Consider the following 60,948-nt stretch of genomic DNA (forward strand, 5'->3'; position numbering starts at 1 on the left):
AGCCGCCTCGCAGCTTAGTGTTCATTAAGCACTTCCACAGTTATTAACTGCGAGGTTTCTAAGCCAAGTTACCATTTTTGCATTCGTATATCATGAGGCTAACACGATGATACTTTTATGCCCAGGGAAGTCGAGACAATTTCCAATCCGAAAATTGCCTAGACCGGCACCGGGAATCGAACCCAGCCACCCTCAGCATGGTCTTGCTTTGTAGCCGCGCGTCTTACCGCACGGCTAAGGAGGGCCCTCACAATAGGATACATTGTTTCTTAATGGTTACACAGATTATATCAACACTGAGGATACAATACATCAACATATTTCTCTAATGTAACAATACTTGCAATTGTTGACTGAAACGTTGAAACGTTTTCGTACATAAGATTCATACATTGATAACTTTTGAAACGTTTCTTTGCATTGCATATAAATTATATAACAATATTTGCATCATAGCGAAAAATACAAGGGGGACGACACAAGCCAATTCACAAAAAAATACCCATACTTTTCATCGGTTTTTAGATCAAGTGAAAATCTATCAGTAATTTGGTAGTGTACTGTCCAAATGATGGGTTTTCGGAGTAGGATTAGAGATGCTGTTTAGTTGAGAGCCGATAATAAACTGACGGCGTATAGTAGTGTATATTCTCAAGAAACCTTTAACATAAGATAGCATGATTCGATGAACTCTAGTTGTCTCTTTCTCTGAGCTGTCATATGACAGGATACCTCAGTTCTTCCCTTTCAAAAGAGATCATTCCAAGGATCATTCGCTAAATTCATAACACTTAACAACTTAGATTAAAATTTTGCTTTTGTACTTAACACTAAACATAATTTTAATAATTTCGAGTCAAAATACTATTTTGAAATTTAGATTCATTATTCTGAGAATGCTTCATGCACTTTTAATCAATCATATACAAATTCGAGGTCGACCTTTGCCGTTCGTTTTCTTTTCGAACGCCTAGGCCCTGACGTAGAATCGAGCGCAGCATCAGGGCGGCTTCTCTTCCGACTGTTCTTCGATGTTGTTTGAATTGAATCTGGCAATCCTTCGTATTCCCCGTCCTCACTGCTAGCCGGCAGCTCACTGTTTCGTTTTTGGAAGGAAAGCGTCAGAATCGGTATCGCAGCTGCTTCATTAGTAACCACTTCTAGCTGATGACGATGCGCCATTAGGCGAACGCTTCCAATTTCCACCTGAAAGGTATTTTTGGAAATTTGTTTTAAAAAGGTCGCTTTACACCATCGTGCAAAGTGATGTGGGTTATTGTTTCTGTACCATACCACATCACCTGTCATCAGGTTATATAGAGGGTCATGCATCTGCTTGTTAGTTTCAATGTAATCATTCTTGTTATTATGATTAGGCTTTGACAGTAAATGATTTTAATAGTATTTTTTTGGATTAAGTAAATCCATAATTGTCTTAGGGTTAAATGAGAACACTTTCTCCGATGGGAATTTACCATCAAGCGTCAAACAGCTATTCCTATAATTGAACAAAAACAAATTAACTTGGTCCTCCAAATTCAACTCCAGCATTGCAGGTTCCAATAAGAACTTCTTCAAGACTTCTTTCACTGTTCGTACCAGCCGCTCTGCTTGCCCGTTGCTTGATGGATTATACGGCGGACTTTTTAGCACATTTATGCCCTGCTTCTTCAAAAATTCAACAAAGGTATGCGAGTTGAATGGAGGACCACCATCAGAGACTAAAACATCAGGTAACCCGAAACGGGCAAAAAATGCTATCAATTTCCTTAAGACTTTACCGCAGTCAGTAAACCTGTCTTCATCCAATCTATTTCTACCCATTTCGAGTGACTGTCCACAATAAGTAAAAATGTGTGATGATTGAAATGAAAGAAATCGATGTGTACCCTACTGAACGGCCTGTCAGTAGGAATCCATTGAAATTTTTCTGCAGGTTCAATGGGAATTGCCATACTATTACACTCTTCACATCGCGATACATATTTTTCTATATCTTTATTTATTCCAAACCAGTAGATTGTGCGCCTAGCCATTTGCTTCATTTTGACCATGCCAGCATGATTGGCATGCAATAGTTTCAACACATTTGCCTGAAGAATCTGTGGTATATCCACTCGCTCTTGATATAAAAGGCACTCTGCCACTATTTCCAAATCGTGTTGGTTCGAAAAAACGTCCACATACGATTTTCCAGGCTTCTCTGGCCACCCATTTTTCATGTAATCCACGATATTTTGAAGAAATACATCCGACTTTGTTACCCTTGCAACCACTTTAAAATTAATTGGAAACTCTTTGCTAAAATTTATGCTTCTTACATGTTCTATATCAAATTCACTAGGTATCGGTTGTTCCAGAAGGAATCTCGAACAAAAATCCGCATTCCCCATTTTAGCTGACGGTCTATACTGAATAGTGAAATCATAGATCGACAATTCCAGAATATATCTTTGTAGCCTTGTCACGTATATAGAATGTTTACCATTTTTTCCAAATATGCCAACCAATGGCTTATGGTCCGTATAAACCGTAAATGCCTGTCCATATAAGTATTTGTGAAATTTTTTTACGGTGCATACCAGGGCTAACGCTTCCAGATGCAGTATAGGGTATGATTTCTGAGCATTATTTAATGAGAACGATGTGAAGCTAATTGGCCTTTCCATATTGTCAACCACATGGGCGATTACGCCACCTAAACCATATCCCGATGCGTCAGACACAACAATTATTGGCTTTTTGGGGTCGTAAAACTCCAAAATATTTGCCCTTAACAATGATCTTTTACTTTCATGAAATGCCTTATTGCAATTATCGTCCCATTGAAACTTCACACCTGTTTTTAATAAATTGTACGAATAAGAAAGCTTTGCTGATAAATGAGGAATAAACTTGTTATAATAGTTTATGAGTCCAAGAAATGATTTTAATTCGGCTGTATTTTTGGGCACCTTTGCGTTTTGTATAGTTTCAACTTTCTTTTCGCATGGCAGCAGACCTTTTTCGCTTAAAACATGCTCCAAATAATCTAGTCTTGTAACAAAAAATCTACATTTTTCCCAGTTAACCTTAATATTCGCATTTTGCAATCTTTCCAACACCAGATATAACTTTTTTCTACACTCCTCAATATTTATCCCTGCAATCAACACATCATCCAAATAACAATAAACATATTCAATATCTCCTAAAACTTGATCCATAACATTTTGAAAAATAGATGCGCTCGATGCTGCTCCTTGCGGTAACCTATTATAGGTATACAATCCCTTTATTGTGTTTATGGTCATAAAATGTTTAGACCTCTCGGATAATGCTAATTGGGTATATGCCCCCTCCAAATCTAATGCGCAAAAAACTCTACATCCAGCCAAACCTGCGAACAAATCCTGTGCCGTAGGCAGCGGATACGTATTGGGAACTATAACTTTATTTATTGACACCTTACAGTCAATCACCAATCTTATTTCATTATTTTTCTTCATTACGATGACTACGGGTGATGCCCACTCACTTGTCTTTACGGGCGTAATCACCTTCTCTTTCTCTAGTTTTTCCAAATAACTTAGGACTTTTTCCCTCAGTCTGTACGGAACATCATATGCTTTCTTGAATATAGGAATATCCGAGGGAATATCAGATTTTAGCACCAATTCGGCCTCAAAACCATTGATTGGAGACGAAAAGTCCTTTATAAAAACATGTTTGTATCTGCGCCTAATATCTTTTACTTCTTCCATAATATTGTTCTCAATCAAGTTGTTCACTGTCATAGTACTCGAAAAAAAATGTCTCCATTTAGAGAAAAATACATCAAGCCACGTTCTGCCCAGTAGGGGGGTAAATTTATTATTAGTGTTCAAAACCAATAACTTCATTCTAGCTTCCGTTCCATTGAACACCACCGACAGAACTGCCTCTCCCACAATCTTAAGTTTTTCCCCGTTAACCACAATCAGTTGTTTGGTATAATTTTGTAGAGGTGTATTAAATAAGGAAAAATAATGGTCTTTACCAATAACCGATACTGAAGAACCGCAATCTATTTCCATTTGCAAGTTTTTGCCCTCAACCATTAGTTCTATGAGGCAGGGATCACTAATCTTATTTATAGAAGAAATCATCATGCAAGTTAATTCACCTGAGTCTCCATCATCTGTGTCACTATCTGAGTCGTCTGTTCGCATACGGTTTAGCAGATTTGAGATGTCTGTGCTGGTTTCCTGGTCGTAGGTGTCCACCATGTGGACAGTGTCGCGTCTCATGTTCTTTAATTTAAAACATTTTCTTTTGATATGTCCTTTTGTTCCGCAGAAGTGGCATATCACATCTGCGTGATTCGGCTTTGATCGCCATTGCCCTGGTCTAAATTTTTCTGTTTCCCTCCAATCTTGCCTTCCAGATCTACTATTTACTCTCTTATCATATGGTTTATTACCAAGCCTGTCCTTAACCGAAGCTCTAGGCGAACTTGTTGACGCTCCACTATTGTATTCCCTCGCAAGATTATGAGCAGCTAAAAGTCTCCCCATGCTGGATCCAACCCTTGCAGGTGGATGATTCAAAGAAGCAACTTGGCCAAATGGACCATCATTGCTATTATTCAAGTTTTTACTATTCTTTCCTGCTATCTCCCACGTTGCAATTATTTTTTCTGCAGACGCAAGAGTTAATTTTTCTTCATTTAACAATCTTTCCCTAAGCGACTTTTCGCGAACTCCTGCTAAAATGCGATCCCTTATCGCCAAATCTTTAAAATCACCGAAGGAGCAGAACTCGTGTTCTCTTACCCTTGACTCTTCCCTCTCCGCAGGGACGATCACAAACAAAATGAATATGCGCGACCCATATTTAGTGCATCATACAAACATATTTATTGCTCATTAAACAGAGCCTAGCTGTCCCTACTCTGGTTAGACTTAATCTAGTGTTTAGAACTTAACAAATGCAACTGGTTTGCTCACCGAATTTAAGTGCGCCGCTACTGGGATATGCCTCTCCCCCTTAGCAGCGGGACGCTAGTGACGTGCTGGCCGATGTACTCCCGGACGAACATGCTGATTCGCGACGCTGGTACCCAACTCTATAGCGACGACGACTGCCGCTCCTCGATGTGAGATCGATGGTCCTGCGTTCACTTCGACCACTAACAATGGTTGGTTTGCTGCTCGCCGGTGTTCGTGGCAACGTTCACCGTATCCTCTGACGCTTCGAGATCGAATTTTCGGTTTTGTGGCTCCCCGTCCGTAGCACCCGGTGCATCGCCAGGCAATCGATGACACGGCCTAAGCGCTCTCGCCTAATAGCGTACTGCACCGGATATCGCCCACTCTGAACCCGCGACGGTGAAATCGCACTCTGAGGATGCTAAATAAAGCCCTGTCGAGAAACATTGATTAGAAATCGTTCCGCCAATCATGTTGCGCAGCGCTAACCCTGTGGCGGGGCCTTTTTCCGAAATGCACCCTCTCGTTGAGTAAGATCTCGTTGGTTCTCGAGCTCTTTCGGAATCTGATCGGACAAAGCGTTGGCGATTAATAACACATCTAAATTCCACTGTTCTCAACTTACTCTTGATCGTATAGATCAGAATCGGGTTGTGGTGTGCGGCGGGCTATGGTGGTGATTTTGGTTGTAGCGAGTTTTTTACGCGATGCCTGCAGTACGGAATTTGGTCATCAATTAGGAACATTGGTGCACTGACGTTTACTTACGCTCTACGGAGGCAATGAGGCGAATATCTGCCAATCGTCACCAGGCCGCACCTGATCGCTTTGGGGTTATAATACCGTGCGCGATGTTCCAACGATGCACTTAGCAGAATTAAAGCGGTTCTGCTGATAAGACGAGTTATCCGGGTGTTACGATGGCTGAGCCTGCCCTTGTCGTGTTCTGCAAATTTAGATCTGCACTTCACACTGCTGTCCGGGAAAATACAAAGCTGCACGGGTAGCGCAAGTGCTTCTGCTTGCGAAGGAGGTACTTTTCAGACAATTTTCTCCTGACCGGATCTTTGTTGACGTTGCGGCTCAGCACGTCACAGATACGATCGCAATGATATTTTGCGTTTACGGTTTAGGGGTGTTTATGTTTTTCTTATCGATATTTTGCTTTCCTTATTTTCTACATTCGAACTGGTCTTCTCATCGACCATTTATTTTACAACTGTAACACTCGGCCTGCAGTTTTTCTGACAGAATAAAATCCTCAACCGTTTCTTCGGGTTGTTGTATACGGTTGTTGAACTTCAACCGCTTAATTATGTCAGATTCTGTTTTATTCAACCGTGTACGAAGTTTAGTTACCATGTCCTCATAGGACACTGTAGATAAAGCAGTCGTAGGAAATAGCAGTTTTAATTCATGGTATATCACTGGGCCACTGAGGGTTATAAAATATGCCCTCTTTGCCGTAGAAGAAACTTCATTTAAGGAAAAATAAAACTCTAAGCGCTCTACCCATTCGCCGAATGGCATACCCTTCCGATAAGGCTCAATGGTAGTAGTTACATTCACGTTAGACATATTACACTGTTAGATGACTTTACCCATTAATGGGTACTGTGTTATTGTTGATATTATTCCCACCGTGAAAAATTCACCCATTTTCTTGAAAAAGTGCCACTACCCATTTTAATGAGTAGTGGCGCTTTTTGAAGAAAATGGGTGAATTTTTCACGGTGGGAATAATATCAACAATAACACAGTACCCATTAATGGGTAAAGTCATCTAACCGTGTATGGATTGTGGATAAGGCTAATAACGAGGCAAATGCGTACTGCGGAGCTATGAACAAAATCAAAATCAGCTCACTGAGTAGAGATACAATTAAAACGGACTCACCGACTTCAGTTCTTTTCTACAACAGATACTAGCGCACTGCACGTAGCCAGTGGATTGGATTATGGTTCGTCAGTCCTTTCGGCGGCCACTTGAAGTAATCCGAAACACCGATCGTTTCCACTTTGTCCAGTTATAGCCGATATTCGGAACAGTTTTAAATCTTCTGGAAATCCACGTCCTTTCCCAGGTGTCACTTTTTCCACTCGGCAGCAGAAACAGCAAAGCTCACTTTGATTTAATTCTTTGAGTAGCCGCACCACCCGCAACTTTCCAATGGAATTCTTAAATTTTTGCAAATATGGTGTAGATTTAACTCGCCGCTCCAAGTGTTTGACTTCTCGAATGCTAATCTCCACCCCACAGTATCGTATCCTAAGGCAGTTGCTCCGCTATGGATGGTTTGGGTTTCCCAAATGCCTATCTAATGCTGGGCTCAACAATCACTTTTTCTGGGCACAATTAAGTTGTTCCTCGTCGCCAAACTGTACTGTCCAAATGATGGGTTTTCGGAGTAGGATTAGAGATGCTGTTTAGTTGAGAGCCGATAATAAACTGACGGCGTATAGTAGTGTATATTCTCAAGAAACCTTTAACATGAGATAGCATGATTCGATGAACTCTAGTTGTCTCTTTCTCTGAACTGTCATTCGACAGGATACCTCAGTAGCTTGCCGAAAGTCAGTAATTTGAGTTGTCTCCACTGAAAATCAGCATCCTGCTCCAGATTACTGATCGTTCAGCATTTCCCATCGACTTGACAGCTCCATTGTTCAGAGACAAGTAGTAATTTTTAGTTTAGAACAGGAGCGTTTTTATTTAGCATCATGAAATCCAACATTCGATTCCGCTCAATACAACATGATTCCTGTAAGTACACTGCCAAAAATATCTATATAAGATATATGTGTCGCCGTTATAAATGTTTGCAATAGCTCCATCCTAATATAATCGATATAGAGCCACACATAAATTAAATAATTGTTAATTGGGTCCTAAAATGAAGAACCGATATTCGATTTTATTTCAGGGAACGATGAAGTTAATCATCCTGAACGCGTCAGTTTTTCTTTTGACCCAAAAATTGAAAGGAACATTGTTTAATTTGAAATTTGAAAATAGATGAAAAATGCTTCCTCGACATTTTCGGTCTTGTTTGACGTAAGGATTCAAACGCACTAGCAAAACACCGCAGGGCACTTGACTCAACCTTTGACAGTTAATATATGGGCCTGACGTTTTGGGCTGATGGTTGATTCGTTCTGCAATGTTGCACAGGCCAATATTTGCCTCAAAATGTATTAAACATAAAAATATTATTTTTACTGATTTAGACTTTTACCAGATTTTTTATAACATCGGTTCAAGTATTCTTGACCGATGCAATACCGTTTGCAACCATAAACGAGGTACACTGACAAAAATCCAATCATATCCATTATGTGTGGCACACATAAATTTTGACTATAGCATTTCCCACATAACGGCTATGTAAATTCGCATAGCATATATGTGGAAACACACATAACCCGTATTAACTAATAACCTTTATGTGGATTTTCCTATAGTGGGTGGTTATTAACGCACACATAAAATTTATTTGTAAATTTCTTTAGATTTTTGCCAATAAAAATGTGTGGATTTTTATTAGTGTAGGGCTTTAGGACCCAATTCGATATATGGATATATATTTTATTAGTAGCTCGCTTGGAGAATGGTTATGTGTGCGCTGATATACATCATAAGTTAAATCTATGGATTTTTGCCAATAAATATGTGTGGATTTTTAGTAGTATATTTGATCTATTAAATCAATGATATCGTATGTTTATATTTACATAAAACTTAACCAGCATAATCCTACGAAATAATATCCCTTTTTTCAGCCAATTCAATCAAAAAGGACGTACAGTATTTCGGGCACTTTCAATCATAGAAAACTAAAAAAACAGATATCTATGCTTATTATATTGTTTTTCGAATGTTAATTTCATTCTTTTGTTAATAAATATACTAAAATTGAAAATAGCAGTTGGGTACGGATCGTAGTATGCTATTCAAGATAACGGACGCATATTTTTTCAACTCCTGCCAAAATTTCAAATTTTCTCTGTTTCTCACTGAAAAAAAAATCAAGAACCGAACCAATAATTATGCCAATACTCACACCAGAAAACGAAGAATCTTTGAGAATCCTGGAATCTGATCGGAGAAGCGAACAGGACAGTAAATAAGGTCGTTCAAGGATCAGTTTCGATCGAGACGTGGCTTCGGACGAGACACCTCTGTGAATTGGTGTACCAATTCATTAATCTAATTACTCGGTCAAGAAAGCATGAGTGACGAGTGGATTGAATTCATCAAAAATGATAACCAAGATGATGCGTCCAACATCTGTATCCTTCAGAATACTCCTTTTGTATCGGTTCATCGGTGAGTGTACTCTGGTACTCTGTTGGTAAGTTATAAGGTGTCACTTCTAGAAGGCATGTCTTGCCACGCGAGGTAAGTGGATTTATTTTCTAGTTAATCATGAGTGATCTAGTAATTGATGTACACGTAAAAAAATAACCTTATATGTTATGGCAAAAAACCATTCGAAAATACTTATACTCTTCATTGTGCCACCTAATGAATGATCCCATATCAAGAAGCTTATAACATTCATAAGTTAATGAAAAGTATAAGTTTCCGAATGTATGTGACTAATGCGACGTATAAGTTTTTTCTCATACATGTCATTAAGCGCCTGCTTTGGCAAAAAAGTATTAGAAATATTAATAATAAACAACATTGAATTTTTTTACGTGTATGCCATAAGGGATTTTGTCGCGAGCAATCAGGCAAGCGATGTCTGTTGCTACTATGTTAGGGACTATCATATGCCCGCTATTGAAGAATCGTCAATCAGTGCCGGTCAAATTGATTTGTAACTAGCATGGCGTACAATTTAACCCTCTCCCGCCCATGGTGTCTGTGGTGCACCATCAAATTTTGCACCTTCTAACCTTCATCGAATACCTGTCATAAGACGAGTTTGAACAATCCCATTGAATTCCACCACTTAATTGTATCCTGACAGATACGTATTTCGACCTCAACAGTAAGGCCGTCTTCAGTGTCTTGTACTTGACTCGACAAGTCGAGTCAAGTACAAGACACTGAAGACGGCCTTACTGTTGAGGTCGAAATACGTATCTGTCAGGATACAATTAAGTGGTGGAATTCAATGGGATTGTTCAAACTCGTCTTATGACAGGTGAAAACATTCCACTAAAAAGCTCAAAATAATTTTCTTATCTTCATCGAATAGTTCCAACAACAAAAAGGAATATTGGACACATGTTTATGGTTCCATTCCATTAGACTGGAAATATAATCAATTTTGAGAACAAATAGTGAAACTATTGAAAACAATCAATTAACTATTGATTTACAATCAAAAACTTTTTTTTCGTTTTCCACTAATTTTGGCTATGCCAAATAACTTTTGTTCTAGGATTTTTCTCAAAGATGATTCCTTCCTATTGAAATCTTTGAAAAAAGTCGTGGGCGGGAAAGGGTTAAACATCTATTTCACGGTCTACACAAGGCTACTGGGCCTATAATTCAGCATGACCTATCATTAAGTTACACACAAGAAAAATAATTCAATTGTTTTATTTTCTGTTAGAGAACAATGTAAAGCAAGTTGGCGAAAGGCATTTAAGGTTCGATTTCCCAAAATTAGGCATCTTCTTCGAAAAAATATTTGTAGACGTAGTAACAAATGACTTCCTCCATAACTGGTACCAAATAGCTTTTCGTAAAAAGTTCCTTCTTTTGAAAGGTCCAGCGTTAGATGTCTTTCGTCGATTTCCGGCGGTTCATTCATACCGGTTATTAAATAGCTTTTGCACATATACGTATACGTATACGCTTATAAGCGCTCGGCGGGTAAAAAAATAGCCACTGTTGGTAATTCATTCCATGCTTCCAAAAGAAAAAAAAGAGTTTGCGAAGTATTGTAAAATATTGCAGGCCAGTTTTTCATTCCGGAGATTATTTTAAACAAAATGTGAATATGCCATTATATTTCAACAAAATGCCAAAAAATTTTTCAAATAAATATTACACCATTTTTCCTGGAATTTGTCATAGTTAGTGCGTATGACACCCCAATTGATTGCAAATTTGCAGGAACGTGCTGATGATGCCTCTACCGTTAGGCCTGGAGTTGAAAAGCTATAAACAATTTTAGTTTCTTTTACTTTTTCTTTATAAGTTTTTTTCTTCAATATGTAAAAGCAATTAGATATGGTTCGACTCGACAAGTCGAGTCAAGTACAAGACACTGAAGACGGCCTTACTGTTGAGGTCGAAATACGTATCTGTCAGGATACAATTAAGTGGTGGAATTCAATGGGATTGTTCAAACTCGTCTTATGACAGGTGAAAACATTCCACTAAAAAGCTCAAAATAATTTTCTTATCTTCATCGAATAGTTCCAACAACAAAAAGGAATATTGGACACATGTTTATGGTTCCATTCCATTAGACTGGAAATATAATCAATTTTGAGAACAAATAGTGAAACTATTGAAAACAATCAATTAACTATTGATTTACAATCAAAAACTTTTTTTTCGTTTTCCACTAATTTTGGCTATGCCAAATAACTTTTGTTCTAGGATTTTTCTCAAAGATGATTCCTTCCTATTGAAATCTTTGAAAAAAGTCGTGGGCGGGAAAGGGTTAAACATCTATTTCACGGTCTACACAAGGCTACTGGGCCTATAATTCAGCATGACCTATCATTAAGTTACACACAAGAAAAATAATTCAATTGTTTTATTTTCTGTTAGAGAACAATGTAAAGCAAGTTGGCGAAAGGCATTTAAGGTTCGATTTCCCAAAATTAGGCATCTTCTTCGAAAAAATATTTGTAGACGTAGTAACAAATGACTTCCTCCATAACTGGTACCAAATAGCTTTTCGTAAAAAGTTCCTTCTTTTGAAAGGTCCAGCGTTAGATGTCTTTCGTCGATTTCCGGCGGTTCATTCATACCGGTTATTAAATAGCTTTTGCACATATACGTATACGTATACGCTTATAAGCGCTCGGCGGGTAAAAAAATAGCCACTGTTGGTAATTCATTCCATGCTTCCAAAAGAAAAAAAAGAGTTTGCGAAGTATTGTAAAATATTGCAGGCCAGTTTTTCATTTCGGAGATTATTTTAAACAAAATGTGAATATGCCATTATATTTAACAAAATGCGAATTTTTTTTTCAAGTAAATATTACACCATTTTTCCTGGAATTTGTCATAGTTAGTGCGTATGACACCCCAATTGATTGCAAATTTGCAGGAGCGTGCTGATGATGCCTCTACCGTTAGGCCTGGAGTTGTAAAGCTATAAACAATTTTAGTTTCTTTTACTTTTTCTTTATAAGTTTTTTTCTTCAATATGTAAAAGCAATTAGATATGGTTCCGAAAAATCTTATGTTTTCTTTACTTAATTGCGTGTGGATGCCAATTTAAATAGGTTGAAATTAATAATACAAATAATTAAAAGTATACCTTATTCTACATTATACGAATTATTCGCAAATAACAAATTATTAACTGTTTATAAATAGACATGAGGACGTTTCTAATGAAGGGCTTTCGTTTTTGAGTATATTGTTGTTCAAAGATGGTATCTGGGGAAAACTAGAAATTTTCACTAGAGTTTTCCGGGAAAGCAGATTTGAAAAAAATTAGGTTCTTTCGTCCGAGCTTGTTGCTCAACTAAATCGGTCACAGTGTTAAAATAAACTCACAACTAACTTATGCACGACCCAAATCAAATAGTTTAAACCTATCAGACAGACTCATTGTGCCAGAAAATATGGAGATGCTGTAAGTACAAATATGGTATAACTTTATCGTCTTATGAGTTTTTGTTTGTTTTAAATTCCTTTTGTTTCTTTTTCTCGTTCCAGAGAGCGAGAAATGGCGCTTAAACCTAGGCCTACATGTGCACTGATGTGCATAAGTATTCGTCATGTTTTAATAGTAATCTATTTGAATTTATGCGAATACTTCTGCCCGTCTGTGTATAAGCCTGGACACTAGACTAAAAACTGTGTCCCATCCCAAGACGTCGAGAACTTAAGGAGTGTACATTAATCTTTTTAGCAAAGCCACTCCCAACGATTCGTCAATCATATCTTCCCCTGAATGTGAAACGGTTGGTACGGCTGTCCCCGTTTCTTCCTTTCGTAGATTCAAAACTCTTCGTTGATCATGTTATTTATTTCTAAATAATCTGATTGCCGGGAAGTTATGGATTGTCTCCCAAATTCAAGCCTGCACGATGGGCCTGGCCGTTTTAATACTTGTGTCATATTTATGATATGCTGCAAATATTAATGCAGACAAGAAAATGCTCGGGAACACAACCGACATTTCCAGGATACTTTTCAATACTGGCTGTGCATGTGCTAAGACAAGACAAGACAAGACAAAATTGAAAATAGCAGTTGGGTAATAATTTTTGCACCTAGATCGAAAAAGCTGATGATATCAGCATTTACATGTATTTTGCTGAATTAAATCAGTTTGTTACTGTCTATTCCTGCAAAGGCCAAATCTACTGACCTTTCAGCAAACTTTCTGAATTTGCTGATTATTCAGTAAATAGTTGTCAAAATAAATGACAGCTGAACTCGCTGAAATTTTCAGTAATTTGTTTTTGCTGAAATGATTGCTGGGCATTCAGCTCGGCAAAATTCAGAAAATTCAGCAAAATTATGCTGATTTTCGGCGAAAAAAATTTGGTGTGTACATATGAACTCAGAATGAGTACTTTTTTACTCATTAATGAGTTTCTGAGTTTATCCGTGTATAGTTGTCATCCAGAAAGGCCTATAATGATTGATAAGGAAAAATCATCAAAATAATGATTTTTCGTCATTCATTACTTTTCTCTTTTCCCACTTCTCCTTCGCGTCTTGGGTCATGACTTGAGAACTCGAGTTTTAGGAGTTTTATTTAAATGCTGACTGAAATTTGATGTGAATATCGCTAATATAAAAATAGCTTATAATTAGTTATTATTGTAAGTAATTTGTAATTTTATTTATTCAATTTTACGCGATCCTGTATGGTATAGGTATTGAAAAAAATAGATTTTTGTTCAAACGTTAGTAAACAGCGTTGTCTGTTCCAAAATGAGCAAGACACCGTTTAGATCTAAATTCAATTGGATAGCCACCGAAGGCGAAGTGACCCGCCAGGTGTCGTACAACATCCAGACAAATGAAACATCTGAAAGGTAAATATCTAATGGTAGCCGTGCATTATTGCTAAAATTACTAAATCAATCGTGTTACATACCTTGCCAGTATTCCTCAGGAGAATCTTCTTAATCCTGAAGCTTGTGTAGTGCTGGAGCCCGACGAAAAAACCGAATACTGCGAACAAACCCTTAGTGTGAATCCGATATATCAGGTTACGCGACTGGCCGTCCTGGCCGAATGCCGTAGGGTGGAATCCTTCGTGGGCAAACCTCCCGAGTACCACCAAACCCATCACGGTCAGTTAATATTCGATGAAGGATCCGAACTGTACCGGTTCGATATTCAATTTGAAGTTTGCGGAACCGCTGAATTCATCATCAGATATATCACAACTGCTAAGGAACCACTTTGCCTGTACGGAATGCATTTAGTGCTGGAGAAAAATTCCAATCCCCTGGGGATGTTCGCCAGCGACAGCACCCTGAATCGAGCAAGGATTGAAACGCGAATAAAGGATTGTACCCTGTCCGAGAAAGCGGCTCGATGTAAGGAATTTGTGCTGGATTCTGTGGCGCAGAACAATCTCATCTCACAGAAAATGTCCCGATACATGATGAATAACAACATTTCAACAATGGCCGTCGATGGATCGGCGACGTCTCGTGACAGACGCGACTCTACTGGTCGACCACCCGCTAAAGATGATGATCCGGGGGGCACAACGAGCGCACAATATTCCAAATATCCACCGTTCATGGAAACCGTCGTGAGGCAGTATATGGACCAAAAGTTTTCCGCGCTTGAGGACAAAATCAATGCTAAATTAGAATCGCTGGAATTGCGCCAGAACAAAAAACTAGATGAAATTTTATCATTGTTGAAGGGCAGTAGTACGGAATAAAGTGAAGCGAAGTTCCTCTTAGTATAGATTAACATACAAATATTTTTTTATTCAATCAACTTATACAGAGTTGTCCTACACTACGAATTCCACGCACGTAGACATATCCATTAAATTACTAACAATATAATCAGAATCGAATCGGTATCAGCTTGTACGGTACAATTCGAATGCATGTTTTCTTTTATCGATTCCAAAGGATAGGTAATTGTAACTATTCAACACACTTACCTAATACTCTTGAACTATTCACTGCATGAAGGTAAGACTGCCTCTGGACGATTCATCTGCGGTTTATTACGAGTTTGGGACCAGACTACAGCAGAATTACAAAGTTCACTCCTGCAGAAAAGTTGGCTCATTATCAGCGTCTTGTCTAAAAAAAACAGTTATCAGTTTTTTAATTTTTAGATTTTTGTAAACTATAAAATGATGATGATCCAAGAAAAATAGTTCTCACTTTGCATCAGGGTCGAAACAGTGTAGCTTCTTACGCCATACTTTGACTAGTCCGTCCCAAGCACGGCGGCTATACTTGACGTGCTTTGGTGGCGTCTTCGGGTGTTCCTTCGTGCGTTTGTCCCTATAAAGCAAATTTTTCTTTCATTACTATTAATTTGCATCCAGAACGCCGCTCAGAACTCACCTCGACACCTGCTTGATGTAGTTTTCATAACCGAGCGTATTCTTGCCATAATCGATTTGCTTCTGTCGGCGCTCCAGAATCGATAAGTCCTTTTCGTACTCGATCGGTTTCCGGCTGCTCTGGCTGCCGCTATCTGCCGAACTGGAAGAACTCTCCCTCCGGAAGCGCGCCCGACCGTGATCGTTCTCGCTGATCTTGGTCTTTTTGTACTGCTGGTCGAATCCAGGCTCCGCATCGACAAACTTGGCATGACTGTCGTCTCTGTTGGTATCATCGTCCTCTCCACCACCAGAGAGGCGCCGCTTGAACGGAGACTTTATTTTGTCATCGCGCACCAGCTTTTCGTACTTTTCCACGTTGGCTGTATCTAATATTAGTTGTATTTAAGTATGTGTATGAACCCCTGTCCTATTGTGCAAGTCTAACCTCAAAGGCCACTCAGTCCCAAAACTTACCGAGAATATCAATTTCTATCTGCCGATTGGACCCCGTGGATCGCAGACTGGTATTACTGTTACTATCTTCCATGGACATTTTGGTGTCGCACTTCACCAGATCCGACGTTGACGTCGTTGTGCTGACCGCACTCGAATCTTCCTCCTTTACCAGTGGCTATAAAGAACACCGAAACAATAGAATATGCAACTTCCTATGCACCGAATTATCAAAATTACCGAACTCTTCGGACTGTTCTTCTCCTGCTCCTCTTTTTCGACTATTTCGGCCCAGCTGAATCTGGGGCACTCCACCTGCTGCTTCTGGTTCTGACTCGGTGAGGTCGGCTCTTCCTTTTTGACGACGAAACGACGCTCATCCGTTGAAAGCACCGTCGACAACAATGGATAAGTTGCTGATGATGTCGTTTTGTTGTTGTTTGTGTTTGCGACTGGCTTGCACGGTGACAAGTTTGACAGCTCGCTGTCCACCGACATTCGGGAATCTTCGCACGCCAACTTTGGCGCGCCGAATGGAATTCAAAATTAATTAATCTGCTCCATGAATCCTAAATCTAATTTCAAGTGTAGGTACTTACAGCCATTTTTGTCCTTTTTGCTAAATATATTCGAAAATATATCACTTAGACGAATTGATATAAAAAATAGTCAGTCTTTATAATAAGCACTTTATTAAAAACGAATTTTCGGAATTAATGTCACAGGAATCAAACTACTTTGCGTCCTGATCGTCAGCTTTTTTCTGCGTTTTTTTTTTTTCGGCCGAACTCGCGTTGTGATCGTCCGAAACTAGTTCGCTTCACAACCGCAGAGCACCATCCGCCGCTGGAGGACGAAGACGAAACACGTACACGAATTGCTTGAAGAATCAGAATCAGTGCAAGATGCAAAAGAGTGGAGTTGCTTGGCTTTCGTGCTCGCAAGTTGCGAATGAAAACAGGAAAAATTGCGCGCGGAAAATGAAGTTTGTAAACATTTTTTTTTTGTTCTCTCCTTCGATTTGGGCCATTTGGGCATAATTCATCCGCACAGAGTCGACAGAGGCACAATGTGACAACAACGTAGAAAAGTGGTCATAAACTTATGTCGAATTCGTTTTTAAAAAGTTCCAACCTACACACTTGAAATAAATCGCCAAATTCGGTAAAATTTTATTCCGTGTATGGTAGAAAATCGAAAATTTGCTTTCAATAAAATGAAATTATCTGCAGTTATCAGACGTCGCAACTCATTTCTGATTAGTGCGCATCTGGGAGCTGCGGATAGAGTCAAAACGATTGTCAAAAAATCTCCAAAGCAGGGCTGTCCAGTTCAACAGTGTTTCTTTCGGCGATTTAAAGGTGATTTGCACGGATAATATGCATTTTAAAAGTATTTATTTGCTAAGAGTTGCTTAAGAGTTCACCTGTTGGGATCACATGATGCACACCCGGAGAGCAAAATCTACGCGTGGCATCACCGTCCGTGTTGTAGGATTGGAGCAACTTTTGTGTTTCCTGCAACGGGCTATTTAAGCGTTCCTAATGACAAGGCGTAATGACCAGACCTCGAGCCAGACAGTGTATTATTTTTCATTCGATATTATTTATTTTTCGAATAAAATATGTTGTCTATATTAGCAATAATATTTTGTTCTTTACTCGAATTGTGATCCTCTCTTTTTAACCTTTCTCGTATACTATTTTTTAAATTAAAAAAAAAATAGCGGGGTGCATTGATCAGTGCAGGATGTATCTTCCAACTATCACTCACCTCTTTCTTGTCACCTTTAAGTCATAAGGTTCTACCTCGCCAAATGTGGAACGTATCCCAACCGTTTGATATAGAATGAGACGAAAAATTTGTTCGAGAAAATTGCCAGTTTTTATGGTGACCTAACTTAACAACCCTTTACCCATATTAATTGCCGAATAACCTTATCCCATTCCCAGTCATACGCTCGAGCCAGCCGGATCGTTTTGCCTGTGCTCTGCAAAGTGATTTTCCCAAGTGTTTTTTTCCGCTGTTATACGGTTTTACACCGGGTTTTTTTTCACGCGCGTATACCGCCCGACCGGGAAGCACCGTGTCCTGGCCGAGTCCTCGACACGGCTGTATAGATCCTGCTCCAAATCCAGGACAAGATTTGGCATCGTGGTTAGATTTCGGCATCAATACAAACCAACAACAACAACCTTGCTGTGGGCCACGCTTTGTTCGACGGTCCCATTGAGTCAGCAGAGAGCAAAGGCGAACCGCATTGACGCTACAACGGTGAAGCCGAGTAGAAGCCGTACCTACACGTAAAAAAATTTAATGTTATTATTATTAAGATTTCTAATACTTTTCTGCCAAAGCAGGCGCTTAATGATATGTATAAGAAAAAACTTATACATCGCATTAGTCACATACATTCCAAAACTTATACTTTTCATTAACTTATGAATGTTATTAGCTTTTTGATATGGGATCATTCATTAGGTGGCATAATGAAGAGTATAAGTATTTTCGAATGGTTTTTTGCCATAACATATAAGGTTATTTTTTTACGTGTACAGTGCAGTTGATAGCCGCCTGCCGTAGCAAAGGAATAGGTAAAACGAGCACATTTTTTGGTAACTATTCTGCTGCTGTCTGTCGTAGGGGCTACCCGACAATAGTTGTACAGTCACTTTATTTTGTTGTTTTCGCTTCTGCATTATTTCCACTTTTCGTTTGGATAAAATTCTTCTTTTTTTTCTCGTATTATTATTAGTATTAGAATTTACGATATTAAATTCGATAGTAATTCAAACCATCAATAAATCTTTTTTTTTTCGCTATTTATTATAATTTTTTGTTGTTTTTTTTCGACATATTACCTTTTTCGCTGTTACTCTTTTGCTTTTATATCCTTTTGTTTTCTTTTTCTTTTTTGTTATTATTAATTTCAAATCATTTTCTTCTTTCACATTACATTTATTAGAAGATTCATTCTTCTGAGTGAAATATTGTTTTCACCCATAACACGACCGTATGGAAGAAAATGACACAGGCGAGGGAGATACCCAATTTGTGATCTCCGACAATGAGTCCATAGATTCTCCATCCTATGAGAATTTGATCGAACATCTTTTCACATCATCGGAGACCAATCTAGATCAACAAACAGCATCTCCGCTATCCTCAGTGGTGCAGCGAAACGGTATCCAACCTAATATTGTCCCAAAACTCTCAACTGGCACCCCTACAACTGTTTTCCCTGAACTCATGGATACCAGTTCCACTATGACACGGAATGAAAGCACCCCTTCTCTCTCTACTTCTGCTACCCCCCGCCTGAAAGCATACCCATGCGGATCGAAAGGTCCCTTTCTGGTTTTCTTCCGGCCCAAAGGCAAACCGCTGAACAAATTGCAAATCGCAAAAGACCTGGCAAAGTCGTTTCGGGGCATAGAAGAGGTGAATGCACCGAGCCGTAATAAGTTGCGGATCACAGTTAGTGATCGGGAACAGGCAAATAAGATTGCTGCCTGCGAGCTCTTTCGATTGGAATATCACGTATACATTCCGAGTCGAGAAGTCGAAGTAGCCGGAGTGGTTACCGAGCCGTATCTGTCCTGTGCTGACATCAAGTCTCTTGGCGCTGGTGGGTTCAAGAATAGGGCCGTCCCAGCTGTCCAAGTGATTGATGTAAGACAAATGAACCGCGTGTCATCTGATGGCACTAAAAAAACATCAGATTCGTATCGAGTAACCTTCTCCGGATCGGCTTTGCCGGACTATCTCGTGATCGGGAAACTTCGATTACCTGTGTGACTCTATGTACCGAGTGTAATGCACTGCACCAAATGCCAGCAGATTGGACACACAGAAACTTACTGCTGCAACAAACCGCGCTGCAGTAAGTGCGGTGAACAACATCAAGAGGGTCCCTGCAGCACGGAGCAGAAATGTACCTGCTGCGGTGAAGCTCCGCATGATCTGTCCACCTGCCCTCGGTTCATAGAGCGGGGAAAACATCAGCTGCGATCCATTCAATAGCGATCACGGCGATCTTATGCAGAAATGCTGAAAAAAATCGCCGCGCCAGCTGTACCATCAACCCAACCTATTGTTAACAACAATCTCTACTCTTCCCTACCCCTCGATGATCAAGGTTCTGACTCTGGGGACGGTGAGGATTACACTGTGATTGAAACAGGTACAAAGAGGAAGAGAATGAGAACTAAACCTCAAACACATAAAACTACTCTAAAAGTTCCAGTCAATCAACAGGGAATCCTATCTTCCCCTGGAAAATCAGTAAGTGGTGGAAAACCCCCGAAAATTTCATCATTGGGGTTCAAGTTTGTGGCTGGCGAATTTCCATCACTTCCAGGAACATCTAAAACCCCAGCTGTTCCAGTTTTTCGCCCAGAAAGTTTACAGCAGCAAAAAAGTCAGCGAGTACCTCAGCACAAGCAAGTTGAGGTCTCAGATAAAATGACTATCTCTGGGATTGTGGACTTCATCTTCAATACTTTAGAAATCTCTCCCGCAGTGAGAAACATCATCAATATGATAATCTCACTGGTGAAACCTTTATTGAAGCAACTAATGTCAAAATGGCCTGTTCTTGATTCGATCTTATCCCTTGATGGCTAATTTAACCAACGAGGTCGGGGATAAGATTGTAGTCCTACAGTGGAACTGTAGAAGCATCATCAAAAATTTACCTGCGTTTGAATATTTAGTTCACACTTCGTGTTGTGATGCATTTGCTCTCAGTGAAACATGGCTTACTTCAGATAAAAACCTTACTTTCCACGATTTCAATATTATTCGCCGAGATCGGGGCGATGGATATGGAGGGGTGCTCTTGGGGATCAACAAGCTCCACTCCTTTTATAGAATTGATCTTCCCCCGATGATAGGCACTGAAGTAGTCGCTTGCCATGTCACCATACGAGGTAAAAGCTTAAGCATAGCCTCTGTGTACATACCGCCGAATGCTTCTGTTCGACACAGAGACCTTACGGCTATTTGCTCAGCAATGCCTGAGCCACGGTTGATCCTAGGAGATTTTAATTCACACGGTACAGCCTGGGGGGAACTTACCGATGACAACCGTTCATCTTTGATTTATGACATGTGTGACTACTTCAATTTGACATATTTGAATAATGGGGAAGCAACGCGTGTAGCATCTTCAGGACTCGAAAGTAGAATTGACCTCTCAATCTGTTCGATTTCACTAACATTGGATTGTATGTGGAAAGTGATTCAGGATCCCCATGGTAGTGATCACTTGCCTATCGAAATCTCAATTACCAATGGATCGCGTCAGACTCATCAGATTTGCAATGCATACGACCTCACAAAGCACATTGACTGGGGAAAATATGCAGAAGCGATCATCGATGGTGAACAATTAGTCGAGGTACTTCCTCCGTTGGAAGAATACCGATATATCGCCGGTTTGATTCATAACAGCGCGCTACATGCGCAGCGTAGACCTATACCGGGATCGCAAGCGCGTCGACGTCCTCCATCTCCTCTCTGGTGGGATGCCGAGTGTACTAGAGTATATCGTGAAAAATCCGACGCGTTCAAGGATTATCGGAAGCGGGGTTCGCGGGATAATTATAATAGGTATATCTCTCTTGAACGAAATTTCAAGAGCCTCGTAAATGCCAAGAAACGAGGGTACTGGCGTCATTTCGTTGATGGCCTATCGCGAGAAACGTCGATGACAACTCTCTGGACCGTCGGTAGAAGAATGCGAAACGCGTCGGCGATTAACGAAGATAGAGAAAGCTCATCCAGGTGGATAATTGCATTCGCCAAAAAGGTGTGCCCGGATTCCGTTCCTATACAAGGATTCGTGCGTGACGTAACACGCGGTCGAAGCGAAATGGATAGTCCGTTTTTGATGGTCGAGTTCTCGCTTGCTCTCCTTTCTTGTAACAATTCTGCCCCTGGAATGGATGGTATTAAGTTCAACCTACTCAGAAACCTCCCAGACGTCGCGAAGAGGCGATTGTTGAACTTATACAATCGATTCCTGGAAAGCAACATCGTTCCAGATGAATGGAGACAGGTAAGAGTGATCGCCATAAAGAAACCAGAGAAACCTGTGTCGGATCACAATTCGTACCGGCCAATCGCGATGTTGTCGTGTATACGGAAGCTGTTTGAGAAGATGATTCTTAATCGGCTCGACAAATGGGTTGAATCGAACGGCTTTCTATCAGATACTCAATTTGGATTCCGCAGAGGCAAGGGAACGAACGACTGTCTTGCGCTGCTTACTACAGAGATCCAACTGACCTATTCTCAAAAAGCGCAAATGGGTTCAGTTTTCTTGGACATTAAGGGGGCTTTTGACTCAGTTTGCGTTGACGTCCTTTCAGACAAACTCCACGAGTGTGGACTTTCACCAATATTGAACAACTATTTGTATAACTTGTTGTCTGAGAAACATATGAGCTTTTCTCATGGAAACTCGACAACTTCAAGAATTAGTTACATGGGTCTCCCCCAGGGCTCATGCCTAAGCCCCCTTCTTTACAACTTTTACGTCAGAGATATCGATGAATGTCTCATGGAAAATTGCACGCTTAGACAGCTTGCGGATGACGCCGTCGTCTCCTTTACAGGAACAGCGGCGGACGATCTGCAAGGACCATTGCAAGATACTTTAGACAATTTGTCTACTTGGGCTATTCGGCTAGGTATCGAATTCTCTCCGGAGAAAACTGAGCTGATTGTCTTTTCTAGGAAGCATAAGCCGGCAAAATTAGAGCTTCACCTTGAGGGTAAGAAACTCGCTCAAGGCCTCTCACATAAATATTTCGTCGTCTGGTCCGACTCGAAAGGCACCCTGGGTAAGCACATTACACACCTGTACCAGCAACGCCAACAACGAATCAACTTCATGCGAACTGTAACCGGAACATGGTGGGGAGCCCACCCGGAAGATCTGATAAAGCTTTATCGTACAACGATTCTGTCGGTTATCGAATATGTACAGTAGTTTTGGTTTCCAATCCGTCGCGCAAACGCACCTGTTCAAACTCCAACGAATCCAGTATCGTTGTCTCCGTATCGCGTTGGGTTGTATGAACTCGACTCATACAATGAGTCTAGAGGTACTTGCGGGAGTACTTCCTTTATCAGATCGTTTCGTGGAATTGTCGTTTAGGTTCCTCATCCGGTGTGAGGTTTTAAACCCATTGGTTATTGAGAATTTTGAGAAGCTAATCGAACGAAACTTCCAATCAAAATTTATGACAGTGTACTACTCTTACATGAGCCTGGAGATTGGTCTTTCTTTGAATGTTCCCAATCGTGGTTGCTTCCTGGACTCCTCCAGTTCTACTGTAGTTTTTGACCTGACCATGAAACAAGAGATCCATGGAATATCAGATCCACACCGATCGGAGTGCATACCACCAATTTTTGCAAGCAAGTACGGCCATGTTAGTTGTGATAAAAGGTTTTTCACCGACGGGTCAAAATCAAATGAATCCACTGGTTTCGGTGTCTTTAACAATCTTCATAGCGCCGCTCATAAACTTCAAAACCCTTGTTCCGTATATATCGCAGAATTAGCGGCTATACACTATGCATTAGAGCGAATCGCCTCTCTTCCCTCTGATAAATATTTCATTTTTACGGATAGTCTCAGTTCTTTAGAGGCTATCCGTTCAATGAACCGGTGCAGCACTCACCGTATTTCCTGAGTGAAATACGAACCATATTGAGTGCTCTCTCGAATCGCTTTTACACTATCACCTTAGTGTGGGTCCCTTCACATTGCTCGATTCCGGGTAACGAGAAAGCGGACTCACTTGCCAAGGTGGGCGCTATGGAAGGCGATATTTATGAGCGCAAAATCGCCTTTAACGAATTTTTCACAATTGCTCGTCATCACGCTTTGGTCAGTTGGCAACGAAAATGGGATGAAGGAGACTTGGGTAGATGGTTACATTCTATTCTCCCACATGTATCGAAGAAACCTTGGTTCAAGGGATTGGCAATTAGTCGAGACTTTATCAAGGTAATGTGTCGCCTAATGTCCAATCACTACTCTTTAAACGCACACTCCTATCGAATAGGCCTCGCCGCAAGGGGTGTCTCACCGCTAACGATGGCAGCGAATTTAAATCGAAATAAAGTCGATTTTTATTATATGGGCTGATTGATGAATATTGCAACACACCTTCAACAGCACTGAACTGTAATTTTTGTCTTAGCAAGCGCGGATTTTAGGCGTTACCAATGGCATTAATTGTTTGTTTATTTTGCCATCAACAAATAAGTTGGAAAATGATTGCTGAAGATATTTTTAATTTATATTAAGTACCGATAAACTGTTTTCTTATTTCAGGCTTTGGTTGTTGAAGATAGTTACAGGACGACGCAGAAGACGACACTATCTTGAGCTGAATAGATTTATGAGGAAAACCTACTGAGGCTACAGTGCTGAACGTTTATTGTGTTCAACAATATTCTAAGGAACCAAGCTTTTGCCGGTCGCCTCAAACGTAATATTAGAACTCAGAATTTTGAGACCTATAGCTACAGTATTTACAGTACTAGACGTATAATAAGTACTATTTAATTGGTATGCTCTAACGTTGTTCCTGTGCGGAAACTCTCGGAATCTTCCACTTTCAAATTCGCTACTACTCGATGATGTATTTTTCATTTTCGTATTACTCAAAGAGGTATGATCGTTCTTCATCGGATCAGTTCCGTCAGGAGGTAATATGATGGAAGTCCAGATCTTTAACTACGGTGCTGGTGAGAATTCATTTTATTAAGGTTTCAAATCAAACTTATTTGTTTCTGATCACTATAAAAGGAGATAATAAATTTAAACAACAAAATATTTTTCATTCGTTATACGTATGCTATTCATTATTCCTTACTTCAAGAAAAAGAAAATGTAAATGTTCATGATACATTTCGTGTTGTGATTGAATTTATCCCATTACCTCAAGGCGGAAACTAGTCTGATTACGCTACAGAATGGTTCGCCGTGGCTTCTGCTCTGAAGTGCATGCGGAAGAAACTGTATGGGCGCAGCTCAGATGATTGATTGCAACGTATGAGGGAATGGGCCAAATAGTTCAAAAGTATACGGCGTCCGCTGGCTCTTCAACAAATCTAGAATCACACTTTTCAGCACTCTGGATGATAGGTGGCAATATGTTAGTCTCGGCCTCTCGACCAGTACTGGTATTTCTCATTTTCAATAAGAGATGTCACGCGATGTTTACATATCTGCCCCTTTCAAAATCTATTGAAACGCGAAGAATGAATGGCATGCTACAAAAATCTCAACAAATATTTGTTCCGTGACAGGTCATGAAAGTGTGCAATATCTGCTTTGTTTTTGTGTTTATTTTCACTTTCAACTCGGTGAATAGAAGAAGTATGATTAATTTATCGACTAGTCACTATTTTTCGCATGTATCTATTAAAATAACTTAGAAAATTAAATTTTAAAATAAAGCACAACAGTCTTTCATGACTGCCTTTCATGCGAAATTGATCAAAGTACCCACGATTCTTTCATTTGGTCGTCTGAAATAGAAAAAGGCGCTTTGCTCTCTGTCTCATGACGATCACGAACGTTTCCAGTACTGCTCTCGACAGTTGGTACACGGTGCCATTGAGGCATTCGCAAATAGAAAGTTGCAACTCATGCTGATGATGCGTCAGGTAGAATCCATAATAGAAAACACGGTGTTCTATGCATTTCATCGATACCACAAATTCGAGCGACGGTCACTGTCACTTTTTGATTTGACAGATGGTATATTCGATGGGTTGCTAAAATCAGTTTTGAGATCTTTGAATAATTAATTTACATCGAAATAAAGTCGCTTTGGTTGCTTGGTTAATTTTCAGCAAATAAATTCAATTTATTCTATGTGAGACACCCCTTGCCTCGCCGACAGCAATCAATGCGACTGCGGTGCAGGTTACCAAGACATCAACCACGTTGTCTGGAGCTGTCCTAAATACGATGTTGCCAGGTTCGATTTATGTGCATCCCTCCGGGCCCGAGGGAAACCAGAAAAGGAAGACCTCAGAGATGTGTTGGGTAGTCAAGCTAGACTACATGGTCCTTGTGTATAATTTCTTAAAACAAATCAATGTCTTTGTCTGAACCCCCTGTCTCTTGTAAGGCCATGTCCACCTTGTTCCCACCCGCTTCGCTCGAAAAATCGTTTATCTTGTATCATTACAGTTTATCCCTGTCTACACCTCGTCAATCAGCAATGAATGTGCCACAACATCGCCACCTAGGCCCCATCCCATCCATATTTTTTTTTCTTGTACTCCTTAACCTCGACCAAGCCGCGAGTCTTTCGGCTCCCCAAGACTAATATTATACATTAAGACGACAATCATGATTGTAAAATCAATAAAATAACGGCTCCGTAATGCCTGCTGGCGCTTGAGCCTTGAAATAAAGATAAGTTAAAAAAAAAAAATAACCTTATCCTACACTAATAAAAATCCACACATTTTTAATGGCAAAAATCTAAAGAAATTTACAAATAAATTTTATGTGTGCGTTAATAACCACCCGCTATAGGTGAATCTACATAAAGGTTATTAGTTAATAACGGTTATGTGTGTTTCCACATACATGCTATGCGAATTCACATAGCCGTTATGTGGGAAATGCTATAGTCAAAATTTATGTGTGCCACACATAATGGATATGATTGGATTTTTGTCAGTGATAATGTCAAAACTATTCAAGATGGTGTTCAGTTAAATACAGTTTCGACGCACGGTTTGTGTAGATATACATAAACAGTTACATATGATTGTAAATCATATAAGTTAACTTTCAAATATGGTCTAGAACTATGCGGGAAGAAATTTTTAAATTTTTTCTTGAACCTTCGGAATTGGGCTGCTGTTTTTTGCGTTACGTAATTTGTGAATGAGTCCTTTATTTTCTATCAATTTTAATTTGTTCCAAAATTCATTTTGAAGCTTTTGGGTCTTTTAAAAGCTTCCGCGGTTATCACTGACGATGATCACCATCATCGTCAACAAATCATCATCATCGGATGCGACGATGCGCGAAAGTGCGAAAGTGTCAGAAACGAAGAGCCAAAAAAATGATTTTATATTTTTGTGAGGGAGGAAACTTTATTTCGCGCAGTGAAAATTGAAAATAAATGGATCTAAAGCCGAGTAAGATTGTGGACTTCCACTACGAGTACACCAACTATGACGACAAGCCGGCCAAACTTGTCTACCCGTTGGAAATTCCTTTCCGGTGCAGCCCGGATGAGTTGGCTCACCGGATTGTGGGAGAGCGGATGGATTCGATCATGAAGTTCCTGCAGGCAGATAAGGATTTGAAGGTTGTGCTGCGGCGCTTTATCGAAAAGGAAAATCAGAACTTCTACGACGAACGGGATGAGCTGCTGTTGGAGAAGCTGAGAACGGGCCACGTCGATGTCGACGCTTTGGCGTTGGATTTGGAGAAATCCTACAAGGACGAGATACTGGAATATGCCGATCGGGTGGGGCCAACCGATGAGGATATTTTCGCCCAGAGTTACCATCAGCTGGTGCATTCGTCGGTGTTGTCGGAAATATTGGGCAAAGAGCGGGACTACGCCAAGACCATTACGAACCTAACGGCCCAGATGACCCAGCAGATCAACACTATGAACTTGCTGCACAAGGAGGAGATTGATTCCAAGATGAAGCTGTTGGACATTTCGGTTACATCGGAGAACATAAATCACATCCTCGCGAAGCAGTATAATATGCAAAATATGATTCGTAAGCAGTGCGAATCGGAACTGGAATCAACCAGAGGACATCAGAAATATGAGTACCGTGATTGGATTACGACCCACATTGATGCCAGTTTCCTGGCTGAATCGGACAGCCCAACACAGATCGGGAACCGGTGGTCAATGATTTCGACGCAGGGTCCCTCGATGGAGGAAAGCTTCACCATCCATTTGGGCTCACAACTGAAGCACATGCATAACATTCGAATTCTCAGCACAAGGATCTCCGATCTGTGCAGCCCATTGTATAGCGATACCAGTTTCGGAGGACCGAATGTTGCCTTGGGTCTGTACTCTAGTTCCCTTTGCGGTATCGTGGTGTTGACGTCTTCGGGGACCGTCTCGCCAGATTCTGAAATTCGTCGCAATGCCAACATGTCCACCGAGTTTCACTTCGATCAAGTCGATCACCAGATCGAAAAGATTCAAAACGACCTGCGGAGACTGCGCGACAGTCCGGAAGGGTCCCTAGCCGGTGATCTGGGGATCGAGGGGGGGCGATCGGATCGGAGCTCTTCGCGGTTGAAACCGGGTGACGTCTACATCACCCGTCACTCGAATCTGTCCCATTCGCACGTGATCTTCCATCTGATCTCGGATGAAACGTTCCAGAGTCCGAGCGAGATCAACTCGCGGCATCCGGTGATTTTGGGGTTGCGGAATATATTGAAAATTTCTAGCCGACACGACGTGACGACGCTGACCATTCCAGCACTGTTGAGGCACGACATGTCCGAGGTAAGTGTTGAAATTATAATTTAAAAGCCATTTTCTTTGTTTTTGCTCGTTCCATTTTTATCTTCTTTTCCTATTCTTTATCTTTTTTATTTATTTTTTGTTAATCTTTCTCAATCATCTACATATTTTTCCATGTTGATCTATTTCCTACTCTTTTTTCTCTGTTTCCTACTTTATTTTTGCCTTTCTTGTAGGGGGAATGACGGCTTTGGCAGGTTTTGTTCTATTATTGGCAGGGGTTTTTTTATGACTGACTAGGTTCAAATTTGGCCTAAACATTCTTTGCATATCAAAGAATATTGTGGCCAAATTTCATAAAATTTGGTCGACAAAAACCCCCCTGCCAATAATAGAACAAAACCTGCCAAAGCCGTCTTTCCCCCTATTATACTGTAGGCTTTTTATCTATTTCTTTTTATCATTTTCCTTACGCTCATTTTCTTCTTAATTTCTCTTACCGCTTTCTCCTTCATGCTTTTTTTGCCTTTTTCTTATTTCTTCTCTACCTATGTCTTTACGGCATCTGATGCTTACTCTCGCTTGCAGCTTTTTAACAGTCTTTATATCACCATTCATTTATGAAATCCCACTTTTTTGCCAAATTATTAAAAAAAATCTGCAGGATATGACCGTTAGCTGGTGCATTCGTCGAGCCGAACTGGTCTTCAAATGCGCCAAAGGATTCATGATCGAATCGGCCAGCTGGGGCGGGGCGGAATTGAACACGTTGCAGCTGCTTCTGCCGTACGACATCTCAGAGGAACTGTTCCGCACGTTGGCCGATATGGTGCCGCACGTTTTCCGGGTGGCGAATCCGAAAATATTACAATAGGTAAGTAAGCCGATTGTGCGTACTAACAATTTTTTCTGTTTAGGCATTTGATAAAGTATCGAAATATTTTTATGTGATATGTGTTTATGATGTCTATCGAGTACTGATTATGTATATTATTTAACCTTGTGCTGTAAAAATATATCAATTATAGGATTCTTTATTCTGTACGTATCTTTCAATTAGTAGTGCGTGTATCACAGTTTTTGACGTAGGACTAGGTCTGTCTTTTCTATACTGGTGTACACTTGTTAATTGCGAAAATCAGAGACCGTCACGAAAATATGATTTCGAACGTTAATTTCTCAACCGTTTCTCGATGGATTTCCAATATTTTTGGACCATTCAATCAAGGTTGTTTCAAAAATACAGATTTTTAATTATTTATTATTGAAAATTGGCAAACAATTTATAAATAGTAGAACATCCAATCCCGTGCATGCATCGCAAGCACAGACATCAAAACCAAGCAACTTGCATGCTTGGGTTTGGATCTAATCCTCAGTTCGAACATGATTTCACGCAGAGCGGAAACCATAGCACGATGGCTAACAGAAACAAAACCAAAGAATCTTCTGTTATTCTGTTATCAACGTATATCCCCGGGCCTCGGCCGATCTGCCATGTCTTAACACTAGGCAACACGTCTACCTTTGGAGTCCAGTGTACTGCCGTTATACGCATAACTGTCCAATGTACATACGAATCCCAGCAAACATGGGACAAATATGCGTATTACGGTAGTGTAGGGCCTGTGTAGCGACCCTAAACGCCATGCAATAATCATCATTTTTCTTCTATTATTAAAGTATGTCATATAAACGAACAAAAGGAAAGATTGGACAGGTTGGAACCTGTCCATTTATGTTTATCAAATAGCAACCGCTGTTGAAAATAAACAACGGATATTTAAGTATAAGCAAAACTTGGCGAATAAGCTGGCCTAGAAATAGTAGCTGACTCAATTGTTAAATAATTGTTTATTTAGAGAGTACGAATGCTCTCGGAGCAGAATGTCGCATGAGAGTAAATGTAGGTAGCATGCAACATTCTGCAACATTATTGAAAATGAGAGAAAAATTGTAAACAATAGCCAGTAGTTATAAATAACGTTTTTGTAAATAAAGAAGAGAGTCGGATTTTGGACTTGGAGTTAGCAAGTCAAATCAGAATTGTTTAAGTGTTTTATTTTTCAAATAGTGATGACTGTTTTCCAGAAAGCTAACCGCTCGGGCTCGTGCAATTGGTGACAGCGGTAACCGCTAGAATTTGGCAATGGAAACGCCGTTTCGAACTGTGTAGTAGTTATAAAAAAATCGAGAAGATGGTTGAATTTCAAAGTGAAAAAGTTCAAAAGACACTTAGTGAAATGAAATTCACATCCAAAATGTGTAAAAAGTGAAGAAAACTATGATTGTGCACATCAGAATAAAAACTTTAAATGTGCGAACAAGGACAAAAAATCAGCCATAATGAACAAAAAACTCGGACAAATTAGTTAAATTCCCTGGAGCATCGGAGCAGTAAAAGAAAAATGTGGTATAGGTGAGTACATGAATTTCGGGCTTTTCGAAGCATTTACATGTAATATTAAATAAAACATTTTTATTTATAAATACCATAATACAAGTATCCTCAACAAATTATTTACTACTAAATACTCACACTCAATAGATGCCAAGCTCAGAGTATCCGATTAAAAGTTGGTATTAAGTCCTAAAATTGAAAGGTGAAATTATTTACACGATACAGAGGTGTTATACTCACCTATCATCGATACTTGGTTACCGCACAACAGGAAACACTGCGGTAAAGCACTAGAATTTGTCTACGATTAAACGGTCTCTGTTCGTTTTCGCATAACTCGAAGACGTCTTGATGGATTTTCCGGTGAAAACTAAAATTAAGATACCCATGGCATTCACATATGTTCACCTACAATAAATTAATTATCACTATATATTTACCTTCCACGATGATGTTCTACACTGGACACTGGATGACACACTTTTTTCGGTAACTCTCTCGGCACTTTTTTCAATACGACCCGCGATCGAACTGAACGAACGACCCGCGAACGGACTGAGTACATTTTGATGCGTCGGCAATTAGTCGTCCAAACCGCAGACGAGCAGATAGGCGCACGGTAATGGGCGCGTTTCCAATGCAATGCATTGGATATGATTACACGTCTACGTACACGGATAAAATGAAAAAAGCTTATTAGCTTAATATTTATTCCTTTTTATGCTTTTTCAAATTTTAATTGTTGCAAGGATTATTAATAAATTTAGCCTGGGTTGCTATTTAAGCATTGGTATGATTTTCTGAAATATAAACTTTTAAATGATTAACAAGCTCGCATTGCTACTCCTGAGACTTGAGAAAAATATTCATTATACGTTTGTCGCTCATCAAGGTAGGTCGAATCGGTGCCAAATTTCTTCAGATTTTTTTTTCAGGTGGTTCCAGCCCATATTAACGGATTACGTCAGTTCCGTCCGCTCCGAGTTCGGCTTTGTGCAGTCAGCGATAAGAATACGAAAAATCATGTCAGAAACTAATTTCTCGCACTTGTTCTGGAGTTGCACCGAAACGACAAAGCAATCCCCAAGTGGAACGACACGTGTTTTTTTTTCAAGCCGAAAAAGACGGCATATTCTTGTGCGGGTTTTGCTGTCTTTCTTGGCTGCATGATATCTTTTCGGCATTGGCAAACGACTTGGAAAAATATGTGTTGTTCTCCTTGGCAATCCAACAATTACAATGTTTCTCCCATATCCCGCGATAAGGCTGAGAAAAATCGAACCACCATCACCCTCGTTCAAACCCACCATACTTAAAGGAGCTCACTTTTTGTTTTTGTTTTTTTCACGTTTTCATCAAGGTTTTAATCTCGGTTCTATTCTCATGCAGAACCCGGCAAAAATCATTTTCACCGGCGTGACGGCAAAAGCCACAGCTGAAACAACATTCCGTTTTATTAATTTTGAAAAGTCAGATGTCTTTGTTTTGGGATAAAAATCTACTGACTAAATTAATTAACTTTAATCATTATTAGATAAAAAAGGAATAATCCTTCCAATGATTAAATTTATGGTATTCATTCATAGGCTTATCGTAGAATTATACAAAGCAATGAGTGGATGGACCGAATATGGTTTTAGATTAGAATTTAATCTTTTTAGCTTTTTAATTTTTATCCGTGTACGGGAGCTTTTGATTTGAATGAAATAATGTATGCAACAGCAGTACAGTAATTGCCAGCAATATGCGTTCGCAGGATTTGTGTTCTTACAAACAAGTTTATTCAATTTAACACCTCAATGTCACAATTAATTGATTCTTGATTAAATACTTTGGTGAAAGTTCGGTACAAAACGGAAGGTAAAATGGAGTTTTCACAAATAACAGCACTCCAATGTATACCCGTATATGATGGAAATCCAGAAGAGCTGGAACCATTCATTTTACAATTGGAATTATTTGCATCTCAATTAGAAGGACACGATCAAACTCCGCTATTGAATGTTATATGGATGAAATTGAAAGGTAAGGCTCTTCGAAAAATTTCGAATTTAATTGCCCCTACTTGGACAGAAGTGAAAGCTAATTTACAACGAGAATTTAAGTTTCAGAAAAGCATTAGTGCTCTCATGAAAGATATTGAAACACTTTTACAGAAACCAAACGAAACGTTTGATGAATATAAAGCGAGAGGAGAATAATTGTATAAATGGATAGAAAATGAAGGGCCGTTTGGGTTATCATCTTTGCGAAAACACTTCTTAGGGGGACTTCGAAACAAGGATCTTGCCCATGCAGGAATATTCCAGAGAGAAAAATCATTTCCAGAGTTACTCACCTGGTTAAAAAACGAGTGGGACGATAGAAATGAAATTGAAGAGATCAACGTAAGAGTGGAAATATTGAACAAGGCTATGGAAGACAATCTCAATCAAATCTCTAACGAGGGACATAGAAAAAACTTGAATGGTGAAGAATGTCAAAATGATTTTTCACACGCATATGTTCAAAGGACTACATCTAACACGAAACAAAAAAACTGATCAATGGGGGTTTCGAATATTGCGTCCGAACACCCCGACAAATAGATAATAAACCAATTAGACGCTATAACACTAATATTGCTAAATATAATAATGTGGATAATAATAAGAATAAATTTAAAGTTTATAGGGAAAATTCCAATAATTCACATTCAAATAAGATGGAAGAAAACTCCTCTACAAGTATGCACAAGCTTAATATTTGTATTCCGGCACATGAAAGGGTGCCAATTATACGTACGAGCGATAATCAATTTTTATTGGCCCTCAAAGCATTGGGCAATCCCAATCGTAAAATGAAGTTTTTGATAGATACTGGTACTTGTTGTAATTTAATGAGATGGGACGTAGCTGCTAATATGGGACAAACTGAAGTAAATTTGTCCGACAAATTGAATATGACTGGATTCAATTCAACGCAAACGTTAACATTAGGATCAGTAGAAATAAACGTGATAATGGGGAATTCGCAATATAAAATTAAATTCCATTTAATAAAAGAATTATGTGTACCGGGAATTATAGGAGCAGAATTTCTTAAGCAACATACATTATATATTGATCAGCAATTTGCGTATATCATTTTGCGCAAACCAGATATTATTGTGAACACTACTAAAAATAAATCAAAGAGGGGAATAAATGGCGTCAATTCATTAGCTGGAAAAATCAGTGAAGGAAACACAAGTAATCGGAATTACGTATTATTTAGTGACATGGCTTGTCAAACAGAGACAACAGATAACGAAGATTTTGCATTTAAAGAAGCTGAACATATTATTGACAAAGGATGTCGAACAAATAATCAAACTATTGATACAGGTCATTTTCCTAAGGATACTTATATGAAACAACATACGGATTTAAATTATTTTGCAGAAAATAATTATGACAAACAGGAACAAACCAACCAACTCGAAGACAATTATTCGCTTAAGGTTCAAGAAAACCAGGAATTAAACGAAATGAAAAATGAAGGTATTAGATACCCCATAGAATTTACCTACGATCATCGATTCTGTTTGGAACTTGCCACACTTGAAAATCCAAACGAATTAACAAAATATCTTTTAGACACTGGGGCTCAAATGAATATAATCAGCGCCAAAAGAGCAATCAGAGTAGGAGCAAAATCCATAAATACGAAAGATCAAATGACAGTTCAAGGAGTGACTAAAAATTCGATTTTATCAATAGGATCTGTTTGGATACATTTGAAGATTGGAGAGAAAATATTTCCCACAAAATTTTATGTGGTTAAAAATCTAACCGTCCCAGCAATAATTGGAGCGAATTTTATCAAAAAACACGTTCATGCCATTGAAGATAATTTTAAAATTGGAATTTTCAAAACTAATGCAGAGGGTAAGAAGCCATATATGGAAAATAATCGAATACGATGGAACATAGTAGACTACGTCTTAAGGGATATTGAAGACCAAGACAGTTTAAAGAAACATGTTGATGAAAATGAAGAAGAACCAGAGAAACCAGATCCAGATGATATATACACAGACGAAGAAGAATACTTTGCGAATACTATTGTAAATGACGACCTTGCCAAACTTAACAGAAAAATGGGAGAAGTTTTTACATCAGAGGCTATGGTAGATGAACCATCCGAGGAAATTTATGGGTTCGAAAATTTAGATCAAAAACTGGATTGCAGCCTTGTAGAAAACAACATTCATGAACAATTGCACGGAAATATTAGAACAAGTGAATTAATGAAATTACTAGAAATGAAACATTTTGTGGTACCTGTCGCACTACGTAAGTATGGCAATTTAGATACTTGTATTAGTATTAGTAAGAGTTTGGTCAATTGCGGTTTGGCGGTACTGTGAATGAATGGTCACTCTCATTCTAAGATACACCTTGGCGTGCTCCGGTCACCACATATTGGCGACGAGGTGAAAGTTTCTCGGAAAATTTACAAAGTGAAGTTCAAATTTCAGAAAATTTGGTTTTATTTGGTGTGGTTTGTGAATAAGTTTTCTATTCATAAAAAGGAAAAAGGTAAAAGTTGTGATGTTTAACGTTAAATTGAATAAAATGGAAACTCTCAATTGGTCAGTGTTGCGGCGGCCATATTGGTAGCGTGGGTAGTGAAGAAAAGGTGAACGGATTAAATGGTTGAGTAGAAAAATAATTTTATAATGGAAAAAAATGTGCTTGAATTCAGGAATGAAAAAAAAAAAAAACCGGAAGATTTTATGCAGAAGTTTTTAGTGGAAAAAGTGTGACTAGCTATGAAAAAATAAAATCTGAAAGCTCATTGAATAACGACCAGCAAATGTGATTTGAGAAAATTCTAATACATCTATTCGGCCAAAAATTGAAGAATACTTGTGAGAAGATGAAAATGTGAGTCAGTGGCTGAAAGAAAAAAAAAAGAGTGATCGAGGTGCATAACTACGTGCACATGAGCAATGAGGAGTGCAAAACACGTATGTATGGGTAGGCTCATTGAGTAGCCCTGACTAGTGATCTGATCTGACCAGACTGACCAGACCATGCTGTTTCTTTGTGTAAGATGTTACTTTACCATGATTCAGGTACGTACCAATGAGAATAGATAGAAGGTGAGGAAGAAGACCAAATGCAAGTGTATTAGTAGATGATGAAAAATGTAAACAGCAAATGGTGACGTACATATTTGCACGGCTTCTTATGGGAGCTCGTTCGAATGTAGTAGTGAAAGCTTTTTCGCCATACCCGAAAGGCACGCACACAATATATGGATTTCCATACCTTAGTATCTATTTTCATTGGGTACGTACATGTGGTTGTGGCTGTGGAACATTTTGACAAACTTTTGGATGATTCGGAGATTCTAATCAAGATACTTTATTAATAATGACGACTTTAAACAAGAGTACCAATATAATATTCAATTATTGCTGATCTTTTAGATCTGCTTGTTAGATTATTCTATTTAAATTCATTCATCTCAATCTAGTTGAAACATACAAATAGATGTATCCATTATTCAGGAACCAATATATTCCATCTGGTTCTAGTGTGCTAGAGAGAATGAAAGAAGAATCGATTTATGAATGAAGACATTCACGCTGTGCTATATGAATGGTTGGCATACATATGCTTGGAAATATAAAATGGGGTAGTTCATAATTTGATCTGTTTAGTTGTGTTGTGCATATGTTGAGAATGGTATAACACAAAATGAACGAGTGTAACGGTGGCAGCATCAATGCGACTGTTCAGCATCGAGTTAGCCTTTACAAGGGCTCGTTGTGGACGGGAAATATATGTAGGCATGTGTTAGTTTCTTTTCGCTTCGAACAGTCGCTGCAGTGCGCGAGCCAGTTAGATTGGATGCGCTCTCTTTAGCAATTAGGTGTTTTTTTTCTCTCCGGCTTAGCATGAGTGTCGTTCTAACGCCAACGCATTGATAATAAGGGAGAATACATAGATATGTGTGTGAGTGATTCAATTCACTATAGATAGCGGGAGCTGAGTAGAAAAGTAAAAGCTGTATGTGATTCAATTCACTATGAAGGGAGATGCTCACTATAAATAGCAAGAGCGGCGCAGAAAAGTAAATGCTTGATGTATGTGATTAAATTCACTTGGAAGGGAGAGCTGAGAGCAAAGCAAATTATTTGGGTGTGTGATTCAATTCACTGTGATGTGCGTTATGAATGAATTTGAAAATGGAATGCATGTGATTTAATTCACTCAAATACGGGAGAAAAGATAGGGCATGTTGAAATTAAGCCAGAACCTCCGTATGAAGTAAAGAAATTGATGACGTGATTAAATTCACTGATTAGGAAAATGTTACCAAAATGGGTGTGATTCAATTCACTATGATAAATGCCTGCCTACTCTGCCGATTGAGAGTTTTCTATGTTGTAAGGATTGTATCTAAATAAAATTCATCTTTAGGCAAAATGGTAGATTCCGTGGAAGAAATCGTTCAGCCGACATCGTTTTTCAGTCCTGCGTCGTATAACTTGCCGCAGTTTAAATTCTTGCATCTGCCATCATCGGAGATCAGAAATGCTTGGATCGGGTGGATTCGATGGTTCGAGAATGTCATGGTTGCTACCAATATTACTGAAGGCAGATATCGAAAAGCGCAATTACTGGCAATGGGCGGTATTGAGTTGCAAGGTGTGTTCTATGGATTACCTGGAGCGGACATTGATGGTATTGATGGAAGGGATCCATACCTAGTAGCTAAGGAGATGCTAACAGAACATTTCTCCCCTAAACAACACGAAAGCTTTGAGAGGTTTCAGTTCTGGGCGATGCGTATGGATAAGGACGAATCTATTGAAAAATTTCTATTGCGAGTGCAACAAAAGGCGGAAAAATGTGCTTTTGGTAGAAATGAACACGAATGCCGTCAAATTGCTGTAATTGATAAGGTTATACAAAATGCTCCAGAGGATCTTCGTCGAAAGTTGCTCGAAAGGGACCAACTGAAACTTGACGACGTATCGAAAATTATCAATGCTTATCAATCTATCAAACACCAAGCGTCCCAGATGACCACTGGACCCAATTCTGTTGATGTGAATAGTTTGATTGTCAAGGGATCAGGAATACCGTTTTACAAGGACACTGGTATTCCTGCCTATAAAGCGAGATGTTCACGTTGCGGAAGGGTACAACATCAGAATATAGAAAAATGTCCAGCAGTGGACAAATCGTGTCATCGTTGTCGGCGAGTTGGTCATTTCCAAACAATGTGTAAAGCAAAATTGGAGAGAGAAGTAAATTGTAAAACTGTTTCGTTATCGTAAGATTTCCAATATGTTTTCTTTTCATTTAGCCTGCGAGAGTGCAAAAGCGAAGGTACTCGCCACCGAGAGGTGGTTCCAACAAACGATTTAAATTTGTACGACACATTGAGTCACGCGATGAGAGTGGTGATATTAAAAAAGAAGATCTTCCGGTGTATAAAATATCAGACGAACAAGATGAGTATATCACTTGCTGTGTAGGGGGTATTGGCATAGAAATGCTAATTGATTCTGGGTCGACATACAATCTCATAGATGACACTACCTGGGAGCTATTGAAGCTTAAAGGGGTGGAATGTCATTCGCAAAGATACGATTCCACAAAGCAATTCCTTGCATATGGAAAAGTACCGCTAAAGCTCATCACGGTGTTCGATGCGGAACTCGAAATCAAAGATGGTTTCGAAACAATTTCCTCCAATACAACTTTCTATGTGATCCAAGGAGGCCAACAATCACTGCTGGGGAAGATCACAGCGCGAGAATTGGGATTGCTTCGAGTTGGATTACCTAGCACTGTCAAGGAAGGCGTCAACCGGGTAGAGGAACCGAAGCCCTTCCCTAAAATAAAAGACTTCAAGTTAGTTCTGCCCATTGATAGAACGGTGCCGCCTGTTATCCAACCACTTCGCCGGTGTCCAATTCCCATGCTCGATCAGGTGAAAACGAAATTAGATGAATTATTGTCAATGGGCATCATCGAACGAGTAACAAAGCCATCTTCCTGGGTATCTCCCCTGGTACCTATCATGAAGGATAACGGTGAGCTGAGGTTATGTGTAGACATGCGGCGCGCAAACCAGGCGATTCAGAGGTTGAATCACCCCTTCCAGTTTTTGAAGATCTATTAGCAAGGTTCAAAGGAGCGAAGTTTTTACGACATTGGACATACAGCAAGCGTTTCATCAAGTGGAGCTCGATGAAGACAGCAGAGATATTACCACATTCGTAACGAACTGGGGATTGTTTCGGTACACGCGGCTGCTGTTTGGTGTAAACTATGCACCAGAATTCTTTCAAAATCTAATGGAAAGTATACTTGCTGGCTGCAAAAACACAGTAGTATTTATCGATGATATTTTCATGTGGGGTTCGTCAGAGGCAGAGCACGATGAAGTGGTTAAGAAAACGTTATCCGTGATAGCTTCACACGGCTTATTGCTCAATATTCGGAAGTGCAAATTTAAAAGGACAGAAACTGAATTTCTTGGTCATAAGCTCTCAGCGGACGGAGTTTTGCCATCGGATTCTAAAGTTAACTCACTGTTACAGTGCCGTGCCCCTTGCAACAAAGAGGAACTACGCAGTTTTTTGGGTCTGGTTACGTACGTTTCCAGATTCCTTCCCGATCTTGCAACCCTAAGTCATCCGTTGAGAGAACTATTGAAAGATTCAAACAATTTCTATTGGCTTGCTAAGCATCAACATTCGTTTGAATCTCTTAAACGACAGATAGGACGTATTGATCACTTGGGATACTACGATTCTAACGATCAGACCATTTTGGTAACAGATGCTTCAGGTGTTGGCCTCGGTGCTGTATTGGTACAGATACATCAAAACAAAGCTCGTATAATCAGTTACGCTTCCCGAAGCTTATCGGAGACTGAACAAAGATACCCACCCATAGAAAAAGAAGCGCTCGCGATCGTGTGGGGTGTAGAACGATTTCGAATATATCTTTTGGGGATATCGTTCACTCTAGAAACCGACCATCGTCCTTTGGAAGTTTTGTTTACGACAAAGTCACGCCCCACAGCACGTATTGAACGATGGATGCTGAGATTGCAAGCGTTTAGATTTAAGGTCGTCTACAAAAAGGGGTCATCTAACATTGCTGATACTCTCTCACGCCTTGGATCACATGTGAATGATCCAAGCTGGCAAGAAGAATCTGAGGTGTATATACGAAGAACTGCCGCTAATGCCTTAGCAATACTGCATAATGACCAATCGAAAACTGATTATGACACAGATACCGAGATCACGATTCGTGCTATTCAGGAAACGGCTGCTATTGATATATCGGAAGTAGTTGAAGCAACGAAGAATGATGAAGCAATGCAAGCTGTATCATCCTCCATCATGGAAGAAGACTGGACTTCAAGTATGGTTAAACAATATTCCCCGTTCCGCAGTGAACTTTCGTTCGCTAATGGCTTGATTATGCGTGGATCTAAAATAGTAGTTCCATTGAGTCTCAGAGAAAGAATGCTAATGCTTGCTTATGAAGGTCATCCGGGCCAAACGTGTATGAAGCGACGATTGCGAGATCGCTGTTGGTGGCCAAATATGGATCAGGAAGCAGTCAAAGTTTGCGAAAAATGCGAAGGATGTCGTCTTGTGCAAATACCGGACCCACCGGAACCAATGGTGCGTAGAACTCTTCCGGAAAAACCGTGGATTGATATCGCGATCGATTTTCTTGGCCCTTTGCCAACGGGAGAACACATATTGGTGGTGGTTGATTACTTTAGCAGACATGTTGACTTGGAAATAATGATGTCAATAACTGCCAAGGAAACTATCAAGCGTTTGTCAAAGATTTTTGGATTGTGGGGCGTGCCTCGCACAATCACGCTGGATAACGGAAGACAGTTTGTTGCTACAGAATTTGAGGATTTCTGCAAAGTTAAAGGAATATATTTGAACTATACCACACCGTACTGGCCACAAGCCAATGGCGAGGTGGAGCGCCAAAATCGATCGCTTCTGAAACGTTTAAAATTGCAAATGCCCTTTACGGCGACTGGAGGTCGGAAATGACACAGTATTTAGAGATGTACAACAACACTCCTCATTCTACAACTGGAAAGTCTCCGAATGAGCTTCTACAAAACCGACGACTACGATTCAAATTTCCAGATGTAGAAGATTTATCTACGGCCGTTTCGTCAACAGAATATAGAGACAGAGACACGTTTAATAAATTCGTGGGAAAGGAAAGAGAGGATGCTAAGCGTAATTCGAGATCCAGTGATATAGGTCCAGATGACATAGTACTTCTACGCAACCTGAATCCAACAAATAAGCTCTCGACCAGCTTTCTAAGGGACAAGTTTTTGGTTGTAGATCGAAGTGGAACAAACGTCCGTGTTCGTTCAATGGATACAGGTAAATCAATTGAATTACTTTCGATTATTTCAGCAAGCATAATAACCCTATCACTTTTATTAATTATTTCCCTCAGGCAAAGAATATGACAGGAATGTTTCTCATTTGAAAAAGATTCCAGGTACAACAACTGATCCCTGTAATAGCAGCTTATCAAATGATAAAAACGAATCAGTATTACTTCGTCGTTCTGAGCGTATCCGTAAACTTGTTGATCCTTAAGTGTTCTGTTCGGTGTCTCAAAGAAATCAACTAACTCATTACAGTACTAACGAAAAATGTGTTTAATAAAAACAAAAGTAAATTACCCGCATTATTAATCATTCAATTTAATTATAGAAAAGGGGATGTGGTACCTGTCGCACTACGTAAGTATGGCAATTTAGATACTTGTATTAGTATTAGTAAGAGTTTGGTCAATTGCGGTTTGGCGGTACTGTGAATTAATGGTCACTCTCATTCTAAGATACACCTTGGCGTGCTCCGGTCACCACACATTTGAAAACAGATGATTTTAATACAATGGCCCAAATTATGGTTAATTACCAAGATGTGTTTTTTCTCCAAGGAGATCACCTTACAGTAACTAATGCGGCTGTTCATGAGATCGAGACTACAACTAATGTTCCAATCAACAAACGACAATATCGATTCCCAGAGAAAACCAAAATTCAAATTAATAAAGAGATAGAGGAAATGGAGCGGCAAGGGATCATTAGACCGAGTAAAAGTCCATGGAATGCACCAGTCTTGTGTATTCCGAAAAAAGACTTGGATACAGACGGCAATAAGAAATATCGCATTGTAGTAGACTTCAGAGCTCTAAATCTTATCACAAAACCTTTTGTATACCCAATTCCCATAATTGACGAAATTTTAGATAGCCTTGGTGATAGCAAATACTTTTCAACAATCGATTTGAAATCCGGATTTTATCAGGTTGCTATTCATCCGAAAGACGCTCCAAAAACAGCTTTCTCCACCCCAACAGGACATTTCGAATTTACGAGAATGCCTATGGGACTCAGAAATAGCCCATCAACATTTCAAAGATTGATGAACACTGTGTTATACGAACTAAGAGGCATAAAAGCATTCGTTTATTTAGATGACATAATAGTTTCAGGAAGTACAATTGAAGAACACAGCAAAAACTTGTCAAAGGTATTGGGGGCTCTTCGTAAGCATAATTTGAAAATTGAACCATCCAAATGCCAAATTTTAAGGACAGAATTGAAATTTTTGGGACACATCGTGAATAAAAGCGGAATTCATCCTGTAACGGACAATATAACAGCAATTCAAAAGATGCCAACACCAAAAACAGTAAAAGATGTTCGTTCGTTTCTAGGAACAGTTAATTTCTATGGAAAATTCATACCAAGAATAGCCGAAATACGAAAACCATTAAATGATTTACTCAGGAAAAACGTAAAGTTTAATTGGACCAACGAATGCCAACAAGCATTTTCAAAACTGAAAACTTTCTAACTTCAGATACCTTATTAGTAAGGCCGAATTACAATGATACATTTGTTTTAACTACAGACGCTAGTGATTATGCGATCGGAGCAGTACTTTCAAATGAAAAATCTATAAACAGACCTATTGCATTCGCCAGTAGGAGTCTTGTTGGCGCTGAACGTAAATATCATACAATTGAGAAGGAATTACTTGCAATCGTATGGGCGGTAAACTATTTTAAACATTATATTTATCAACAGCGGTTTATAGTCTACACTGATCATAGACCACTGATTTCGCTATGGCACTTGAAGGAAACCTCTCCAACCTTGACCAGATTAAGATTGAAATTGCAGGGATTGGAAATTGATATTCGATACAAACAAGGAAAGGATAACGTTGTAGCGGACTTCTTATCTAGACTGCAGCAGCCGGATAATGAGAAGGAAAGTAGCCCAAACCATATTGCAGTCGTTACCAGACGACAAAGAAGGCAAATACAACAGCAAGAAAAGGAAAAGACCAATCATGACAATGCAAACACAAAAGCCTTCAATGGAAAAACGAGTAAAAATTGGAGCGCAGATATGGATGGACTGGATAACATTGATTTAAGCTTCAACATAGATGACGATCAATGTCATGAGAATGTATACGAAGAATTTGAAGACGCTGAACGAGATGGTAAAATTGATTTCAAATTTTTGAACTTTTCTAAAGAAAGAATTCCAGAAAATAAAATTGATGCAACGTTTGTTATTCTTAACAGCAGATCAGCATACAAAGAGTTGAGCGAATTGGCTAAGCTGCCTCATGGCCTGAAAGATTATTTGAATGGAAACATATTTTCAATACCAGATCACAAAATGTGGGGCATTATATTGAACGGAACCAAGCAATCAAAAGAAGACCCGAAAATATTATTTCAGGAATTGACGAATGGATTTAGCAAACATCCAGTATTCGCAAATGAAGCGAAAAATATTCAAATAATTTCGTTTAGAAACCTCCAAGCTCCTATATATGCAAACATGCTACGATTTATTGCAGAAAAATTAAATAAGAAATTCACGTTGTTTGCCCCAAACAAAGAGAGGATGTGGGTGCCACATGAAGAAAGAGATACAGTACTTAAGGAATTTCACGACTGCCCATTGGGGGGACATGTTGGGGGTAAACGTATGTTTCAGCGGATAAGCCCAATGTTCATGTGGGAAAATATGCGAAAAGATATTGAAAACTATGTAAAGCAGTGTGACTCTTGCCAAAAGAACAAAATTAGTGCCTCAAACAAAATTCCAATGAAGATTACCACTACATCTATTGAACCATTCGATAAAATATTTATGGATATTGTAGTACTACCTGAATCTAATAATGGCAACAAATATGGCCTGGTCATACAGGATGACTTAACCAGATATCTAACAGTTGCGGCAATGGAAAATCAAGAAAGCGAAACTGTAGCGAAAACTTTCGTAGATAACTTTATTTGTAAATTTGGAACACCCAAGGAACTAGTAACAGATCAAGGTGCAAATTTCGTGAGCAACCTCATGAAAAATGTTTATAAAGTTTTAAAATAAAAAGATAACAACAACAGCATATCATCCTCAGGCAAATCTTGTGGAACGATCCAACAGAGAATTAAAAATTTACTTACGCCAATTTATAGGAGGAGATCCACAAACCTGGGATAGGCTTTTACCCCATTTTACATTCCAGTATAACACTACAATTAATTCATCGACTGGTTTCACGCCTTTCGAATTACTCTATGGCAGAAAAGCAAGAATTCCTAATTCAATATACAGAATGAGAGATATGGAATTTACCTATGGAGACTATTCCAACGAATTGAAAGTCACTCTAAAATATATTCACGACACGGCTAGAGAAAACTTGATAGTATCGAAGGAGAAACGGAAGGAATATTTCGACAAAACAGCTAAAGATTGGCAACCAATGTGGGGAGATATGGTTTTAGTGAAAGCCAACCCCACAGGTACAGGACAGAAATTGCAATCTTTATGGAGAGGTCCATATGAAGTAGTTAGTCTTCCAAGTGCACAAACTACAATAATCAAAAACGGGACGAAATCTTTGGAGGAACATCAGGAGTAGAAATTTTCGGAGGAACATCAGGAAAAGGTGAATTAACAAGGCGATATGAAAGAAGATTTAACCAGGCGGAATAACACAATAACTCCGAGATAAGCAGAAACAGGAAAACCATGAAGACTAAACTCCCACGATAGAAGACAAGTTATGAAGAGGATCAACCCAAGGCGAAATATCGAACGAGCAAAATTTTATCAATAACAACTAATTTGCATCACACAACAAAAGATGCGAATGTCTCACAACAAAACTGAGCAGCGTATACACGGCAATTCACCACAACTTACGTATCAACGGCGAATCAACTGAAAACTATTGGAGATACACTATAATAGCTACACATTTTTGCTATAAGGCAAGCAGCAAATCTATGAACTACAACCAGAGGAAAGCAACATATACATTCGGAGATGGCACGTCAAATTATTACTAGTGAACGGTACGATCAAATTTTACGCACCCAGCAAACGATAGACATCATATATCAAAAACTTTACCACGGAGACCCAATATTACGTTACAAGTTCAAACAACCAAGCAACAGACCAGGAGTATACCCTGCACTCGGAATCTGAAACCGACCAAGTGATCTACACGAAATATTATGAAGAAGCGAGCATCAGCAAGCAGACGCTAGGCGAGTTAAGATGGCATCATCAGGTAAGACACTCTCGAGGAAGTATATGTGTAGAGGGATTAGGCGCAAATATTACAAAAAAGTTATAGCAAAATTAATTTGAAGAATCAGAAAATTGTACGAAAATAGTATCAAGGAATTTCAAAGATATACACTGCTTGAAAATTTGTATTTTTTAATGATCAGAGGACAACTTTTGAATATTTCATGAATATGTTTGAACTATAGCTTCAGGAGAACCCTAAAGTTTTGAAACGAAACCATCAACTATCCACTTGAAATGATAATTTACAATTCTAATTTCAAGCTCAGTGGGTTGGAAGAGACGCCATGCAATAATCATCATTTTTCTTCTATTATTAAAGTATGTCATATAAACGAACAAAAGGAAAGATTGGACAGGTTGGAACCTGTCCATTTATGTTTATCAAATAGCAACCGCTGTTGAAAATAAACAACGGATATTTAAGTATAAGCAAAACTTGGCGAATAAGCTGGCCTAGAAATAGTAGCTGACTCAATTGTTAAATAATTGTTTATTTAGAGAGTACGAATGCTCTCGGAGCAGAATGTCGCATGAGAGTAAATGTAGGTAGCATGCAACATTCTGCAACATTATTGAAAGTGAGAGAAAAATTGTAAACAATAGCCAGTAGTTATAAATAACGTTTTTGTAAATAAAGAAGAGAGTCGGATTTTGGACTTGGAGTTAGCAAGTCAAATCAGAATTGTTTAAGTGTTTTATTTTTCAAATAGTGATGACTGTTTTCCAGAAAGCTAATCGCTCGGGCTCGTGCACCTGTGCTGAAACCTATCAGCACAGCCTGAACCACCTTGGACTAGTAGGTCGCAATACCCCGCACAGCCTTCGGTGGCATAGTGCGATCTGTCACATAGTAAACGAATCTTGTGTAAATGTAAAATTTTTGGGGCTCAGCTGGGACTATGTCCAAGGGTTTGACGATCCCTCCCTCCCATTCCATCTGCGAGTTGTGGCGCTGCAGGAAATCTGCTGGACAGGACAGAAAGTGTGGAAAAGCGGGCATCGAGTGGCTACCTTCTTCCAAAGCTGTGGCACCACCAACGAGCTGGGAACCGGCTTCATAGTACATTCGTAAAATGTCCCAACCAAAAAGAACTCTATTTTGGTGTCAGTTTGGTCACAAAAATATAAACAAAAATCTCTGAAAGTAAATGTAAATAACATGCAAGAACTTGAATTTATTGATATACATTCTCTGATTAATTTGCACCCTGATAAAAATTAAAAAGGAAGTAATAGATTGCAAGCTTTTGAGAAATTCGAACTTACATATAGCTAGGTTTCACTGCTCGACTTGGTTACACCATCACAACTATCCAGCCGCTCGGAGCACGAGAGTACCTATTTGTAACGGACAGAATCACGTGCCATACCTTCATACCGTAACCGAATGCTGTGGGCGGAATGGAATGGAAAAACCAGATCACGATCCATCCAAAACTGGTACCTATGGTCTATATAAGCACCCCACAGTCAATTTTCGGGTCTCTTTTTCCTGGGAAATACAGATGGAAACTGTTATATATTAACTTATAATTATGAGGATTCAATTATGGCATAGACTTTCTCTTAGGTTTAAAATAATTAGAATTCACGTCTTCATTCCTTACGTTCACAGAATGTAATAATTTAGTTTTATTCCGTTAATTTCGATTACATTGTTCTAACGATTGACCGTGTAACGAGTCATTTCACCGAACGCGTATTATATCGACTGATACGCAGTACGCTACAGTTCTTCCCTCTCAAGAACCTAGCTATATAACTAATTTTAAACTTAAATTCGATTATGGTTGAATAGATTTCTTTTCCAAGCAAAATTCAGAATGCATTAAAATATGTAAATTGTAATCGAACGCACTACGTGCATGTTTCTTTTTAAAAGTTCAGATCGCGATCATTGTTGTTCATTTTTCGAGCTCGACTCCTGGTCATGATCAGGCTATCACTCTGTTTCTGTCGCTTCAATTCAGTTGGATTCGGGTCAATAATGGCTGAATCTGGGAACCCCATAAATGGCTCTTCATCGTCCTCGGATCCTGGAAACCCGTGGTATGCGGTTTCGTCGTATTCAGCACGACTGCGCTTCCTTCGGTTGATTTCTGGGAGTAACATCATCGTGCCTCGAATCGGAGAATGAGCCATCTTCAACTGGTTTCTGTGGGCCATGATCGTCGTTCTTTATATTAGCCTGTAAAAGTCTTTCAAGCACCAAATCTAAAATTTGGGCACACTTTTCCAGTGTTTCAGCCGCTATAAGAACATCATCTAGATAACAGTTGACACCTTCTAGTCCATTTAAGACCTGGTCCATTATTTGTTGGAAGATAGCAGCAGAGCTTGTAGCTCCTTGCGGAAGACGATTATAGGTGAATAACCCTTTCATGGTGTTGATGACAGTAAATTTTTTTGACCGCTCAGACAGAGGAACTTGCGTATACGCCCCTGCCAAATCTAGGCAACAGAACACCCTACAGCCTGCCAGAGAAGCAAAAATGTCCTGTGCTAGTGGTAGTGGATATGTATTAGGTACTATAGATTTATTGATTGAGACCTTACAGTCTATAACCATTCTTATATCTTGATCTTTTTTTACAACCACTATCACAGGCGATGCCCATTCACTAGCCTTTATAGGTGTGATTACCTTCTGTTGCTCCAGCATCTGCAAATGTTGCGACAGTTTGTCCTTCAATTTGTAGGGTACCGTATAGGCCTTCTTGAAAATAGGTTGTTCTTTTTTTAGTATCAGTTCCCCCTCATAGCCTACGATAGGTTCAGAAAAATCTTTGTCAAATATTTTTTTATACTTTTGCTTTATAACGTCGATCAAATCATCAATACCTTTCTTTTCATTCAAGCTATTCACCACTGCAGCATTAGTAAAATTAGAACGCCACCCAGGGAAGAAACAGTCCAGCCATGACCTTCCAATCAAGGGAACAAAATTGTTGTTGCATTTTAAAACAACAAGTTTTTGTTGTGCCACTATACTGTTAAGCTCTACTTGCACAGAAATTTCTCCAAGAATCCTTAACCGAGCACCATCAACAACAATTAGCTGTCTACTAGAGCTACGCATCAAAATATCTTTGAAAAATTTCCTACAATCAGTTTCACTTATAACAGAAACCGCAGAGCCAGAATCTATTTCCATTTTCAAAAAACAGTTTTGCACCCTTGTTTTGATCATGCACGGTTCATTTAACTTCTTAATAGCAGAAATCATCAAGCATTCCATTCCATCTGTTTCATCGCCCGAGCTGTCCTGTCCACCTTGTCTCTTGAAATCATAGCTGGTGTCTTTGTCACCCTTCTCTACATGGTGCACCGAGTTCCTATTCTTTAAACTGAAACAGTCTCTTCTCAGATGACCTCGTTTTTTGCAATAATTACAAATTGCATTAGCATATGCACCACGATTTCTAACTTCCGCAGGAGACCTACCTCGAAAATTAACTCGTCTGTCGTACCTGTTAGCACCTCTGCCTCTATATGTCTTGTTACGATCATAGTCTCGGCTATATTCTCCTCAGTTCAATCAAAGGTAATTGCCTATTTCCAGGGATTAAACCACCCGACTTGGACGTTAATTTACAATGTTATGAAAACTCATATGTGAATATGTACGTTATGTGGAAGATATTGATTTGGAAAATGTATTGGAGGTAACCACTTTCCCTTCGATGGGACTCGAACCCATGACCCTACAGTACGCTAGACTGGTGCTTTAACCAACTAAGCTACGAAGGACCTCCGTCGGCCTTCGCAACCTAGTGGCTACTGAACGAGCTCGAGATTCCCAAATTGGACGCATAGTCAAATCACTCGCAATCCATTTCTCAAACCAATACTTCCACATGTATTATACACGTCCACATTAGAGGAGCGTGAGTATTTAGAATGTCTGGCGGCTATACACATTCTTCATCAGCAACGGTACTGATCAAGTGAGGTTGTGTAAGCTATTTGCCAGTCGGTCGTCAAGCTCAGACCCGACCGCATTGCGTAGGCAAGAGCACGCAACTCAAGTTCAGTTCAATCAAAGGTAATTGCCTATTTCCAGGGATTAAACCACCCGACTTGGACGTTAATTTACAATGTTATGAAAACTCATATGTGAATATGTACGTTATGTGAACGTATGCTACTGAACGAGCTCGAGATTCCCAAATTGGACGCATAGTCAAATCACTCGCAATCCATTTCTCAAACCAATACTTCCACATGTATTGTACACGTCCACATTAGAGGAGCGTGAGTATTTAGAATGTCTGGCGGCTATACACATTCTTCATCAGCAACGGTACTGATCAATATATTCTCCTACCTTTTTTCCTAATCTACTTTTGACTGAATGCACCTCGTCTTTCCTAGACTCGCTAGCCATTGCCTTAGTTTGTCTATTAGCTACCTCACTGCCCAGCAATTTCTTCTCTATTGCCTCAAGTGTCAGAGTCTCCGACATCAGAAGAGATTTTTGTAATTCCCGATCCATTAACCCCATTATCAAACGATCCCTTATTGCAGTTTCTTTGAATTGCTGGAAATTGCAAAGTTCGGCTTGTAGTTTTACCGACAAAATGTAACTTTCAGCCGATTCATCTACTTTTTGGAATCTGTTGTAGAAGTAAAACCGCTGCATCATATCGGGGTCGACCTTGTCAAACCGTTCCTTCAACTTTTTAATCATGTCCGCATAATTTAATGTCGCTAATTCAACAGTCGGAAACATAAGCTTCAATTCGTCATACACAATTGGACCGGTAAGAGCAATCAACACTGATTTCTTATTTTCCTCTGTCCAACCATTGAAAGAACTGAGATGCTCCAAACGTTCCACATAGTTTGTAAAAGATGTGCCCTTTACATAATGATCCAAGGTACCGAAGGAAGGCATTGTCTATAGTATCAATCACTTACTTGATGAACCTTTTAGCACTGGGATACACGCGGAATAGTAGCTGCAGATATGTTAGATGTTCTCAAACCACTTGTTTACGTTTGTGAGGCACAACCTTCTCACTTTCTCACAGCTCACCGTAAAACTCACGCAGCATAAAGGTTACTCTCGCGAGCAATATTGTAGATCTAGTTGAAAACCGAACTGAGCTCTCGCGACAATCGCATTTTCTCCCATTTCCGAATGTCGCAACTGCATCGTGAGTGGTGCGCATGATGGCGCACGGCTCTGGCATAGATGCGCACTACTCGCGATGCAGTTGCGATATCCGGAAATGGGAGAAAATGCGATTGTCGCGAGAGCTCAGTTCGGTTTTCAACTGGATATACAATAGTAACTCTCTCGAACTGCTTGACCACCTCACAATTGTTCACACACTCACCGCTGGTCACTAGATGATATTTCTAGATTGCTTTAAGAATAGGTCGTATGTGCAAAAGAGAGTCTCTCTTTGGATCTATTCTCTTTCGATTATTACGAAACTATACAAAAGTTTACTTCGAATTTCTTGGCAGATATCCAAAGACGATAGCTTTGTCTGTCATGCTGAAGTGGAAATGTAGCAAAACATGCAAAACTAGCCGAAATATTAGCGAAAGAGAGCGCGATCAAAGAGAATCTCTTTTTTGCACATACGACCTATTCTCAAAGCAATCTAGATTTTAGCTTCCCGTTGTGAGTGGGCTGGGAAGGCGGTAACTGCTAGCTCTCAATGATTATGAAACGAGACAATGGTTCGACCGAGCAATGCAAAATGAGCGAAGTGAAATGCAGATCTGCGAATAATGTAGAGAAATAAAATGGCCAACGCAAATTTGCGCAGCGTTATATAAAATAGAATCGATTATAATTGCATAACTACACGTCGTAAAAGACGTTTTTTTTTGTATCACCTGTATCAACAGCTGCTGATTTGATCCAGGTTTATAACCCTTCAAATAAAAACGTAAGCACACTGTCTCTGCACAAGTTTTGTCTAGCTTACCTCCCTACAAAAACTCTGCTAAACACTTATACAGCTCACTCTGGAATTTCCTTGCTACAGGGATTATTCCGTTTGAGATTCACTATTCACTTATTTTCCTCGTCGCCAGTTGTTATATATTAACTTATAATTATGAGGATTCAATTATGGCATAGACTTTCTCTTAGGTTTAAAATAATTAGAATTCACGTCTTCATTCCTTACGTTCACAGAATGTAATAATTTAGTTTTATTCCGTTAATTTCGATTACATTGTTCTAACGATTGACCGTGTAACGAGTCATTTCACCGAACGCGTATTATATCGACTGATACGCAGTACGCTACAGAAACAACCAAAAGTTTTAATCCAAAGTGATCGGCTAGAGTCTAGGTTGCAAGTTAGTGATACCGTTTTGGTGAACATATCACCCTAAAAGTCTAAATTGGAAGTAAATTCCACCTTCTTACTCGCGAACCTTCCTAGCTCGCGAAGACATTAAAAGTGGCCACTTTGTGGCAGCTGGTCCTCCTTATCGCCAACATGAGGCCAGCAAGTGATGCGAGAGGTCGCCATCCAGCTCGGACGTTATAATCGACACGTGGTTAAAGTTAGTGGGCTGGATAGGCAAGGTGTCAAAACCGCGAGTTTAAGAAAATCCCTCTCAAGTGCAAACCTAGTGCCGATTGAAGTGTTTCCTCTCCCAATTGGTCGTCCGTAACCATACGACCCAATAAAGCGTCGTTAGCCATACGGTCCCCGGCCCGAGAAGGGTGAAGTGCTCCAGTTAACCGATTCAACATCGCCGTCGGCACCCGTAGGCGACACGTGACGACGAAGACATCACCAGCAGATAGTCGAGCCGTGAATGAATTTAGTAATTCTTTGAATAAATTATAAATATACCTATCAACAAAAATCAATTTTCTGAATATATATATATATATATTCTTCTGATTGGGTGTTTAAACTATAAATCTTGCTATCAGTTCTTTGCGTGCAACGAAAGAAAGTTTTTCAGGTTGTGAAAAGAAGGCAACAGGTGAGTTTTCCCCAGCACATTGTGCCGACCCTGAGTAATTGAAGAGGTGAGCTGGCTCGGGACGACGCATGGGCGTCATTGGTAGTTACAAGTACTGGGTAAGATGCGCAAACGTGTGATTGGGTGGCAGCCAATCAACGCAAGGATGTGTGCACCGCCGAGCTACCCATAGCACCACAGACAAACAGAGACTTATATGTGCTATATCAACATATACATTGATAGACGGTATATTTCATTCATTTATTTATTTAGTTAACATCTAAACAGATAACACTGAATCAACAATTTGACGCCACAATGCACGGTTCGAGGCCGCATCTCTCCATCCTCGGATACGCCCCACACTCGCCAAGTCGTTCTGCACCTGGTCTGCCCATCTCGCTCGCTGCGCTCCACGCCGTCTCGTACCTGCCGGATCGGAAGCGAACACCATCTTTGCAGGGTTGCTGTCCGGCATTCTTGCAACATGTCCTGCCCATCGTACCCTTCCGGCTTTAGCTACCTTCTGGATACTGGGTTCGCCGTAGAGTTGGGCGAGTTCATGGTTCATTCTTCGCCGCCACACACCGTCTTCTTGCACACCGCCAAAGATGGTCCTAAGCACCCGTCTCTCGAATACTCCGAGTGCTTGCAAGTCCTCCTCGAGCATTGTCCATGTTTCATGTCCGTAGAGGACTACCGGTCTTATTAACGTCTTGTACATGACACATTTGGTGCGGTGGCGAATCTTTTTCGACCGCAGTTTCTTCTGGAGCCCGTAGTAGGCCCGACTTCCACAGATGATGCGCCTTCGTATTTCACGACTAACGTTGTTGTCAGCCGTTAGCAAGGGTCCGAGGTAGACGAATTCCTCGACCACCTCGAAGGTATCCCCGTATATCGTAACACTGCTTCCCATGCGGGCCCTGTCGCGCTCGGTTCCGCCCACAAGCATGTACTTTGTCTTTGACGCATTCACCACCAGTCCAACTTTTGTTGCTTCACGTTTCAGGCGGGTGTACAGTTCTGCCACCTTTGCAAATGTTCGGCCGACAATGTCCATGTCATCCGCGAAGCAAATAAATTGACTGGATCTGTTGAAAATCGTACCCCGGCTGTTACACCCGGCTCTCCGCATGACACCTTCTAGCGCAATGTTGAACAACAGGCACGAAAGTCCATCACCTTGTCTTAGTCCCCGGCGCGATTCGAACGAACTGGAGTGTTCGCCCGAAATCTTCACACAGTTTTGCACACCATCCACCGTTGCTTTGATCAGTCTGGTAAGCTTCCCAGGGAAGCTGTTCTCGTCCGTACGGTACATCTCTCCCTTTTTTTAAGTAAAGTGAAACATCTCGTTAAATTTTATGATTCATCAAGTTTGAAGTTTATTTAAAATTATGGGCAACACGTTTATTTACACTAAGCTTTACCCATAACAAAACCTTCGAACTTTCCCGGTTTCTTCACCATTCTCTGCGCTCTGGCTGACTCTACTACATTCTCGCTACCAACACCATCTTCTCCTACAACCGTCACATCATCTAACCTTTCTTGATCTTCCCTATCCACCATTTCTTTGTTTTCGACTTGTAGTTTTTTTAAATGAGCACTATTCCTTACATAAATTTTTCCGGATTCTGTAGATTTCACTGTAATCTTGCTACCTTTTACCTCAATAACATCAAATTCTTCAGCCGTAAACGTCGGTTGCAAAGAACCAATATGTATGTTGCGCATAATAACCGTGTCTCCTTCCTTTATTTGATGATAAACGGCGTGGCGGCTCTCATCTGTCCTGGCCTTGTGCTTTTCCTTAAGAATCATGTCTCGATCACGCATTTCTTCCAATTCTAGACTGTTTCCTTTTTGAATAAAGGGCACGGTGGTTTGTATTTCCCGTCCAAGCATCATCTTACTTGGTGAAACTCCGGTCGTCTCTTGTGGTGTGGCATGGTACATGAGAAGTATAGATAGTAGAATCTATATTCCACTATCTATAATGAGAAGGTAGTTCATTAGATCACTCTCCCAATCTGTTCCTTGAATCGTACTTATCTTGATCCTACGACCGATGTTTCTCATTTGTCTCTCCACCGCTCCGTTTTGCTGTGGCCAATACGGCGTGGAAAGATTCAAATGAATACCGTAACTGGTGCAAAACTGCTTAAGCTCCGTTGCCTTAAACGCTTAAACTGTGGACCTTTATCCGCTGTTACTGAACCAAATAACGAGAACATTCGCAAAAGTGCGCTAATGACTCTTTGGGAGGTGGCGGGTTTCATAGCTTCAACTTGGATAAATTTGCTTGTATAACATACGACTACGAGTAGAGACTTTCCGGATGGTAAACCCTCCTTAAAATCCATTTCCAGGTCCTGCCATGGTAGGGTGGGGATACGACGAATAATCGGATTTGGGCTATCGGGTATGGACGTCATCTGACAGGGTTTACATTTTTTTACTACCTGCTCAGCTAATTTGTCCATTCCTGGAAACCAAACCTTGGATCTAAGAAGAGCTCGGATTCCTGCAATACCTTGGTGTCCACTGTGTGCCAACTGTACAACCTTTTCTCTTAGAAGTGATGGAATCACTATTCTATCTCCACGAAGAATCAAATCCCCGTACGTACTCAAATCATTTTTTGATTGTTGAAGCTCCGTATTGCAATGAAATGTCTCTCCAATCGCCGGTTTCAATAGCACTTTTTACCTTACACAGCTCATCGTCCTCAGCAATAGCCTTCGATATATCTTCAATACGTATAGCCACTGGTGTCATTTCTTTTACCAACCATTTCACGACATCATTCTCTGTATCATCGGAACATGTCTCTTTCACACTCAGTCTTGAAAACGAATCAGCCAGGTTTTTGTCCTCTGGTTCGTATCTAACGTCAAAATCGAAAGATTGGAGTCTAAGAATCCATCTCTCTATCCTGGCCGATGGTTTGGACTGTACACGGTTGAATAGGTATTGCAAAGGCTTGCAATCGGTAATCAGAGTGAAATGACGCCCGTATAAGTACATATAAAACTTCTCCATAGCCCACACCATCGCATAGCACTCTTTTTCCGTCTGACAGTATTTTTTCTCGTGAACAGATACTCAACAGGCGCAATGGATTGCCCGTGATCAGAGCCGTAGCGTGGACTCCCAGCGCCCTTGGCGAAACCTTTGTTGGGCGCCCCTCTTTTACGAAGGGAAATAAAATGCAATTTTATATTCGGAGATGAGATGGTTACAATGTCCATGTGGTTTGCTGAAAAAACCTCATTGCACTGCTAGATCTCGTTGGGTAAAATAAATCCATGCTTGTCATCACTATCGAACCTATTCGGATTAAGGAAAATGTAACACTAGAGTAGTTCTCAGGCAGACTTCTGACGATGGTTGGTCAAGCTAAATACCTGCCAAAATCGCATTATGAAAAACTTCTGGTTGAAGGCCAGAATCGCCATCGGGCCTATTCGAATCAAGAAAATTCAATTCTGGTGTAAGTCTATGGATGGTTTGGAGATACCACTGGACCTAGTTGGGTAAATTGAATTCAGATCTGGTTAATAGATGTTCGGAATCGCTATCGGACCTATATATAATCGCTATCGGACCACCTATATAGAGTGAATTAATCGATGGCTCAGGTCTAATCACTATCGGTTAATTTTTAGATGAAATCACCATCGGATCTTTTCGGATCAAAGGAAATCCAGTTCTGGATTGGGCCTGCTGGTGGCTTAAAGGCACTTCTGCACATAGTTGGATAAAAAAATCCAATTGTGGAGCGGTTTGGTCGATGATCGGAAACGCTATCGGAAGTAGGAGGGCGAAGAAAAAAACTCTCAATTTGATTAATTATTTAGAAGAAGGAACATCCGCAATGAACGCTGTTAGACACTAACTCTAAAGCCCTCAGTACACTGTTTGTCATGATGACAATTTTTTGTCAAGTCAGCCTAAAATCTATGATGATTTCTTATCAAACTGATAGCTTTCCGGATAAACTTGACAAATATTTGTCCATATAACAAACAGTGGACTGCGGGCTTAACGCCCCAGAACGTCTTAAGACGGAATACCTAATTTGATTATTTTTTGTTATTTTCAATTGTTTAGGTTTCGAAAAAATGTTTGATGTTGATCAATAATATGAATAAATTTAAGAAATTATTTCATTGGATAAAAAACCCGAAAAACAAAATTTAAAAAAATCTGAATGTGAAATTGATGTCATCATTAAGAATTAATTAATTGAATTAAGAATTACAATTGCTTAAAACGTGTTCAAATCACAAACGTGTTCAAATGAAAGCAAAATAGTGATTTTGAACGAAAACAAAAATTTGGGTTGTAGAGGGCTAAGGACATTTTTTTCCAAATAAATTATTGTCCTACTAACAATTTCAACAAAGCAAATATGCCATTCCATGTCGAGCTACCGTGCGAGACAGTCGTCAGTCTTGTACCTCCGGGTCCTTGTTCGGTTTTTTCCTCGTCGTTCTCTCGAGTTTTTACCGCTTGTGTCAAGTGAAGGATTTCTCTTAGCTGTGACAAGGAAGCGGAGCTTATTTGCGAAGCAATTAAGTATCCGTAAATTGAGTTTTCGCGCGTTTTCTGCAAAAATCGCGTGTTTGCAAAGCCAGCGTCATCGTGCGCATCAGCCAAGCCAATCTTCATCGCTTCATCGCTGCCCCCCGCACGCCGTCGTCTTCCGTGGTGTGCAGGTAGACAGCAGCAAACGTCGATCGGATCATCGCCACCAGCAGTGCAGCCCAAGCCATCCGTTCGCAGTGTGCGGTTGGTGAGAAGAAGACCAACACATACGCCTCGGGCGTCGTACCACGTGCTATCGTCTAGTGCGTACTGCAGCAATCGTAAGCAGCCGTCGACGCAGCAGTAGAAAGCTAAGTGTTTGAAATTTCCCCTCGTTGTCTCCCTATTCTTTACCATCTTTATCGATAAGTTATTATAGTCTGTAGTTAGTTTTTGTTTCTTCCATTCCCCTCCCTGTTAGATAAATCTCGGGTACTTATTCAAAAGGACGTATGTGATTTTGTAAACAAAGATTCAAACGTCGATTTGTCCGATCTGATGGCACTCCCACGCAAACCAACACAACTAACAGGTAGCCAAAGGCTTCCCCTACCTGTCTGTGGTGATTGTTTGCGTGAGAGTACTATCAGATTGGACAAATCGACGTTTGAATCTTTGTTTACAAAATCACATACGTCCTTTTGAATAAGTACTCGAGAAATAGTTATTTTTGCGTATTTTTTTTTTTACTCTCCCTGTGATAAGTGTTCTTTAAATAAGTGTGTGTGTGTGCCTCGCTGCAGCGGGACGCTTGGTCTCCGCAATGCACGAAGGCGAAGGCGGTGAAGGTTCGTCGAATTCCCTATCCAATGACCCTTTGTTGCATTCTGGTGTTCCATCCCAGAGTAGAATGGAAATAAGCAACACTACTACCATAAGTCCAGTGAATAATGGTACTTCTCCCCTCACGACCCTCCGCCTCAAGGCCTACCCTCCCGACTCTAGTGGGCCATATGTTGTTTTTTTCCGACCCAAAGGCAAACGCTTGAATATTAGTCAGATCAGCAGAGATCTGGAAAAGCGATTTTCGTCTGTCATGACCATTGACATGGTCGGGTCCAGTAAGCTCCGTGTCACGGTCAGTAATCGCAAACAGGCCAACGAGATTGCCACCTGTGAGCTTTTCACTCTCGAATATAGAGTTTACTTACCGTCAGCAGCGTGCGAGATCGCGGGGTGGTGACGGAGGGAGTATGACATGCGACGATTTGAAACAAGGTTTCGGTCGTTTCAAGAACGCTTCTTTGCCTCCTGTTGCGATACTGGATTGCAAGCAAATGTATTCGGTGTCGCAGGAGGGAGAGAAGCGAGTTTATTCTCCGTCTGATTCTTTCTGCGTCACCTTCTCCGGGTCCGCGCTGCCTGACTACGTAGTGATTGGCAAACTTCGACTACCTGTTCGGTTGTATGTACCGAAGGTGATCTTCTTCTTCTTCTTATTGGCATTACATCCCCACACTGGGACAGAGCCGCCTCGCAGCTTAGTGTTCATTAAGCACTTCCACAGTTATTAACTGCGAGGTTTCTAAGCCAGGTTACCATTTTTGCATTCGTATATCATGAGGCTAGCACGATGATACTTTTATGCCCAGGGAAGTCGAGACAATTTCCAATCCGAAAATTGCCAAGACCGGCACCGGGAATCGAACCCAGCCACCCTCAGCATGGTCTTGCTTTATAGCCGCGCGTCTTACCGTACGGCTAAGGAGGGCCCCAAGGTGATGAATTGTGTTAATTGCAAGCAGCTGGGCCACACCGCTCAGTACTGCTGCAATAAACCTCGCTGCGCATCATGCGGAGAGAAGCATGTGGGTGGCGCGTGCAAGACGGCACCGAAATGTGTCTATTGCAACGAAGGCCCTCCACATGCTCTTGAAGCTTGTCCGACGTACATACAGCGGCGAATTCACCAGAAACGGTCTCTTCAACAGCGGTCTCGTCGAAGTTACGCCGAAATGCTGCAGAAGGCCGCTTCGCCGGTTGTTTCTGAAACCATCTACTCGTCTCTTCCTTTGGACGATCAAGGTAGCTCTGACTCTGAAATTGGAAATGGGGCCTTTGTTTTCAAAGGCTCAACGAGGAAACGAGTAAAACAAAGCCAGCGTCCCTCGAAAAAGCCTAGAAAACAGCCTCAAAGTGATCCCCATTCCAACATGGCGAAATCAAACGCAGGTGGAACTCAAAAACGTTCAACTTTTGTGGTTTCACATCAGAATGAACGAGAGTTCCCACCGCTCCCGGGGACATCTAAAATCCCAGATGCCCCAATTTTTGCGAATTCTCAGCCAGAAAGAGAGCATAGAGAGCGAGCACAACAACCTCCGAGCGCTCCAATGTTCACATTTTCTGGCATTGTGGAGCTCATCCTCAACTTCTTCGATGCTTCCGACCCCGTGAAGAACATGGTCAAAACTGTTCTTCCTATTCTGACTCCTCTCCTGAAGCAGCTGGCTTCAAAAATGCCCCTCCTCGAGTCATTCGTATCCTTCGATGACTAATTTCGTCGATAAGGCTCATATGATTTCGATTCTACAGTGGAACTGTCGAAGTATTCTTTCAAAATTAGATATTTTTAAATTTTAGTTAACAAATTACAATGCGATGTTTTGGCTAACACCAGATGTAAACCTTCATTTTCCCGATTTTAACATCATTCGCCGTGATAGGGCAAATCCATATAAAGGGTGCTTTAGGATCAAAAAGCATCACTCCATCTATAGGGTCGATTTTGCTCCGATGTCAGGTACCGAAGCTGTCGCATGTCAGGTGACTATTCGAGGAAAAGACCTCAGTATCGCCTCGATATATCTTCCTTCAAACACCGCGATATCTCGTAGGGATCTCTCGCACATCTGCTCGGTTATGCCCGAGCCACGGTTGCTCTTGGGAGATTTTAACTCCCACGGAACAGGCTGGGGGGAACTGTACGACGACAACCGTTCATCAATGATATACGACCTCTGCGACGACTTTAATATGACAATTTTGAATACAGGAGAAGTTACACGAGTGGCTCCTCCAGCAAAAGATAGTCGTCTAGATCTTTCCATTTGTTCGAGCTCATTATCGTTGGACTGTACTTGGAAGGTGGTCCAAGATCCCCATGGTAGTGATCATTTGCCGATCGAAGTTTTAATTTCCAATGGACATAATCAATGCGCTTCTATCGACCTCTCATATGACCTCACAAAGCACATCGATTGGGGGAAATATGGGGAGGCCATCACTGATGGCATACAGTCGTTAGAAACACTTCCACCGCGGGAAGAGTACCAGTTTATATCTCAGTTGGTTATTGACAGCGCTCTTCATGCACAACGCCGGCCGGTGCCAGGAGCTTCGGTTCGTAGGAAACCACATAGTCCGTGGTGGGACACTGCGTGCTCACAGCTCTATCGTGAGAAATCCAACGCGTTTAAGGAATTTCGGAAACACGGATCGATCGTTCTTCACAAACGGTACATCGCGCTCGAGACCCAGTTCAAAAAGCTGGTCAAAGTGAAGAAACGTGGATATTGGCGCACTTTTGTTGAAGGTTTATCGCGCGAGACCTCAATGAAAACTCTGTGGACCGTCGGGAGAAGAATGCGCAACGCGTCGTCCGTAAACGAAGATCGTGAAAGCTCGTCGCGGTGGATACTCGATTTTGCGAAGAAAGTTTGTCCGGATTCGGTGCCGGTTAAGCAAGTGTCACGTGATGCTTTTGCTGACA

The 60,948-nt window shown here is 40.2% G+C and overlaps 3 protein-coding genes and 2 long non-coding RNA genes across 6 annotated transcripts; 2 read left to right on the top strand and 3 right to left on the bottom strand.

Moving 5' to 3' along the window:
- The first annotated feature begins 13,806 nt into the window (after nt 1–13,806).
- Nucleotides 13,807–15,029, top strand: LOC134223216 (uncharacterized). Of its 2 annotated transcripts, none has more exons than XM_062702357.1 (3): nt 13,807–13,884; nt 13,983–14,144; nt 14,215–15,029. In XM_062702357.1, exons 2-3 carry the CDS (start codon nt 14,041–14,043, stop codon nt 15,008–15,010), a joined length of 900 nt encoding a protein of 299 aa, XP_062558341.1. In that variant the 5' UTR covers nt 13,807–13,884; nt 13,983–14,040; the 3' UTR covers nt 15,011–15,029. The 2 variants fall into 2 exon arrangements, with proteins under 2 accessions (XP_062558341.1, XP_062558350.1); XM_062702366.1 differs by having other exon boundaries at nt 13,826–13,928; nt 14,018–14,144.
- Nucleotides 15,023–17,049, bottom strand: LOC134223205 (histone RNA hairpin-binding protein-like). The gene is made up of 6 exons (XM_062702348.1): nt 16,690–17,049; nt 16,331–16,609; nt 16,112–16,268; nt 15,657–16,023; nt 15,471–15,593; nt 15,023–15,386 (listed from the first exon to the last, which is right to left on the bottom strand). The coding sequence occupies exons 1-6, from the start codon at nt 16,693–16,695 to the stop codon at nt 15,347–15,349; spliced, it is 972 nt and encodes a 323-aa protein (XP_062558332.1). The 5' UTR covers nt 16,696–17,049; the 3' UTR covers nt 15,023–15,346.
- A 10,099-nt stretch (nt 17,050–27,148) lies between these two features.
- Nucleotides 27,149–29,627, top strand: LOC134208206 (protein C12orf4 homolog). The gene is made up of 3 exons (XM_062684259.1): nt 27,149–28,632; nt 29,255–29,464; nt 29,508–29,627. The coding sequence occupies exons 1-2, from the start codon at nt 27,265–27,267 to the stop codon at nt 29,462–29,464; spliced, it is 1,578 nt and encodes a 525-aa protein (XP_062540243.1). The 5' UTR covers nt 27,149–27,264; the 3' UTR covers nt 29,508–29,627.
- Nucleotides 29,628–31,090: 1,463 nt separating this feature from the next.
- Nucleotides 31,091–31,561, bottom strand: LOC134208204 (uncharacterized). The gene is made up of 3 exons (XR_009978545.1): nt 31,432–31,561; nt 31,232–31,361; nt 31,091–31,180 (listed from the first exon to the last, which is right to left on the bottom strand). It is a non-coding gene; the product is annotated as an uncharacterized LOC134208204 (long non-coding RNA).
- A 15,993-nt stretch (nt 31,562–47,554) lies between these two features.
- Nucleotides 47,555–49,212, bottom strand: LOC134208205 (uncharacterized). The gene is made up of 3 exons (XR_009978546.1): nt 48,533–49,212; nt 48,336–48,454; nt 47,555–47,867 (listed from the first exon to the last, which is right to left on the bottom strand). It is a non-coding gene; the product is annotated as an uncharacterized LOC134208205 (long non-coding RNA).
- Nucleotides 49,213–60,948: the final 11,736 nt, after the last annotated feature.

Source organism: Armigeres subalbatus, chromosome 1, assembly GCF_024139115.2.
Source record: "Armigeres subalbatus isolate Guangzhou_Male chromosome 1, GZ_Asu_2, whole genome shotgun sequence".
In the NCBI taxonomy this organism is placed as follows: Eukaryota; Metazoa; Arthropoda; class Insecta; order Diptera; family Culicidae; genus Armigeres; species Armigeres subalbatus.

Excerpts from the sequence above, each read along its gene's own strand:
- LOC134223216 (XM_062702357.1), top strand. The coding sequence starts at position 14,041 with ATGAGCAAGACACCGTTTAGATCTAAATTCAATTGGATAGCCACCGAA. Across the intron at positions 14,145-14,214 it reads ACAAATGAAACATCTGAAAG|TATTCCTCAGGAGAATCTTC; the intron begins GTAAATATCTAA and ends ATACCTTGCCAG.
- LOC134223205 (XM_062702348.1), bottom strand. Across the intron at positions 16,024-16,111 it reads GATAGAAATTGATATTCTCG|ATACAGCCAACGTGGAAAAG; the intron begins GTAAGTTTTGGG and ends AACTAATATTAG. Across the intron at positions 15,594-15,656 it reads TACATCAAGCAGGTGTCGAG|GGACAAACGCACGAAGGAAC; the intron begins GTGAGTTCTGAG and ends TTTGCTTTATAG.
- LOC134208206 (XM_062684259.1), top strand. The coding sequence starts at position 27,265 with ATGGATCTAAAGCCGAGTAAGATTGTGGACTTCCACTACGAGTACACC. Across the intron at positions 28,633-29,254 it reads TGAGGCACGACATGTCCGAG|GATATGACCGTTAGCTGGTG; the intron begins GTAAGTGTTGAA and ends AAAAATCTGCAG.